We start from the raw sequence: 62,193 nt of genomic DNA, 5'->3' as shown, positions 1-62,193 counted from the left end.
TTCCTTGACAATGAAAATTGATAGAACTAGTCCCTAAGTTTGTCTACTATAAATCATTTTGGTCCTCCTGTGAAAAATTTGCCAAAATATTTGTTAAATTGTCATATGAACAACCCCCTTGACTACTTTTTGAAGGGTATTTTTGTCAAACTAACTCATCTACGAGGATAATTACAGACTTTTCAAGGAAGGACAAAAACGATTTACGGTGAACAAACTTAGGGAGCACTTTTATTGATTTTCATTGTTAAAGACTAAAGTGAGGAGTTATGTCAATCTCAGAGACCATTTTGACTAAAAACCGTACTAAACATCTATTATTTCTCTTGTGATTCCTTGCGCAAATAGTGACAAAAATAGTAAAGTGTGTAAGTAGGGTTTGTCGTGATGATCGTGATCATGAATTTATAATTCATAATTAATTAACATTCACCACATGTTATCTTCGGGGCAGCCCGTACAGTAGGTGTCGATGATCATCAGTCTCATCACATGTTACATGAATCTAATGAGACATGGTTCGTCCTGTAATTCGCTTATCTCTTCTACTCTCATTTTGTTTCTTGCGACTTTGGTTTGAAGCTGATGGCTTGTCTTTGAGTGGAAAATAAGGTGGATTGGATGGTGACTTGAAGAAAGGTGGGGATACATATTGAGATCCTTGGAAAGAGATTAGACACAAAAGGGGTTTTACCAATCTTAACTTAGTTTTCAAATTAAAGATAGTCGGTAATCGTTTTGTAGTAGGATAATGAGAGTTATTACAGCAACGGTAATGTTATATGTGATTTTCATGTACTTTTATGCTTGTGAAAACTATAAGATATTTTTTTGGTTCATCATTTTATGTACATTTCATATTCTAATACAAATACATCATAACGTGTTATATGATCCAAAATATATAAGCTCATTTTCTGATACAGTTCATTGAATAGGGTACTTTTATCTTTGATGTACTTGATCCAATTTGAGAATTGCTAGATTTCAAAAATTGAAAGAGATGTTCCATCAAAGCCTATAAGGATGTATATTGAAACTCCTTAGAGTTTCTAGTACACACGAGTGTCTTGTTTGGCAGGTGACAAATGGCATATACATGTAGACACCCTTTAATTCTCCAACTTGTTATCCAATTCCGAAGTAATTTGTTATAAGATAGCATGACTAGGTAGACGATTGCATGCCGACATGAAATGCATAAAACAGATTGATTAGAACAAGCTAAAATCCAGGAAAATAAAGGCCAAAGCTAAAATAATAATAATAATAATAAGAGAGGAAACTAAGTGGAGAATAAGAGAGAGCGATGTGGATAAAAAAATAAATAATAATAATAATTGCATGGAATTCCAGACAGAATACATACGGTACTGGTAGGCTGCAAAAGATTACATTATGAGAGAGAGGGAGGGAGGGGGGATGTTGAGAGTTGTCCCACATCAGTGAGGGACAAGGTTTGCTATGTGTTTATACGGTCTAGGGTTACTCTTCATATTGCTAATTGATTCTATGGTGGAACCCCAATTTCATCATAGTATCAGACCAGGTTGTCCCACGTGTGAAAGCCGAAGGGCCACATGTGCTCACGCATCACCTAATTGTTGTTCATGTGGAGGCTTGAAAATCCGCCACACATGCGGGACGTGTTGAGAGTTGTCCCACCTCGGTGAGGGATAAGGTTTATTATGTGCACCTTCGTGAGGGATAAGGTTTATTATGTGCTTATATGGTTTTGGACTACTTCTCATATTGTCAATTTGTTTTATGATAGAACCATAATTTCATTGAAGAACCCGAGGGGCCATATGGCTGGCCGCTACAGGTGGCAGAAAAGAGAGATGGAAGAATGTCTACCCTCCAGTTGCACGAGGGCCTCTAGTTTGTTCTCTTCTACTTTTTTCATGCCAGAGCGGCAGAGATGGGTACCCAACCAATTATTTCCTCTAAATTATTGATCTCATACAACGCAGGGGTGGATGGAGACCTGTGTGTGTACGCACACAATTCATCAAGATACTAATTAAGTTCTAATTAATAACTTAATTTGTTTTAATTCAAAAGCAGAACGTTAGGCAGATGTAGGATGTGGATGGCCATGATAGTGTGGTAGTCCTCGTGAATAAATTTGAATCTCTCTTATCATATAGTTTAGATTTCCTTTTAAAAAAAAAAAAAAAAAAAAAAAAAAAGCCTCTACATTCATGTTTTATTGGAGATGGGGCTAAAAATTAACCTTGGGGATCCTAATGTCGAAACAAACATCTTTAGTTGTGTAACTTGGGCATTTCGATCCGCCAGGCCATGATGCTCGCACGCTGACATTTGTCAAGTTTGTCTATAGGGCCTATAGAATTATGTTGAGTAACATTTCTAAGTTAGTCTAGACCTCCTGTCGAGTGATATTGACTCATTCTATTGAAGAATGTTGATGTGTCCTACTAGGTGCCATAAAGATATGTCAAACATGCATTTCATCAATTACTTGATGGACACAAAAATATTCATGATCAAACATTTCAAGAGTCTATGAAGAATCTTAATCACCGTATTTCCCAATGCGGAACGGCTCTAGGACCACCCAGATTCCTATGTAGCCCCGCCCCTGATTTTATTCAACTAACTTCTCGTACGGGCGTGTTAATGAAGTCTTCTTTTGGTGGACGTAAACTCTCATTTCTTGTTTCTTTATAATTTTAAATAAGATTATGTATTTGTTCGTTTAAAATAAATTAGCTTTTGTTTGAACAAGTAAAGGTAATTTTGGATTATTTTGTCTTTCACAAGGCGATTTGATAGTCAACTGCCTAAGGTAATTTTGGGTTATTAAAAAGGATAATGATTGTGTGAGAAAATCACACTACAAAGAATACGTAGACATTTAAACTACGAATATCAAGAGCTGAAATCGTACCATAGCAAAGAATTTTCCGAACAAAAGCTTGGGCCCAAGTCGATCAAATCTAGGTTGTGAATCGAACTGACCACACCTCCATATTACTTATATACGCACGCATAGTATAGACATTTGCATGAGATGTATTCTTTATATAGAAAATATTTAGAAAAATTGATTATATTGGAACTAAATCCAAAACGGTGTATTCAATTGGAATATTAAAGAATTTTTGGCCACTCAGTAATACGGTATGATGGTATTCCTCTTCATTTGGAAGTGAAAGGTCTTAGGTTTGAATCTCGTGAATAGCGAATTCGATACCAAATTAAGCTACCCATTGCATGGCTTATCCGAACTTCGCCTCCCTTAATGTAAAAATATCGATGGATTAAAGAAAAAAGAGTTTAAAAATTCAACATATTCAATCAAAATTTTGAATTTATTTATAAAATTTAGGGATATTTAGTAAGAATTTTAAAAGAACAAATAAAAGTACATACAGTGTATTCAGTCTTGATGTAGGTGTATTCAATCATGTTTTGGTTTTAAAAGGTTGAGGGTTCTTTTAAAAGTATATAATTTTGATGGATTTACATATATTTCATAGTATACTTTAGGCTTTAACAAATTCAACGCGTCTCTTGTTACTTTGAGAGAATTTAATCAAAATTCAAATGACATATATGGAATCCATTAAATTCATAAAATTAAAACTCTTCTAAAATTCCAGTTAAATACACCCTAAGATTTTATATGCTTGAAATGGCCTATCTACTAACATATTTGGTCTGCTGGATATGAATTATAATGTTCAAAGCTTTAGGTTGCTCACCCTTTGTTCAAAGATTGTTTTCGTGTGACACAACATGATCTCTCCATTATATGTGGCATGCATGATGCAAATTAATGAGAAAGATTAAGTGAAATCAAACATGAAGTGCGGAAAACAAAAATTGAAAACCCTAAAAATCAATATTTTGGCCAGCCAAAAAAGGGCAAGGAATAATCAAAACTTTCTTTTTATGACAGTAAACTGAAACAATCGGTGTAAAAAATGTCAAGTGTCAACTACATGCCGATGCCACAGAGAAACGTCTTGAGACTCACAAATCTCTGTTCCCAAACACTGAACTTGCAAAATAAATAAACTCAACAATTATTAAACAAAAACATAAAAATTAAAAAATATGAAGTTAAAAACATTTGTGCAGAAGTAGTACACGGGGTGCTAAAAACTCCAAAGGATTAAAGATGTCTATTTCTTTGTTTGTTTTGTAGTTTCTTGACGTCTTTATCCAAACCACAAACCCACTCCCCATTCCCATAAAATGATCTTGTGCACGTGTGGTAGGTCTATCCAAGTGCACCTGTTTTATTCGCTGAATTGATTGATTTGTTATTTTGCTTCTCATTCTCTCTCCCAACCCCCCTTCTTCCTGACCTAGCTTTCTGATATTTTTCACCCCATTTGCTTCTGTCTCAATCTGTTACCTGTTTCACCCACACTTTTCTATGCTTCTTTACTTCTTACCTACTGGGGATAATGACAATTTATATTGACCTTGCAATTGTTACCCCGGCATACTGACGGTTGGTAAAGATGTGAGGAGACCATAACCAATATGTAGGTTTTTTTTTTCAAACAAAACTTCACCGATAGAATAAAATTTTACAAGTGATAAACTTAAAGAAAAGATGTTAGCAAGCCAAGTGAACAAAAAACCCTAAGCAAAACACATGATGGTCATTAGACTACGTTGCTGACACAAGTAGTCATCAACCAACCACCATGTATTTTACCAATTTGTCGTTCGTATCAGTCGAAATGTGATCAACACAAACAAAACACAAGAACCATAAAACAATACCACAAATTCAAAAAAAATCCAAATAGACAAATCTACTCCCTAACTTAACAACAACAAAGAAGCCACATGTAGTTGAGTACTCTTTGCTCATCACGTTTTTTAGTCAACTCATAGCTCATTAAATCCCTTTGTACAAGTCACACCATTTTGTTTGTTTGAGAAATTGTCGTAGCTATAGTATACTTTCGTATGTATAATTGTCTATTCATTTATCGGATCCCGTGATGATTTATACATAGACGTTACAATACAATTTTCCTTTATCTCTCCTTGAGAGAATGGTACATCTTAAACTAGTTTTAGTTCCTACAATTTTCAGTTAGGGAAATAACATATCAAATTAAATAAATCCTCTAATATGTCTTAGGTTAGAAATATTACCATATATAAATATGCATGTATATAGAGGCAGATCTGTAGTATCACCTTTTTACATAACTTTTTACACATTTTTGTAGAGCTCGCTTTGTAATGTATTTTAACGTTTCGAACTGTCTATCTTTTATGTCTTCCCTCAAAGATCATGTTTATCAAATATCACTCAAATCTGAAGCCATATAATCATTAGATTAAGCGTTTAGGGTTTTTTTGTAAAACTGTATTTGTCTATTTTCTTCACTACAAATGAATGTCTTAATGATTTTGGATTTGTCTAACTTTTACAAAGATGATCTATAAATAGCGTTCTAAAAAATAAACAGTTCTAATCGTTAAAATACATTTCAAAATAAACTCTACAAAAACGTGTATATATAAAAAATTAGGGTAAATTACATAAAACTACCTCAACTATTGGGTCATTAACAGTTTCATACCTCGTCTTTAAAAAGTTTCAAAGTCAAACCTTATCTTCAAATTTGTTGCAATGTCATACCTTTCGTCAGTTGTTTGTCAATTCCTCCATTAAATGCTGACGTGGCTTGAGACGAGACCCACTTTTTATTAAAAAAATAATTGAATATTAAAAAAAAATTAAATATTAAAACAAAAACAAAACAAAACAAAAAAAAAACCCCAAAAAACCACCCAGATCCCCTCTCCCCCCTCCCTGACCGAAGCTCCCTATCCCCTTCCCCATCGACCAGTTCCCCACCCCTCTTCACCTTATTTCCCATTCAAAACTTAAAAAAAATAAAAAAATAGAAACAAATTCACCCAGATTGTCCAAATCGTTTCACCTCACCCAACCCTTCCTTCCCATCGAAGTTGGACCACTTCAACTGGTCCTCGAGATGTGGCTGCTACTGCTACTAGCGGTGATGGGGGGTTGGGATTGTCGTCTGGGTGGGTGGCCGGGTTGGGCTTAAAGGGGTCGAATGGGAAGAGTTTCAGATGGGGGGGGGGAATAAGGTGGGGGGGGGGGGGAGACCGAGAGAGAAAGGGGGAGAGGTGTGGGGAGGTTAATGAAGCAAGAGGGGTAGGAGGAGGAGGAGGGGGAGGAGCGCTCTGGGAGGGAAGAGGAGATGGAGGAAGAAAGGGCGAGCGGCGGTGGGGTTCTGGAGTGAAGGGAGGAAGGGTGCGGTGGGGAGACAGGTGGGAGGGAAGAAGGTGGGGGTGGGGGGACGGGTCGGTGGGGAAGGGGATGGGGAGCTTCGATTGGGGGCAGGGGTTGTTTTTGGGTTTTTCTTATTTATTTATATATTTATATATATATATATTTTTAATATTTATTTAATTTTTAATTAATTTTTTTAAATATTCAATTAATTTTTTAATAAAAAGTGGGTCCCGCATCAAGCCACATCAGCATTTAATGAAGAAATTGACAGACAACTGACGGAAGGTATGACATTGTAACAAATTCGAAGATAAGGTATGACATTAAAACTTTTTAAAGACGAGATATTAAACCGTTAATGACCCAATAGTTGAGGTAATTTTATGTAATTTATTCAAAAAATTATGTAAAAAAACACTACTACGGATCCGCTGTGTATAAAAACGTGTATATATAAACAATTATGTAAAAATACAAACATAATGCAGAAGTGGACTAGTTGAATTCAATTATTGTTTCTTTGTCCTTTATGCTGAAGTGACTAAGCTCTATTGGGATTACAACACGTGTCTTTCCCCCAGGATCAATACCACCTAACCAAAGTTGACTATTTTTCATTCACAATAAGTTTCAATTGTTCCTAAAGATATTTGGAACCCACTATCGTGTGGTCATGGATTCTATGTAATATAAATGGCATGAATATTTACTTAAACAATTTCCATTGTTAACTACTAGGTGTTAAGTGTTAATACAAAAATTAAAGGGTATACATTTTTTTGTTACATATTTAACATTGTCTTACCTTTTTTATTAAACAATTGTGCTTTCTCATTACTATTCTTTCCAAATTACGATTATGCTCTATACATTGCACCAAATTCTCATGTTATAATTTTCCTTCCCAGACGATCAACCCATCCCTAACTTGTTTCATTGTATAACCGAAGCTAACTTGAATGTGTCCCAAATTATAAAATTAGGGTTTACTTTTTCATGTGTCCCAGCTTCTAAATAGGAAAATTTACAGGAAACTGAAGCTGCAGTTACGGTTGAACATAAGAGTAACTCTAGCATTGCCAAGGCCCCCTAAGGCAACTCAATACTGAATAGCCTCCAGTAAACAGTAACTGCTTTTAATGAACAGTAACTGTCATTTGTATCTCCACCCCTAAACTGAATAGCTATGACAACCGGTAATAAAACATTAGTAATTTTTATTTTATAAAATAATACAAAATAATTTTATTTGTAATTTCGGATAAAATTTTTAATCGTTCTCATTGCGCCATGTGTCATTATCCAAAAAGACAATTTTTGGTGATAGATTTTGATAAGATATTTATCCAATGTCGTCATGCCATATGTCGTTACCTTTTTAGAATTGTTGAGGATAGATTTTCGATAAAAATTTTAACCAATTACGTCGTGCCACATGTCACAATCTGTGAGAATAGATTTCGATCATATTTTTAACGAATGACGGCATGCCACGTGACATTATCTACAACTTAATCCTTTCTTTTTCCTCCATATAACCCATCATCCATCCTAAGAAATCACACACCAAAATCAAAATCTCTATCATTATTCATAGTTTCTGCTTCCTTCTTACAATGTCTTCTTCAAGGATGTTGTGGGAAATCGATGAGCAAGAGAAAAATTTGTTTAAGCAAGGGGAAGAAATGTTCAATCTCCAGGTGGGTGAAAATGAGATGGAAGAGGATGATGATGAGGAACGTAGAAGGAGAGATGATGAAGCAAGAAGCCAAAAGAGCGTCACATTCCCATCGAGTCATCCAAGATGTGGCTCAAATTTGCAGGCCCAGCCGTTCCGTAAACATTGATAGAAGCATGCAACGACGAGGTACAGATCTCTTGGATGATTATTTTGTCTATAATAGTGTATTCCCTGATACGTACTTTAGACATCGTTTTAGAATGGAACGAAATTTGTTCAACAAAATCATGATTGCTATTTGCAACCATGATTCTTACTTTGTGTAAAAGAATGATGCTTTTGGTGTTATGGGTCTCCTTCCCGAGCAAAAAATCACTGCTGCCTTACGGGTGCTTGCATATGGAGCATCTGCAGACCAAGTGGATGAGATAGTGAGGATGGGGAAATTAACCATTCTTGAGTCCCTGATAAGGTTTTGCTCCGCAATTGAATCTATCTACACCACAGAGTACCTCCAGATACCTACTGAGATGGACTTGCAAAGGCTTCTGAAGAAAGCCGAGATGCGAGGTTTTCCTAAGATGATTGCAAGCATTGACTATTTACACTGGACCTGGAAAAACTATCCAAGTGCATGACAAGGAGCTTATAGGGGACAGAAAATGAGCAAAAAGTATCATTTTGGAGGCGGTGGCATCATTTGATACGTGGATTTGGCATGCTTTTTTCGATGTTCCGGTGGCTCAAAATGACCTCAATGTTCTTACCCAATCCCTAGTGTTTATCGATGTCTTGCAAGGAAAAGCACCAAGAGTCATGTACTGGGTCAACGAACATAAGTACCACGAGCCATACTACCTAGCAGACGGCATTTACCCAAGGTGGTCATCGTTTGTCAAAACAGTGCTCCGTCCGCGAAGTGCAAAGGAAAAACACTTTGCAAGTTGTCAAGAAGGGTGTAGAAAGGATGTAGAACGTTGTTTTAGTATCCTCCAAGCTCATTGGGCAATGGTTAGGGGTGCTGCCATAATGTTTGATTTAGAGTCACTTCGATCCATCATGATCATGTGCATTATTCTTCATAACATAGTTGTGGAAGATGAGTACGATTATGATGTCGTTGATGAATATGAGCCATACATGATGAACAATTTCGGAACACAAATATATTGTGCTCATGACGCCATTGAAGAAACCATTCAACACGAGCCATTACAAAGGGATAGACATTACAATGAAATGCTCATTCAACGATATACTGCACTTCAGGACCCATATATGCACCATGTCCGGCAAATTGACTTGATAGAGCACCAGTGGGAATTGAAACAAGCTCAAGAAACTTAAGTTTATTTGTGTGTTTGTTTTTATTTGGTGTGTTTATTTAATTTTATTTGGTGTGTTTTTTAAGTTCATTTAGTGAGTTTTTTTTTTATTTTTTTTTATTTTTTTTATTTTTTATTTTTAAATTTGGTGTGTTTGTAATTTTATTTGGTATGTTTATGTAATTTTATTTGGTGTGTTTATGTCCTTTGAATAAAGATTCTCTTAGTTTAAATAAATTACCAAATTAAATAAATATACTATTAGTTTAAATAAAGTACTAAATTCACTAAATTGGAAACAACATAAGGTACTCTATTCAATAAATAAGAAATTACAACCTAAAGTGATTGGAAAATTATGGGCTCCGATTAAAAACAAATTCCCTAGTCCCTCGTGAATGGAAAATCATCACCTAACCAATTTGTGGTGCTAGGATCATCTCCTCTTGTGGTGCTAGGACCATCTTCTCTTGCTCTCGCTTCCCTTGCACGCCTCCTTCGCACCACTTCCGCTTTCTCCAAATTCCAAAATATTTAGAATTCGGTGACTTCCCCCCTACAGGCTCCTTCATATTGTCACGATCTTGTTGAGCTCTTCTTTCTTCTTTAAGCTCTTCCCTTTCTTGCCTAAGTAGCTCTCTTTCTCTCTCATTAGCTTGAAATAATCTCTCAGCAGCTGCAACTTTTGCCTCATCTAGCCTTATCAGCCTCAAATTTAGCCAGTTCCTGCGCCAAAGTCAATTCACCTTGGTGAGCAAGTTCTTCCATATATTTTGCATAATCATTCTTGGAAGCACTCCCTTTTCTCTTTGAAGCCTTCTTACCTTGAGGCCTAATTGGATAATGGGTCGACCCCAACGTTTGTTCAGGGGCATTTCCGGCACTTCTTCTGTGTCGGTTTCATGAACGGGCGTAAAGTGTAAAGGGGTGATGTTTATGAGAACTTCTGGACCGAGAAGCTTGTGCTTGAAGTGTCAACATTCCCATCGGGTGAATCATTTGTTTTTGTTTTTGATTTTGTCATTATACCAAACTTGTGCTTGAAGTGTCAACACAATGCGGGAGAAGAAATAATTATAATCAAAGTAACTAATGTAAATTTGGGTGTAGTACAAACAAATAAATAATATATTGTTACCTGATCCGCCAAATTTTCCCCACTTCGAAGATTAGCACTAGCTTGTGCTAAGGTGTCTCTCCAAAGACTAAATGATTGGCTGAGTATTCTCCAACGACTGGACGTCTATTCTTTGGTTCTTTTCCCATCAAATTTCTCAAGATAATTGGTATGAATAAGACTCCACATATCTCGCAACTGCATCTCATTACCCATAATCGGATTATGAATAACTTCAACCCAGCTAGAACACAATGTAACATCTTCAATAAGCATCCAATTCGTACCTGCATCAATAGTCATTTTGTTGGAAACCAATTGGATTGAAACTTTGAGAGAAAGATTGGAATGTGGTTGAAAGTATTTGAGAAAATATGAAAATGTGGTGTAAGGTAGAAGATAATGAGAAGGTATTTATAGAAAAGTAAAATCAATTTTTTTTTTCTAAATTTTTTAAAAAAAAAACGGATTTTTTATTAACTTAATTAATTTCTGCCGTTTGATTAAAAAAAAATTGAAATCCAACCCTCCAGATTGTGCCACGTGGCACAACTGTAACATTTCAAAATTTTTAAATGTGATTTCTTTTTCTTCTTTTTTTTAAGAATAACGTGGACCGTTGATCTCAAATCCAACGGCTCTTGTTGTGCCACGTCATCTAGCCTTTGTTGGTACGTTTAAATTTTTTTTTACCGTTGGAAATCCAACGGTCCAAATAAGGTATCCGTTGAAATCCAACGGACAACGTCGCGCCACATGACCCACAACGGTAACAATTCAGAAGTCTGCGTTGCGGGCCCCATTGATTAAAAAGCTGTCGGTGACGCGTCCCCACTCGTACTTGAATGACATGCGCCTGACGCAATTTTTTTTAAATCATGGCTGACGTCACCCTTGCATCACCTGACCCTCAGGCTCTCGGGCCATTGATTGGAGCCGGGCCTCTCACTTGGGCACCCCCCTCAGTCCACACGCCCGCATGGGTTGGAGCTTGCAGCTCTGGCTATTGGGTTGGAAAAATGGCCGGTCCATCAAGCTACTCCCCCCGCTGGAGTTGCTCTAATTATGTCGATCGAGGGAACTTGATAATAAAAATCAACTATATGTCCAGATAGTTAGTTGGTAGTTGCTAGTTGTAGAAGGGACGACTGAAGTACTACAAGTCCTCTGGCTCTGCCATTTCATCGCTAGCTAGTTTTTGCTAGTGGCAGTCGGTCCTGCAGACAAGAGGTCAGGTAACGCGTGTCGTCTACGGCCAATTGGCCACCACTATGGGCATGGACGTACGTACGTCCGTCTGCATAACTAGGGTTTCCTGTCCTATCTTACTCTAATATACTTTCGGCTACTTAATGCCAATAATAGAGGCCTGCTACACTCTTTCAGATAAAATACAAAAGAACCCCAAACCCCGAAATTATTGTGCTCCATGCAAACTCGTGCTTGCGATGCGTCTCTTCTCTCTTTAATTTTTACGTGCTCTCTCTGCCCTAGACAGACAATCTTACAATTTATAACTATATTACATATCTAGGTATACCAGCTTTTAGTTTTGAGTATATGTAATTAAGAAATTAACAATTTATATATATATATATATATGTAATTAGGGTTATATTATAAGTTGGACAGATTGTTATGAAACTGATGAAAAGCTTGGAGGCAATAACCAATAAGTAAGTATGTGGTTCCAAGCAACAATTTTGGAAAGATTCTGATAAAACATAAGGTAGCTAGGTTGGCTCCACAGCAGAAGGGTAAGCACCCCCACCCCATGTGTGAAAGGGTCCCCAACTGCAATTTGTATTGACGCATAATTGCTTGTCTTTGCTGTTGTTTCTTTCATTCCCTCCCACTATTGTATTATAAAGTTATATTATTTATGTTGCTTGAATGTGTGTTTGAGTGTTCATGATCTCATCTCCATCTAGAGTAGTAGCGTACGTACTCTCTTGCATTGGAGAGTGAGTTAAGTATTTTTTTGTGTCTACAACATTCATTGTTTAGAATGAGTGACGAATTTGATGAGTCACGCGCGTGAAGAGATTATACAACAGATTATGAGGTTGACTCGCTCGTCATGCATGCATTGAGCTTGAGGTGCTTGGGTGAGTTGAGTCCAGTAATCCAAATTAGGTAAGCTTATGACATATGGGCATAGGTACCAAAACCACGTGATCGGGGGGCTGCTTGGCCACTTCGAGCGAGCAAGGTTGAAGCTTGTGGTGGGGTTCTCCACACACATAGAGGGGCTGGTCTAGTCTTGTGGTGTAGTTGTGTGCATTAACAAACAACAATGTGGAATTATCAACTATGGATCAAACGATATGCCCAATTTCATTTGCATGTTACCCCCTCGTGGGTGTATCTTAATCGTCCTTGGTACCTTTGTGGAATATTTAATATTGACAAGTACCAGACACTCAGCATAGTGATCGATCGATCAATATTCATCATCCAACACACCGTCCCACCCTTCCTCTCCCAAAAAAAAAAATAATAATAAAATATCCAACCATCGGTTCATCTTTCAATCACAAAAACAAACATTTTTTACTTTAAAAATACTACTCTTACCATATTTTTCTTACCACATTTGTACCATTATCTAATAATGTCAATTATATATAGTATGCAACATGTTAGTTACCATCTACATACCTTATAATTTTTGTCTTTTGATTATCTTCAATTCATTTAATTTGACGGTTGAAGAAATAGTGTGTACAAATAACACCACCCTTAAATACTCATACATATAAGATTCACTCATAATTAAAATTCACCAATACTCACTAATATGCTATATGACGAGATATGATGGTATACAAACTACTTATGTTTTATAAAATATCTTGTTTCATATAACAAAATAGGAGTTTTAACGAAACACTTCCAATACTGTCCACTTTTAACGAAAAACCATATTTTTACCTTTTCCTAATACTATTCACTATACCTTTATTTGTCATTTTTTTTTTTATTAAAACTAAAATTTTTTTGAACTTTTCGTTAGTTTTCCTTAACAAAATAGTTTTTCAAAATATTCATCTATATATATATATATATATGTTGGTAGCTATTGAGTAGTGCGTTGACGACAAGAGTACTCCCCGAACACAATAGTCAAAATGATATAAAATACGATTAGTATAGTATTAAACTAATCACAACATGCCCATGAAAATGTGAATTTAAAAAGAAAAAAACATTTTTCTATTGTTTCATTCATGTGATGATACACCAATGACATGAAGCCCATTATTCTGTCACAAAAGCAACATCGAAGCAGGTTGCTGGTGAATGTAATATCAAGTAGGTAGTCACAAGTAGATCTGATATCCTCTATTATTCCTATTGTACAATTGAATTGAACCTAATGACATTGATTTTACAAATAATATAAATATTTTTATTCCTTTGCTCAATATTGCTAGCATGTGTTTGATGCCTCCTAACCTACCAACTCACATGCTCCACACCAATTGAGATCCTTGAGAATTAATTTGGTACATAATATAATTAGCTACTCGATTCTAATTAAACTACCGGGAATGCATCCATTGTTTGACTCTGGATTAATAAGGTTATGATCTTTTTAACTTCGGATCCCTTGGTCACATTCATCAGATTATGCATCCATTGGTCACACTTACGAGTCATGAATTTGACCGAATCTACCAGCCATTATCCTTTTAAAGCATAGTTGTCAAATATAATATTTTAAAATTTTATTTGATTGCTAATGTGATAGATTGAATATACATGTTTTTATTTTAACAAACAATATTATCTATACTAAAGGAGTGGGAAGTGGGCTTAGCCTCACAATAGGCTTGCAATAATGTGGTTGAAATTCGTTTTTGGCGAAAATCAAATCTAATACCTCTCATTGACAAGTGAAGAGAGGTACCACTAGACCGTAATACTAAATGACACTATATGTTTAAATCTTCTTCATTTTTCATGGATGTGTCAAATATTTATTTTGTTAATATATAGGGTTCTATGTTGAGAATAACTCTCACATTGATGGGAGAAGGGACCTTGCATGAGTTTATAAGAGGTTGAGATATTTCCTATATTGCCAATTGTTTTTATGGTGGAACCTCAACTTTCTTTATGGTATCAGAGCAGATTATCTCACGTGTGAAGCTAAATGGTTGCACGTGTTCTACGTCACCCCGTTGTGTTGTCCGTGAACAGGCATGTTAAGAATGAATATCACATTGATAGGAGAAGGGACTTTGCATGGACTTATAAGAGGTTGTGCTACATCTTTATATTACCAATTGGTTTTATGATGGGACGTCAACTTTCTTCACTACATAGTTACATTGACTATTAAAAAAATTAAAATTGTTTTTAGTTTTCATCCTATTCCTATTGCTTGTCAATGGGACTCATGAATTAAAATTTTAAATTAAAGACATTTGACTCCATCTTTATTTCTAAAAATAAAAAAAAACACCTAGAAAACAAAGAGTCAAATGACTTATCTGCCATGTTATATATTACAACTTCATTGGAGAATAGCTTGATGTCTTTAGTATTGGTTGATATATTTGACATCTACTTTGGAGATAGTCTAAGGTTGGATTATTCAATTTGTCGCTATTTGGAAATATTGCCTCTGCTAGGACCCTAGTGATTCAGTGAAGGTGACATCCACTTCGAGTGTAATTAAGTTTGCTGGTTTTATTGACAAAAAAAAATTACTTAAATTTTAGCTTGTAATTAGCATCGAGACGTCAATTAAATCTATCAATCTACTCCTAAAGTAGGTCAAACAAAAGAAGTAAATAACGAAAGAAGGAAATTTGAAGACACAAAACTTTGTTAGTAATTATTCAACTGCCCCTTATAGTTATTTGTGTACTCATTGAGGTGTTCGATTCTTCTTCATCAAAATCGTTTGTATTCAAACAAGGGAAAGAGAGAATGAATTAAGGGTTATTCCTTGTATTATCTAATACTCACTTTCCATCAATGTAGCCGAGTGCTTGCACAAATTCTGTTTGGCTACATAGCATGGAATACAATACATTATACATTGTGTTTGGTTATATGTACAACATAATTAAAGCCCAAATTCTGAGCTTTTAGTTTGATCTCATGCAGCATAAACAAAGAAAACAAAATTAAAAGTAAAATAATTCTATTAAGTACTTTAATTATGGGCTCATTTGGAATTGTTTCAAATGTCTTAAAACACTTTCAATATTTTTAAAAGCATTCCCAAGCAATATTGTATTAACTTGAAGGATGATTGTTGGTTTAGAAACGAATTTTCTTATGTAATACTATTGTTCGTGAACTTCCATATTGTTTTTTTATTAACAAACCCCTAATATCATTGTATTAAAACAAATCTAGATTCGGTATATTGCCATATCGTTAAAAAATGAGTAATGTTGCTCTGGAGTTGCAAACATTTTTAGAGTGCGGAGAAGCCACCTCATCCGATCCACTTGGATCGTGCATCCTTAAGGGGAATGCACCAATGCGTAGCTATATGACATACACTGTTTATGACTATGTTTTTCTAACATCGAGTCTATCTTGTAGAGGTGTTCAAATTGGATCAGTGGATAGATTTCATTTTTTATCGGACTAATCATTAGCACAAACAGTTCGTGGGGGAAGACAAGATTGACAAGTTGAACTGCCATTTTTTAAGTGACAACATATCTTTCATCTATTAAGAATGAAACGACAACGATTTTCAATATAAATATTTTTTTCTACAGATAAATCAATTACAAATTATGCCGATTCATCGAAATTCCCACAGTTCTCTTAAAGATTTAAGCTTCATTACATGAATTTGTATTGTGTCTCCTATGGCTGGCAAGACCCTTGAGGTGATCCCGGCTGTAATCAAGCACATAAATTGTTTATTAAAAAATATATATAATTTTTTTTATGAAGATACTTTGCCAAAAATACAAAAATGATTTTGGTGTTCGAACCAAAATTTATTAGCTTACCACACATGCATGTACATCGTTACATCCACACAAGAGCTCCCCATTGAGATTGTCCAAAGCTTGAAACGATCCTCCCCCTTCACTCCTCTGCATCACAACCCAAGCACGTATAAATAAATAAAATTTCAAAAGTTACAGAAATTAAATTTGATTATTTTTAGTATACATTAAATCTGACTTTTCAGTGGTTATTAAGCAGAGAGGGCATGCCTTGTAAAAATCAACAGCAACAAAGTTAGCCCATCGGTTGGCAGCAGCACCATGACAAGTGTAAAGCATGTTAATCAGATCCCCAGAGTTATTTTCGCAACTTTCTAGCTTCAAGGGAATAGAAGCAAAATAATTCACCAAAACCAAAGATTTAGTTTTGTCATCAAGAGGTGATGATTCTCCTCTATTTGAACAACTTCCTTCCTTCATTCCATCATCCCCATCTGCAAAGTTTGGTGTTGTAAGGTAAGACATTCATTCATACATGCCCCTTTCAAAGGTAGCGGCATATCGACAATTGTGTGCTCAAATTATCAATAGTTTATCAATAATACTAGTAGGTAATGCCATATGATTGTCAATATGGATCCAGCTGCAGGCAATTTAGTAATAGACGGAAAATCATATGATAATGTTAAAAAAAAAGAAATGTAGTTGGGTTGTTGCCTCTTACATTGGTTTTCAACCATGTAGTTCCACTGGTAGGCGATTCCTTCGGATTGTTCCTTCGCACTTTTTGAAGTAAACACAAGTAGCCTTTGGTTATTGGCAACCATGTCACTAACTAGTGGCCAGTCCTGGCCATTTTTGGGCATGCTTGTCACCGGAAACCAATAGTTCTTCAACCCGGAAGCGTTGAAGACGTTTGTCAATCCATTTGGAGCTTCCACATAGTCCTCCAATATCAATGTCACAATTTCTGATGGGTTGGCTGATAAAAATGCTTCAACTTCCTTCAGTGTATCTATAGCTGGTTCCTATATATTTGGGAAGCAATGTTGAGGCAAAATACATTTTGTGTGCAAATTTCTTAATCTCAAAGAATATATATATACAAGAAGAAAATGAAGTTGGGCAGATGGTATTGCTTACAAATGCAGTAAAGTCATAGCATTGTCCATTAAAAGAATGGCACAACCACACATCGTCCTTAAAATCATACGTATCGAGCATCAAGGCTCGAACCCCATTCTGCAAAAGGTCAAGGATTAATTGAGAAATATGACTAAACCCTACATGTTAGCACTCTAAACAAGTCATCATGCGCTCATCTTTCAAAACAATATAAGGGAGAAATTGCACTTTAACGAGTGCATGATGACCTATTCCAGAGTGCTAATAACAACTTCCGAACAAAATTGAAAAGGCAAAAGGCATGCGTTTATATGATTGAAGGATGCCATACATTTAGTTGTTGAGTAACAGTATCTTCTTGATTGTTGAAGGTAACGCGAGGAATTCCAGTGTGAGATTGCTCTCCCTCAATTGCAAAGGCATTGTGGGTTGTCAAAAACGCATACTTGTTGAAAGGTAGAGAATTGTTCTGCGATAATAAAAAAAAAAACACAACTAATCTTTTACCCCAAATTGACATAGATGAGTACGCAAAGTCCTCCGCCAGTATTGGGCCTCAATGGGCCTACACAAACCTTTCTCCTAAAGCCCAATCAAGGGCATAGAAAACTCTAAACTTCTGTTCACTGCTTGTGACAGCCGAAGGGGCCAAAGTCATGCTTAGATTCCACGGAGTCGGATTTGGATCCTCTCCGAGCCAATGGAGAGGGTCATTCTGATCAAGCATTGTGGGCCGTTGGATTTTTATCCAACGGTTACAAACAGAGTATTCCTTTAAAGATATAATAATTATAGCCGTTAGATGAAAATTCAACGGCTCAAAATGCTTGATCAGGAAGATCCTCTCTATTGGCTCTCAGGAGAGGATCCAAATCCCACGGAGTCAATATGTCATTGTGGACCCCTCTCCCCCCAATAATCTGCCCTTTTTCCTCTCCATGGTAAGTTCATGTAAAGTTGGAAACTTCACAACATATGCGCCTGTCCGTGTCTCTATGTATGTGTAAGAGAGAGAGGCGAATATTGATGTTCAAGCTTTTTATCTCAAATTTTTTTCCATTTTTAGAATTTTAACTACTCGAGGGCATCGATTATACTCAATGGGGGTTCGAGTACTGCTCATGAGGCCTCAAGAACTGCTCAAGCGGTCTCGCGTGGTTTTATTTCTAAAATTTCTAAATCTTTAAAAAATGGACGAATCAAAATCTTGAATATGTTACAAGAAACGTTAAGTTATCAAAATTTCTAGAGGGAGAGGGGTAGGTAGGTCACGTACCAATAGCTTGAATTGATCTGTAATGGCTGATCTTATACATCTAGAGCCTGAGAAGCCTTGTGGGCAACATCCGCAGTAAAGCCCGGCCTCACAATCGGCATCCATCGAGCATTCGTCCAACAGCTACACATTTGAAAGCAAAACAAATATCACTCCTTCTTTTCCCAGTCACAAAAAAAAATCATAATTTAGATACACAGACATGAAAAAAGAGGCACGAACCTTGCACTGTCCGTTGGAGCAAGCTTTGGCGACGCTAAAAACCGCTGCGACAACAGTGACTAACAAAACTAAGTTCTGCCGAGTAAACCCTAACTTCTGCCGAGTCTTCATATTGCAACCCAAAAAAGATGAAGGGAAATTGTGGTTGTCGGGTTTTGACGACCAAACTTGGGTTTCTCAGTTTTGGCTGAGAAAACAAAGTCTGCAGAACTTATGAACGCAAACTAAACTGACGAGGAGCTCTTATGGTTACGGATATAAATGCTAAACCCAAACAAAACCAATCACATTCATTCACAACATGGATGGAGACGTAGAGGAAAAGGTTAAATCACTCGCACCGTAACGGAACTTTCATTAACCTTGGACCTTCACTGCCAAGTGGAAAAGATTGACTGGTGGCTAAGCACTGATGAGAAAGAAACAAGAAATAGAATTATTTATTTGAATGCTATTATGAATAATTAGGATAAGGAATAAAAAAAAACCCATGAGAGTATGTCCATCCGCATTGCCCATATTCCATATATGTTCAACTTATATATAGTATACAAATCCATTTCAGTGTGACCGAGATACGGAGCGGACATTAACTATATGTCACTATACCCTTAGAGGAACACTTGAAAAAAAAACTTTCTTCTAATTGTATAATAATATGTTGCATACCACCCCGTGTTCTTAGTACACTAAAAAACCTCTCCCATTTTAGAATAAGCTTTTTAGCTAAAATGGTCCCTGAGATTAGGATAACTCCTCCCCTTGGTCCCTAAGAATTGAAATCGATAAAACTAATTCATGAATTTGTCCATCATCAATTATTTTGGTCATTCTGTAAAAAATCTCCATTAAATAGGGGATAAAATGGCAAAAATACCTTCAATTTTTGTCAAATTATTTTGGCCTATTGTTTATTAAATTGAGAGTATTTTTGTGATTTTGATCCTTATTTAACAAAAACTTTCACAAAATGATTGATGGTGAACAAAATTAAGGATCACTTCTATCGATTTTAAATCTCATAACTTTGATATTGTAGACCAAAGTCAGAGAGGTCTTTTGACTAATGTATTTAAGGGGTCAATTTATGATTTTCACGTTGTCCATGTAGTTTTGATTTATGCAATTTTTGCGTTTTAGTTTAATGATTGTTATAGTTTAAGAATAATGACTTTATCTTTATCAAAATTTCAACGAAATTAGTACTTTTAGGGAAGGGGAGTGTCTACATTGGTCTAAGAGAGAGTAGCTGCCGACACTTGCATATAAAGTTCAAGCACTCAACTATAATTGGTACCCACCAATGTCGATTGACTTGTTAACACATAAAGTTAACGTTAAAAGAGCAATAGTTCATAACGTTTTCAACAAAAAAATTTAAGTTAGGTCAATCTCTATCACACAATGATTTTTCACAAAAAATTAAGCGTTAAGGAGTAAATGATTTTTCATTTTGAGTTTATTACATGTGAATAAATTTTATCCCGTCTAATCTTATCATTTCAAATAGTTGGAAGGGACAAATTTCCCTAATGAATAATTCTTTTTTTTATCTTCAAAATGGACAAAAGTTTTTCATTCCTTTCTTGAGGCTTGAATACAGTGAGATATCCAGTCTAATTTCACCTATGCCCCGAAGAACCAAAAGGTTAAATATGTATGTGGAAAGAATTTGTGGAGCGACATTTAATTCGGGTGTTGTTTCATGGTCGTTGTTTCAATTTGTTTCAGGTGGAGCGACACAAAATTATGTTTATTGTTTCAATTTGGTTTATTTAATCTAATGGTTAGAAATCAAAAATAGAGTGTATGAGAGATTAAAAACGATGTGTGAAAATCAACTCTCGTTAAAACTCTTCTATCTCTTTTTGTCACCAACATTGTTCTTTCGGTATGCGGAAAGATATTCAAGAGAAATAGAAAAGTAAATATTAGATTTAGAGATAAATTTGTATTTTTATTTCTTATTAGGGATAAAATTGAAAAGAAAAGTTGAGTATGAAAAGTTATTATGGACAGAATTGAGTTTTCAATATTTAAAAGGATAATATTGTCCTAAAATAATGTAATTATTAATGTTAACAGTGCACAATAATTACAATTTTTCATGTATTTTGTTTTCCCATCTCACGGGAGAAGACGGGGGGAAATGCACTCTCCATTCCTCATGGGTTTTGTTTTCCCATCTCATTTTCATTTGAAAGTTTTATGTTCGAATATTGTAGATGGTGAATTTGATACCAAATTAAGTTGCTCATTGTGTGGCTTAGCCGAACTCTCACTCCTCCTAATGTAAAAATATCAATGTACCAAAAATAAAAAAATAAAAGTAATTTCTCATTCCCAATCCTTATTTTAATGCTACGTGGTATACTATGTGTAGTGGTATTTCTCTCTCTATTTTTAAGTAAAAATTCTTAAGTTCGATCATAAATGGTTAGTTCGATAACAATTTGTTCACCCTACTCTTTAGTGTAAATATGTTGTTGCATTAAAAATAAAAAATTCAAAGTTTTAATCTTAAAAAAAAAAAAAAACATATCCGTTACAAATAAAATAAACATATTCATGGTCTCACATGGGCCGATCCTAAACAACAAATTGTTTTTTTTTTCTATGATCCAACAAGCCCAAACAGTTTGGCATGTACTTCCCAATATCATTTGTCGTAATATTTTTCATTTTTCATTTTTTGCCAACGATTCTCTTGTTTGAAGTTCATTGCCTGCGTGTTAAAATGACTTCTGCATAATTGAAATAACTACATTCTCACTCTTCTGATTTGAGACAATTTGTGAATGGGGCATGAGGTTTTAATTTTTTTTTCATATTGCACCATGAAGTTTAAAATTTTTCCCAATTTACACTTTTTGTCTTTTTGAGCATCTAATCATCCATTAAATTAAGACTAGTTTATTTTATTTTATTTTTTTGTCAAAATGTGCAAATGTGTCTTACATGTTAGACTTTACAAAGGTCTCAATTAGCTTACCAAATCATCAATTCAATAAATAAGCACACAATCAATCAAACTGAGGACACAAATTAAAAGAATTTACACCTGTGATATATGAGAAAATTGAAATTTCATGACCTATTTGAAAATTACACCAAACTTAAAATGGTGTAAAATGAAGTTAGCTCTTCAAATGTATATTTTGCTTATGTACTGAATTATCACAAAAATAAAATAAATAAATAAATAACAAACGATTGATTGTTTTATTACGATGTTTTTCAAGTATCAAAATGACAGGCTCATCATTAAATTATTGTTTATACAAAATGGGGAAACACGAATGACTGCTGTGGAATTTCACAAAAGGGTATGAATTTACTAATCACTTTTTACTTTTCACATACCCTTATTAATTTATGTCATTTGATCTCCTTCAATTTATTCGATCCGACGACCGAAAATTAAGAGGATGTATGAGAGGTAAAAAGTGATGTGTGGATAACACACTCCTTTCACAAAACATGACAAAATAAAATAAAAAAAAACTGGCCCAAAGCAAAATAGTATAAACTGACATGAACAAGTTGCTATAAAACTCTTAAAAAATAAACCCCCCTGCGCTCGCAAGTAAACTTTCATGAACATGTCCGATATCATTTTTCTTGAGAGAAGAAGTGGTTGATGGTAGGCATAATCTCCGGTGGCCGTGTGCGGAGGAACTTCCGGAGGCCGTGCTCGGCGTACTTCTCTCCCTCTTCTTCGTTTTCAAGCACCGCCATTCGACGGTGAGCTTTGTTGATTCTGCAAATAAATTAACTAATTAACACGTTTATAAACTTAGACCCTTAAATTATATATATATATATATATGTATGTATATGTATATTAATTTGTACCTGACTTCAGGGTTGAGGAACATGTTCCTTGTAAGCTGAAATGCGCACAAGCTTGTCACAAATGTCATCGCAGCCATTAACGGGTACACCTGAAGATATGTCAAATAAAAATTGGGATTAATTATTTGCTTAATTGGATTGTTTTGTTGAGAAAACTAATGGACCTTCAGAAAGTATTTTCGTGCTATCGTTTTCTTCCCATCAACAGACAAAAACGAAGAGATTTGAAAAAAAAGTAACCAAATTAATTTGAAAACTTTATAACCAAAGTAATTTGAAAACTTTATTCTCAACTATTTGCGAGGAAGAGATCTGAACTCAAAATCAAGGGTGGGACATATGTCGTCGCAATCAACTAGCCTAACTGCTATTGAAAAAAGTAACCAAATTAATAAAAGCCAAAGCTTGCTCACCTCAGGCCTAACCCAACGCCCCATCTGAAATCCAGAAATTCTCCTTCTCTTAGTACTCTGATTTTCTCTAACAAGATTTGTGAGAGGAAAGTAATTTGCTTTGCTTTCTTTATGCTTCTTGCTTTTTACTGTTGCGTTTGGATTTCTATGGGCCAAGTATATATAGTGTTACGTGGATTGGTAAATATGGAAGAATGGAAAATTATGAGCTACTTACTGTGGGCAGCAACAAACTTTTGACCACCTAAAACCAGCGGCTTAGCCTGTGGATTTTCTTAAACGACCCAATAGGAAATAACATTTTGCATTCAGGGTTGACAATTTTAGACTTTGACCTTATCGCTAGAATGTTCCATGGCGTCAAAGCAATTTAACATATCCAAAATATGAAATAGAATCATTTACTACAGTGAGAGAAAAGTATTAAGTTTTTGTATGACGACGTGGGTTCAAATCTCATTCGATGGCTAATCTAACAAAATATATCGCTTGACAAAAAAAAAAAAAAAAAAAAAAAAGGGGAAATAGACGCAAGTGGCCCTTAACTACAATGGTGAAAAGATGTTGAATTCTTGTATGATAGCGTGGGTTCAAACCCCATCGATAACTAATCTAACATCTAATCTAACAAAATCTATCATTTGACCAAAAAAAAAAGAAAAAAAGAAATAGACTCCTTATGAATACTAGAATGGTTTGGTTAGATAAAATGGGTCTTAATTCTTTCTAACCGTTTTGTGTAAGTTTAGAGATTAAGGCTATTACTGAAGTCTGACGACTAGATTAAGGCTATTATTGAAGTTTGACGATCAAACCTTATGTGTAGTTTGACTCGCCTAATTCATTATCTCTCTCTTGTTTTTTACATGCACATATAACAACAAGAACACCTCTATCGTGCTTCTAATTAAAACGTTTATAAGGAGAAGTGTTCTTCTTGTTTCTTAAAAAATCACTGAAAATTACTTCTGTTATTTGCAATTACTTTTTAAGTTATTTTGTCAAACACTTTGATAAACACATTTGGTTGAAACTTTGCCGCTTTTGTTTGAGTTTATAAATTAGCAATGCAGCTTTATGACCCCATGCAATAAATTTTACGCTTTTACACATAAAAACCAGTTGCCCCATGCAATAAATATTACGCTTTTAACATAAAAACTAGTTGATGTTTACGCATTCGACCTTTCGAAGAACTAATTCTCAATGGTTAATTAGCTATCAATCCTTTTCCAAGCCAACTCAAGCCTTTAAATTGCAAGCACTTGAGTTGAGTAGTCTTTATTTCTATTAGCAAGGGACTCTTATCCCTACTCGAGCAAGTGTACACATGCTAAAACTATTATTAGGTTGCCATGCAGAAATAACTTGTTTTGTAGAATAATTATATAAAAATAAAACAATTACAACACTTTTGGCATGCTAAATTTCTTTTTTCTTTTATAAAAGATGATACTAGAGAAAGGGGAAAATCGACCACAAGATTTCACATTCGGGGTTAATAGTTAATACTTTTAATCAAGAGTCAAGCTAGAACTTGGGTTGTATAGTTTCCATTATTTTTAATCACTTGAGCTACAAACCTAATCATCAGCTGCAACGGAGGACTGTTGAGATGTTGTGTTCACTGCAAATATATTTCAAATGCCTAGCTAGCAAGGTATTATTAGCAGTTAATTTACGACATGGAAAGCTCAACAGAAGTATTCAGATGAGAAGGACTAAGAGATCAGAATTGAACATGCAATTATAACTTTTAAGTATGCAACAACCATTAGGTAATCCATCTGTTTACAAAGCTAACGAAATTTTCCTTTGCACGATCTCTATCTTTCTTAAATACACACACTTCCATTGGCTACTAAAAAGCTCCTGCTCATTGCTTAAGCTTACGATCCAAACTCTATCACCGGGAAGTTAAAGATTAGGGTTTCGGACCGGGGAGATGAGAACTTTGGTATCAGTTCTCTTCTTTCTTGCTATCTTTTCATGTGCTGGTAAAACTCTTAATTCCTTTATACTACTACGCATTGGATTGAAGAAAGAAAAATAATCACTTATCTGATGTTTTCTGATTTGATGCAGCTGCATATGATCCGTTGGATCCGAATGGAAACATAACTGTAAAATGGGATATCATGTCTTGGACAACAGATGGTTATGTGGTGAGTATCACTTTTTTCCTGTAGTAAACTTGATTTCTGACGTACTCCATATACGTTACTCGATGACGTTAGTTGTACGAATTTCACCTTCATCATTTATCTAAGAAGATTGTTCTAAAAAGACTTAGAGGGTACATACCAAATGTACGAATGATCGATTCTGCCTCTATTGAATGAACTGTATGTTTCAGGCGGCTGTTACTGTGAACAACTTCCAAATGTACCGGCACATCATGAGCCCGGGGTGGACATTAGGGTGGACATGGGCCAGAAGAGAAGTGATATGGGCGGCGGTGGGAGCTGAAGCCACGGAGCAAGGTGACTGCTCCCGGTTCAAAGGGAACGTACCTCATTGTTGCAAGAAAACCCCCACCTTTGTGGACTTGCTTCCTGGTGTTCCTTACAATCAGCAATTCACAAATTGCTGCAAGGGTGGCGTGTTGTCCGCGTGGGGCCAAGACCCCTCGACCGCTGTCTCATCCTTCCAGCTTAGTGTTGGATCAGCCGGCACTACAAACCGTACAGTGAGACTTCCTAGGAACTTCACTCTGCTAGGCCCTGGAACAGGGTACACTTGTGGCAGGGCAAGCATTGTGCCTCCCACAAATTTTTTGACACCTGCCGGACGCCGCAGGACTCAAGCTTTGAGTAAGTTCCTCCATGTCACATGATTCAATTTATTTCGAACATTTTTAGATTATTGGTTCGTTTTGATTAGCATGTGACATGTCAAATGCGTAACGGTTATCCGATTTTGTGCAGTGACATGGAACGTGACCTGCTCATATTCACAACTTCGGGCCAGAAAATACCCAAGCTGTTGTGTCTCTCTCTCGTCCTTTTACAATTCCACAATCGTTCATTGCCCTTCTTGCTCTTGTGGTTGCCAGGACAAGAGAAATTGCGTCCAGTAAGTCCTCGACCAAGTGACGATATATTGCACAATCTGTGCAAACATATATAAATAAATCACATGGTCATAATTTTGGTTGTGTTGCAGAAGTGATTCCAAAATGCTTAGCGTGGTTGAAGATGACACTAAGCGGAAAGCCAATGCACAGCCGCTACTGCAGTGCACACGGCACATGTGTCCGGTGAGAGTTCACTGGCATGTGATGCTGAATTACAAGGAGTATTGGCGCGTGAAGGTGTCGATTACAAACTTCAACTATCGGATGAACTACACGCATTGGACTCTGGTTATGCAGCATCCTAATTTCAACAATGTCACACAAGTTTTCAGCTTTGATTACAAGCCTCTTATTGCTTACAGCTCCATAAGTGAGTTCAAATCGATTTCCTCTTCCACGTTATCTTCTCGTAGTCATATATAGGCTAACATAGCTGCTACGTTATATGCAGATGACACTGGAATGTTTTATGGATTGAAATTCTTCAATGACCGATTAGTGCAAGCTGGGGAATTTGGGTTCGTTCAGTCGGAGATGCTGCTTCAAAAGGACAAGAACACCTTCACTTTGAGGGAGGGGTGGGCATTTCCTCGCAAAGTCTACTTCAATGGCGATGAGTGCCAGTTGCCTCCACCTGACGTCTACCCGTTTCTTCCCAATTCTGCCCAGAAAATTCTACTTTCCTTCTCAGCTTTGATTTCGTCGTTCTTTTTCTTGTTTATAGCTATCTGATGATTTGGTTCCGTAGCTTCCACAATCGTGATCGACGCCCTAAAATTTTGAAGCTAAGTAATGAAGGATATTTTGCACAGAGAATTGGAGCACAGGTACTTCAAGTATTCTTTGAAGAAGCAAACTTAACTTATTTGTATGTATCTTGTGAAGAGAGACTGGACGAGTCTGGTATATGAATTTCTCTGTTCATATAAATAAGTACGTGATTGGCATATGAAATCTTTAATTTAATGCAGAACTGCCACAATTTGATTGAACAACGCGATCATTTGATATATTACGTAAACAGTAAGAACAGATAAAACTCTGATCAGATTTTATTGCTCATTTCGGATTTACCATCATGACTACATAATCTGGTAACTCTACAAGCAAGAGGGTCTGGCGATATGAACATTCATACAACACAAGCCAGAAGCAACCTACCCTTTACAGTAATACAAAAAATGAACATCAGCAGCACATTTGACTCCATCTAATTTCATGCCGGGAACACTGATCATAACGCATCAGAACATCGAGTGGCTTCCATATATTCCTATCTAAACTATACCCTTTGAAAATCATTGATCAGAACATTTTCGAGCTTAGATTAAGCATAAGCATACATGACTGCAATGGTCGATAGACAAGTCATGATTAGAGTGAGCAGAGAGACATACTGCCGGAAACCAGAATTTGGCAACCATGGATAGGCATCTGGTGGTGGCATCACACAGTTATCACCATTGAAATAGACCCTTCGAGGGAACGCCCAACCCTTATCAAATGTGAAAGTTGCTTCATCCTTTCGGAAAAGCAGCTCTGACTGTACATTACCAAGAGGCCCAGCTTGCATCAAAATATCATTGTAGAACTTAATTCCCCATAACATGCCAGTATCATCTGTTTGAAAGAAAGCCAGATCAGAGATTCGCAACTTTCAATGTTAAAAAGGAAGAATAACATATGCAGTTCTTTTAGAAAATCATGCAACACTTCAAGTTCGTCAAATTATGTGAGGCAAGAACTGAAGAACATATGAAAAGTAACAAGAAGTCAGGATTAACATACTTATTGTCGCATAAGGAGTTATCGACTTGTAGTTGTAGCTGAAAATCTGGGTCAGATTGTCAAAGTTTGGGTGTTGGACAACCATGTTCCAATCGGAATAATTCATCCTGTAATTGAAGTTTGTAACTGTAACCTTCACTCGCCAGTATTGTTTGTAGTTTACCTTGACATGCCAGTGAACTCGGATTGGGCACATGTGCTTAGTGCATCTAACTAGAGGTGTGTAGCTGTTCTTGTTGGAGGCTGAGACAACTGAAGCCAAGTAGGGGGAATCTGGTCTGCAAATTCACGGAGAATATAAATGTCTTAATGAAAAAGCTTAAGTTAAAAAGAAGTTAAAAGAAGCTGATTTCAGAAGAAAGCTCACTCTACACAGCTTCCTGGATGAGTTGCGTTTCTCTGGTAACCGCATGAGCATTTTGGGCAGGGCACTATGGTGTCATTGTAGAACGATGAGAGTGAGACACAACATGTAGGAGTTTTCTGAGCCAGTATTTGCGAATATGTGCACGTCACATTCCATGTCACTGTCACGAACAAGGGGTAAGAATGACTGACATACTTATTAGCGCAAACATTTATGTTTAAAAAATTCATAACACTTACTCATAGCTTGAGTGACTCTCCTTTTATCTGGACTGATAAATTTAGTTGGTTTGACGACTTTGGCACGAGCACAAGTATACCCAGGACCAGGCGTGTTCAGGGTGAAGTTTTTAGGCAGTCTGACGGTCTTGTTTGTGGTTCCTGCTTGACCAACGCTTATTTGAAAAGAACCTACAGCCTTTTCTGGATCTTGCACCCATGAACTAAGTACCCCTCCTTTGCAACAATTTGTGTATTGTTGATTGTAAGGAGTTCCGGGCAATAGATCAACAACTGTAGGAGTCTTCTTACAGCAATGGGGGAGTGTTGTTTTGAATCTTGAACAATCCCCTTGCTCTGTGGCTTGTCCTCCCACCATGTTCCATATAACCTCCTTCTTTGCCCATGTCCACCCTAGCGACCATCCCGGTGCCTGAATGTGCCGATACTTTTGGAAGTTAAAAAGTGTAACAGCAGCCTGCGCATTCAAAGAGAACACTAATTAGATATTCACTCAACTCTACTATGCTTCGGTGAAAGGTAAAACGAATCCATGTTTAATGTTGCTGTCAACAACTAATGGAGCTTTGTTTTACTAAACCAAAAGTGGAACGTCTATCTTTGAGTGCAGCTTGCGATTGAGTTTTTAATGTAGAGGGAACCAAATCCTAAACACTCATTCTAGTGACTAAGTTTCGTAGTTTCATTCCCGAATATCTCGAGTAGGAATATGACATTGTGAATGAAAACAAGTACCAAAGAAGCACAATACCAGACTACGAAAAGTAACAGAACTAGGGTCACTATGTAGTTTGTGCAAGTAAAAATCCAAATGGAAGCATGACATAAAGATGATGTTCAGTGGTTGGCAACTGATCGATGCTTGAAGAACTTCGACAATCAGCTCATGTTATTACTCGGAAATCGTAATCATGTTCCGGTATTAACTTAATTCATTGTATGTATATTTCTTCGAATGCAACCATTTTACGCATTCTGTGCAACTAGTGACAAAAGCAAACAGTTCTCAAATAATACTTACAACATAGCCATCAGCAGTCCAGCTTATGATATCCCATTTGATGGTGATATTTCCGTTCGGGTCGAGTGGATCATACGCTTCTGGCAATAAACAAACAAAACAATGAACAATGTGATGATTTGAATCAATCAAAAACTATGTCAAACAATAATTGTAGAGCCTTGTTTGCCACAATTTCGTCTGTTAAAATTCAAAAAGTTCGAATTCATTCCGAAACACAAGAACTTCATAACGAAATACAATTTTACCATGAAAACCCATCTGCATCAACATCAGATAAAACCAAAACCAAGAAGATTAAAAGTTTCGAAACATTAAAAAATAAACAAAAATAAAACCTCATTCCCTCACTTGTAGAAGTGAAAACCCAAAAGCCAAAACCTCACAAACATTGAAGAAATAACACACGTTGGGCCAAGAAAATTAAAGATTCAAACTTTGAAGAAATTACAAATTACCAAGTAAAAAAGAGTAAAAAAGATTCAAACTTTGAAAATATTGATCGAGCCTGAGCATATATACCTGTTGCAATGAAGCTGGTGGTGCAAGAAAGCACAAAGACAAGAAAGGTGGCGAAACTGATGAATTGTGGGACTGATCGAATCATGGGCAGGAACAGAAACCCCATTTCTGGCAATTAGATTTTGTTCTGGTCGGAATGTTTGTGGTCTAATTTTTCTTGGGTGCCGCAAAGTTTCATACTTTTTTGTCAGAGGTGGTGGCACAGCCTTCGTCTGAACACAGAGAAAAACAGAGAAAAAGAGTGTGGAAAGAGAGAGTGGGGAGAACGCGGAAGCGTGTGCTCCTGCCCACTTTCCAAGTCTGCAAGTCAGTTAAATGTACTCATTTTCCTTTTCTTTTGTCAAATATAAATGTAGCCAATTTTTAATTAACTAATTTAATTAAAAGTCGAAAGTTTTCGGTTCGACTTTAAAGATAATGATTGTATTAAATAACGGTACCGATGAATATATGTGTACTCTATAATAAAAATATTATAAGGAGGTTTTTTTAGTACTCCTCAGTCATCAGTGTCCAGTACACATTATAATTTTTTACGATTAGATTTTTTATTGTTGAATCGTTAGCTGCATATTTAATCCGCAGTTATCAGTGTATGTCATGCACAAGAGATAATAAAAATATCGTATTATAAAAGATGAGTTCTTCAAAGGAAATAAGTATTAATTTGTGGGTTGTTTTATGGTAAGATTGAATTTGTAAAATGGGTTAAAAAAGATTAATTGACTGTTTCAAAGTAAATAAATGCTTGACAGTTGTGATGATCACAAATCAAAATCAAGGGTTTGACATTTGGCAGCTTCTGGACATTTAGTAGTTATCATGCCCGTTTGGAGCTTAATTTTTTATATTTCAATTTTTTTTAGTTTGTCATATTTCATATTTCAATTGGAAATAGATAATTAATTTCAATTTTTGGTCATTTAATGTTATGGTGTTGTGATATTTTTTTGCACTTGTAAGTGAGATATTTTAGATTTAACTCTTAAATATACTGAGTTTGAACTCTCCACTCTGAAGAAATGAGCCACTAAAAGACCATGGTGGTTACAGTGTAAAATAATATTTAGGCGCCCCAAGCCTGCATTTGTAGAAAAAGAAAAATTAACAGTTTTGTTGTTTTCTTTATGGTTGCAAAGCAAGGAGGGGTTTTTATTTTATTTTATTTTTTTTTAATAAAAGATATCAATTGAATTAAGATGGTGGGAGAGTGGGCTATGTCTTACACTAGGCTAATAATAATAACGTGGTTCAAATTCGCTTTTTGTGAGAACCAAATCTAGGACTTCTCACTTACAAGTGAAGAGAAACACTATTATACCCTACTACTATGTGACAAGCAAAACGGAGAGTTTTAGGAATCGAGTTTAAAATATACTTTAATGTTATTTATAAAGCAATATAATAAACTATTATTTGCAAACCTTCATTTTTCTATCAAATAAGATTTTTTCGTACTTTTTTCTATATTTTTAAATTTTTAGTGCATTTTACCCTCCTCTCTACCTCTCACTTAGTTGTATGGTTTTGTACATTTCTCTCGGTTCTCTCTATTAATTTTAAAGGGACTTTCTTTCAAGTTTTGCCAAGATTACTTCATTTGCTTATGCTATGAGTTTAGAACTTTTTTTTTCCTTAATACACATGAAAGGCTCTCCCTCACAAATAATTCTGGTTCCGTCATTGTCCGCCCATAACATAAATATATAATTGATTTGTATTCTAGTAGTAGACCTTACTGAAATATTCATTTTTTTTTGAACAAATGATATTATCTACACTAAGGGGGAGATGAAGGTTTTAGCCTCACAATGAGTTAGCAATAATGTGGTTCAAACTCGTCTTTAGTGAAAATCAAACATAAGACCTCTCACTTATAAGTAAAGAAAAATACTATTAAACCATAATACTAAATGGCAATTCATGCATTCTTATTTTTTGGTTTAATGAAATGAAATATTTCGGTTGATAAGTTGGGAGGATAAAGTCAAGTCCAAAGATTTATAAAACCTTTTCCGCGGATACAGACCTAGACCTTGTCCTAATTTTCTTGCGTATAAAATGTGAATGGTATCGGTCAAACACGTGGATGACAATTTTTTTTTTTTTTTTTTTTGGAAACACGGGTATGCCAATTAGCGGTCTTTAAAATCCAGTTTTCAACATATATTTGTAAGTTAATGGCGTGACGTACGGTTCATTAGACGAGTGATTTTAAACGATTAAAAACATTTTTAGAGGATATTTTTGAATTGCACTAAAAGTATTTTTAGAGAAAATATTTTTTGGTTCCTAAAGTATTTAAAGTGCTCTCTGCTAAGAGTGCATGTTATGTGCTTCTTGCTGTTTTCATAATTAACTTGCATTTTTACTAAAATTTGTTCAAAAAACATTTTATTTAAAAATGTTTTCAATCATTTAAAAACATTTGTCAAACGAACTAGTAGTCAAACAATATAATTAGACACATACTTTCTCTCTTGTGCAACCTTCTATAGTTATTAAAAGATTTTTTTTTTTTTGGTAAAGTTATTAAAAGACTTACCAAAGACGAATATGAACCATATTATCTCATTGTGAGACTTAGCCTATTTCCCCATCCCCTTAGTATAAATAATATTGTTTGCTAAAAAAAAAAATAGTTACGTCTCTGGAAATTTGATTGTCTGATCCTCGCCTGGGGGGAAACACTTCCCGGGCCCGCTCCACCACCGTAGCACGATATTATCCGCTTTGGGCTTACCATTCCCTCACGGTTTTGTTTCTGGGAACTCATGAGCAACCTCCCAGTGGGTCACCCATCATGGGATTACTCTAGCCCCCTTCTCGTTTAACTTTGGAGTTCCTACGGAACCCGAAGCCAGTGAGCTCCCAAAATGCCTCATGCTAAGTAGGGATGAGAATATATATATAAGGATCACTACCATGGGCGATGTGGGATGTCACATTGATTGTGTTGTACTTTGCATTTATAACTCAAAAGTCGTTATTTTATTTTATGAAACTCAAAATTTGTTTTACTTTATTATATTTTATTATAGAAAACTTTATTTTAATCCTTGACAAAGATGACTTTTAGATTAAAACCATGAGTAAGATCAAAATTTAATTTTAGTCCCTTGATACATTAATAACCTCATTTATTAATCAAATTTTGATTTTTTTAATTATATCTTTTTTTCTTCGTAATTTTTAATGTATTAATTGTCACATCCCGCCCCAGGACGGACCACTTCCCGGGCCCGCTCCACCACCGTAGCACGATATTGTCCGCTTTGGGCCCCGACCACGCCCTCACGGTTTTGTTTTTGGGAACTCACATGAGAACTTCCTGATGGGTCACCCATCCTGGGAGTGCTCTCGCGCATTACTCGCTTAACTTCGGAGTTCCCATAGAACCCGAAGCCAGTAAGCTCCCAAAAGGCCTCGTGCTAGGTAGGGATGGGAATATACATATAAGGATCACTCCACTGGGTGATGTGGGATGTCACAATTCACCCCCCTTAGGGGCCCGACGTCCTCGTCGGCACATCACGACCAGGGTTAGGCTCTGATACCAAATTGTCACATCCCGGGCCCGGGCGGACATCCCACATCACCCAGAGGAGTGATCCTTATACGTATATTCTCATCCCTACCTAGCACGAGGCCTTTTGGGAGCTTACTGGCTTCGGGTTCTATGGGAACTCCGAAGTTAAGCGAGTAGCGCGCGAGAGCACTCCCAGGATGGGTGACCCATCGGGAAGTTCTCGTGTGAGTTCCCAAAAACAAAACCGTGAGGGTGTGGTCGGGGCCCAAAGCGGACAATATCGTGCTATGGTGGTGGAGCGGGCCCGAGAAGCGATCCGCCCCGGGCCGGGATGTGACATTAATTTTATTTTGTTGTAAACATTTAGATAAACTAATTTTTTTTAATACAATATATTTCGATGTGCTTTGCCTTCTTCATATAGGTATATTAAATTCATTATAATACATTTCGGTATACACATTTTGGTACACACATTTAGGTACATACATTTAAGTACATTAATTCAATATAATACATTTTGGTACTAACATTTCAGTACACACATTTAGGTACATTAATTTAATGTAATACATTTCGATGCGTATATTTCGGTACATACATTTCGGTACTAACATTTAAATACATTAGTTCAATATAATACATTTCGGCACACACATTTCGATACTAACATTTAGGTACATTAATTGAGTCTTTCAAGTTTGAAGAATGTTAAAAAAAAAAATTAATAAATTAAAAAATTCTTTTTTGGTAAAAAAATAAATTAAAATTTGTATATTTATAAATTTAAGTATTTAATGGGAGACATTACATAAAATACACATTAATTATTTTGAATTAAGGACACATCAAAGAATTATAATCAATATGTAATTTAACACCAGATTTATTTTAAATTTCAATATTCTTGAAGGATTAAAGTTAAAAAACCCTTTTTTTTTTTTTTTTTATTCTGACAATTTTGAAGTATAACACATGAACCACATAAATCAGGTAACATAAAGCACATGTGGACTTACACTTCACACATAAGAGATCATGCTCTAATATCACAAAGAAAGTTGAGATTCACCGTAAAACCAATTAACTATACGAAGAGTGACTTAACTACTTATAAATATATAAAAAATTATATATTTTTCTAATGCGAGATTTATACCCTTGACGGTTATTTTTTTACAAAACACAACTCTAAAAAAATAAACGTATTGTGTACAAGTGTTTTCACTTTTCAGAACCATCCATTTAAATCAAACGGGCGACCATGTGCATGCATGGGGTTCGCTAATTAAGTTAAAGCCCAGTAATTTGTTCAATAAAAAAAAAGGGAAAAAAAAGCCAATAATTTGCTATTTCACCAACTTATGCCAATCCAATTTCAAAAGGAAGGAATAAGGTGGAACCAAATAGAATCTACCCAACTGGGCTATCTGGTTGTTCAATTATAATTGCAATCCCGGCCCGGACCAAATTTATTGCCGACCCGGACTAAACGGAATCAAATTTTTGAAATTGTATTCAATTAAGATTTTGAAAGATTTTGAAAGATTTATAAAACATAAATATTGATGAAGTTCAATGCATAAGAGAATGACAATGGTTTTGAAGGCTATTCATGGCAGGAAGTTTCGTCTTCACAAGAAGATTGGATAAAACAAGTCGAGAGTAGTAAAATAAATAGCAACATGATAATGATTTCTTGTGTCAAAATCTTAAATAATAGCTTAAAAAAATTAAAAAAATACTGATATCATGGCACTTCGAATATTACTAGATGCTTCAAATTTTTTTTATTTTTTGAACAAACAATATTATTTTTAGATCACGAACACATTAATACTAATAGTTTGTTCCAGAAGAAGATTAGTGGAGATTGAATGGTTAGTTGTCAGTTGGTAAAATAATTATTAAATAATTTTTCTGTTAGAATTAATTAAATGAATAAGTAATTAATGTGTTGTTAATTTTATGAATTTTGGGAGAAGCACGCCACACGCCACCCTGCAAAGCAAAAACAACGTCCTGACCCGCGCTGAGCCGCCGCCGTAAGCAGAACAAGAGTCGGCCGGTTGAGTTTTCTCCAATTCCTCCTCCGCCAAGCAATCAAAGTTCTCCCAAATCCCAAAATCGAGAAGAAAACTCCTTACATTTCCACGCGCTAATCGTTTCAATCAATCTTCGTACCCGTTTCCCAGAATCTTGGGGGATTTTTCGGATTCGGAAACAAGATGCTTTCTTGAATCCCGAGTCGCCGGCTTCCTCCTTCTTCTCTTCGATTTCGAGCGACCTCCATGGCGGCCTCCATTGGCAACACCGAGATTAATTGGGACAAGTACGTTCTTTATTCGATCAATTTTTATTTTTGTCCATTAATTGTGAAAATCCCATTTGTTATCGCTTTGTTTTTGCGTTTTGTAGATGTTTCTGGGTGTGCATTCATTGACATTAATGCTACGAAATCTTCAATTGATCAAAGAATTCGATAGGAAATTGGAAACCCATATATTGGTCGAGTGCTCAAATGAGTGAATTTTGTGCTCCATTGAGTTTTGATGATGCTATGAATTCTTTGATTAATTGAAGAGTTCGAAACGAGATCCGAAACCCGTAATTTATATATTGGTTGGGTGTTCAAATGAGTGAACTTTGTGGTGTATTGAATTTTGTGCAGGCTTGATAAGACTAAATTTTATGTGGTTGGAGCTGGCTTGTTTACAGGGGTCACAGTGGCACTGTACCCAGTATCCGTGGTGAAAACCCGGCTACAAGTTGCTTCCAAAGATGCTCTAGAGGGAGATGCATTGTCTATGGCCAAAGGCATTTGGAAAGCAGATGGTATTCGTGGTTTATACCGAGGGTTTGGCACTGTGATCACCGGTGCAGTTCCTGCCCGGATTATATTTCTCACTGCTTTAGAGGCCACCAAGGTGGCTGCTTTCAAGATGGTTCAACCCTTCAACTTATCTGAGGCTACAGAGGCAGCTTTGGCTAATGGAGTAGCTGGAATGACTGCCTCGCTTTTCTCTCAGGCTGTCTTTGTTCCCATTGACGTGGTAAATAACTTTATAGGATCTATCGGTTTCATTTGAGTACTTTCGTACTTAGGGGTTTGAGATGCTAATTTTGAGTAATGGGTTTTCTTTAGATTAGTCAAAGATTGATGGTGCAAGGGTACTCGGGCCATGCAAAGTACACCGGGGGGATGGATGTTGCTCGTAAGGTTATAAAGTTGGATGGCATACGAGGACTTTATAGAGGGTTTGGACTTTCTATTATGACTTACTCTCCATCTAGCGCTGTATGGTGGGCTAGTTATGGTTCAAGCCAGCGCTTAATCTGGAGGTGAGAAATGGTATTTTGTTGTCCATTAACTCTAGTTGTTTTTATTCTTAAACTAGGTCAGCTAATTCATAATTCGTTAATCAGTAAATTTTATATCTTTCAAATGAATGTTGGCCATGCATAACTTAAGATTTTCTGTTGAACATTCTATTTATCATTTTACAAGGGCATGAAAAGTTTGGAGGCGTATCATTTAATTGTTCGTTTTAGGTGGCCTCTGGTTTGAGTGTGTTAGTGGAACATGATAATTATGTTAAGAAGTAATGAGTTGTCGGACATAAACATCAGTACTGCAACTTTGTCGGTTGTTAGGTTGGTTAGCAATTCTAAAGTCCATCAAGCCAATGAATATCTATAATTTTGTAAATGAACTTCGTTCCTCTTAGATGAAGTTATAAGGCGAAGGAGTTTAGGTGAATCAAATACCCTTTTTTTCAACAGTTTATCTTTATTGCCTGACAAAATATCTCAGTGTTACATTATCCTGGTTTATGAAGCAGTTTCTTAGGCCGTGGAACTGGTTCTGATGAAGCTGTTCCGAGCGTGGGGAAAATAGTGTTGGTTCAAGCTGCTGGTGGAATTATTGCAGGTGCAACAGCATCCTGCATAACAACTCCATTGGATACCATCAAGACACGACTGCAGGTATTCATATAAACAGTTAATGTATCTGGTTACTTTGCTGGCTTGCAGCTTGCTCATTCTTCATTTGACCAAGTCATCGACAAATTTGTGTTTACAATAATTATGTCGCTGTATTGTAGACAATGGGACACGATAAGAGACCCACTGCAAGAGAAGTTGTTAAGAACTTGATCAGAGAAGATGGCTGGCAAGGTTTCTACAGAGGGCTAGGTCCAAGATTTTTCAGTATGTCCGCCTGGGGCACCTCGATGATATTGGCTTATGAATATCTGAGTACGAACTCTTAACCTATATTTTGGGTCCTCTTCTCTTTATGTTTCCGTCGCGTAATGTTTACCCAACTTCTAGGTTCAATCTACTTTTGGTGACCTATTTAAATTCCTGCTGTTCAACTTCTCAAGCAAAAAGCATTGGACTTGCGAATACCCGAAATTGTTAACTGATTTCTATTTTGTTGTTTCCTTACTTTCAGAGCGCTTGTGCGCAAAAGATGAATAGGTGTTGTCATTCCTCTTCCATCCGCAACCTTTTCTTCTTGCCGTGGAGCGACTGTGCAACGACAGAAAATTTGGTCATGAAACAAACTGGTACCGAACATTTCCGAGGAATGCTAGAGATTGTGGACGCTGAAGCCTAATTTGTTAATTTCGATTGGGCAGTTTGATCCCAAGATATCTCAATATGCATACTTTTGGAAAGGTCCTCCGAATTCGTTCAAGAATTTTTCTGCTACGTAGTTTTGATATCGTTCTTTAAAAATTTAATTGAACTCATTTGAATTTTTTGTTCTATAGCAAGTGTACCTTCACTCTGAGCAGGGAATTTCAACTTATTAATGCAACAACAACAAAGCTTTATCCCACTAAGTGGATTCGGCTGTAGAAATCTTAGAACGTTGCTACGCTCGGTTTTGTCTCAAGCATCATTGCGCTCGGTTTTGTGTCAAATCTTTCGTTGGCTTCAAGTACTCCAAAATGCATTATTAATGCAAGTTATATAATAATTTCATGTTGCTATACATTGTTCTCTTTAAAATATCAATGTAATTGCAAACCTTACTAAGTACAATAGAAATGCTTAATCCCTGCTGTTAACGACAAGTATTACTAGTTAAAAGATCACAGGATTTCATTAAAACACAAAGATATTGAGAAATTTACTCATTAACGACGGTTACTAACCTCTGGCATTTACTCGTTAACAACGATTATTAACCTCTAATTGGCTTCTCCAAAACAGCTGAGAAGAAGAGCTCATCTCCAAGCTTATCGGTCTTGGGCACTACCCTCCATAGCAATGGCTTGTAGCCTAACCTCTTAAACTCGTCCAAATACAACTTCATGTCTTCCTTGTGACAGAAGAATCTGTCAATCCAAATAAGACCCTTCGGCCGAAGGACGCGGTCCCAATCAAACAATACAAACTGAAGGAGTTCAGCTCCAATCCAGCCATCCAAGAACAAAGTGGAATGGATAATGTCGAGGGTGTTGTCGAAGAAAGGTAGCCTTGAACCGACTGATGTGTAAAGAGGAAGAAGGCCTCTTAAGGCGATGACCTCATTGAAAGGAGCCCCTAAGTTTAAGGTACTTGATGCAATGGTAACGTTTTTTCCCCTCATGATAGCAGCAAATGTTCCCGTGGTTGGGCTAAAGTCTAGGCCAATTCTTATCTCCCCCGGCTTTAAGCTTAGAACTTCATCGATGGTGAACTCTGCCGATTCATACTCGTTCGTTGGTGCGTCCCACGCTTGTTTCGAAAGGTTAAAACAGTCCGAGCATTTGAAGAAGCCTCTTCGGTCCTCGGTTTCTTTCGAAACAAGGCAAGAGTAGTCTTTGCACTTGTAACTGTTCCATAAGATGTTAGCATTGCTAGGTTGAGTCCAAAGGGAGAAGTTTATAGGAAGTGGCTTGGCGTAGTGTGGCGGTGATTTTGTGAAGCATCTTCTTCTTGGCAATGGATCACATCCACGAACTAAAAGCTTCTGAGCTATTTCCGAATCATCTGGGCACGTGCCGTGGATCTTATAACTCATAAACCGGTCTAAATTGGTTGCCATTCGGGCACAAGCCAGCCCAATTGATGGAGTTATTGCTTCTACCCCAAGAAAATTTTTCTTCCCAATCTGCCTGTTTTGTTTTGGTGAAATGTAAATACGAATCTCACCTGAAGTGAAGATTGTGCCACCTGGAACCTGTTCTTCAACTTCAGCTTCACCTTCCTCTGGATTTGTGAAATCTTCATCCACGGTGCTTGCTTCATCTTTGTCCGGTTGATGCTTCTTTTTAATGCTATCAGCAAGTTTGTCCAAAGAAATGGCGATGCGAAGCACCTGATCTGAAAATTTCACAAGTACTTTTGATTCGGAACTTTCATTATGCAGCTGCTGCAACAAAAGTCCCAGCTGGATCTGCAAATGAGCGACATCCGTGTGCAGGGAGTGAGGCAAAACAAATTGGTCGTGGGAGATACTGGCGTTGAAAGAGAAAAAGGATTGCGGATATGAGATGTGGAAGCCGAAAATGAAGACTGTAACGGGGCTGACAAGGAGAATGGCACATAGCATCGTCGCAAGAAGGCATCTGACTGGCTTAAAACTGCTTTCCCTCTGCATTTCGTAAGATTGGCTTTCTTCTTCCTTCCAACTCGGATAAATAACAACCATTTGAAGATTCAATCACTCTCGACGCTGTTGACTTGAAGAGTGAAGTTGGATCTCTCTTATTTTTCTATTGAGCTTTCGATCTTCCCCAGGTGCCTAGCATACTTTATTGGCAGCTTGCTTTTAACCCAAGAAACCCCCAAAAGCAATGCAACTTGATCTGTGATAATATTAAACAAGACCTACTTCATTGATAGTTAAAAACAAACAAAATTTCGAAGTTTCTGTGCATAAGCACTTGTACAAAATTATGCGTGGACCACTAAAACAATGAAAGAAACACGAAAAAAAAGACGTTGATCAGTTTACATCTTCAAGACCTTCTTCATGGTGTTGAAGAAACGAGGATATCTTTGCCCAATTTGTCATTGATAGTACAAAGAGATGCAAGGGATTTCGAACTTGCGTGCAAAGGATGGCACACTACACGATCATAGCCAACTGGCCTAATCGACACGTTCGCTACTGAAATACTACTTAGCACCTCTTTTAATTGCAAACATGTGCCTCATCTTCTTCGCCTTCACCATCATCACCGTCGTCATCCTCATCATCTCTGCTTGCCTCTGCATATTCTTCGAGTGAGGCAGAGGGGAACAGGTCCCCTGCTTTGTCTCCTTTCTCGCTTGCAGCTTTCGCTACACTCGCAGATTTTCCAGCATTCATCTGTTACAGTACAATCCGAGATCACAAATTATGCAACTTTTGATTCACAATCCAATACAAGAACAAACAAATGTGTTCGAATTCGAGAACATACCGCACGCAATAGACTCCTCCTATCTCTTTCTCTTGCATTTTTGATCGCCTGTGCATTACAATTTTCACGAAACAAAACAAACCCATCAATTTTCGTCAATTTCCGAATCGAAAACCAGTTAAAAACTGTAAACTTAACAACAAACAACGTTAAAAAACCAAACCTCTTGAAGCTTCTTCTGCTCAGACTCCACTTCCGCAAGGTCTTTTCCGACAATTTGCTCGACACGACAGCAACACTTCGCACAAACACGTTGCTCCTTAGCACAAGCAGCACAGAGCTTATGGTGGGACTGACGGACTGCGCGTTTGGTACAACGTTGGCACTTGGCGGGCTCCGTCAGGGTCTTGTACTTTCCGTAACGGCGCTTCCACTCGATCTGTTCCTTGCAGCGCTGGCAGACCCCCGTTATATCCGACAGCGGCCGGAACCGGCCTCCGACCTCGGTTTCGTTGATTTTGACGCCGAGGTTTGGCTTCCATGCGAATTTGTTTTGGTGCCGACCGCCGTTCATCATGGTTCCTTACGATTTTCAAAGATTAAAACTTTTGCGTTTTCTGTGACACCAGGGTAAAAGAAAGTCTAGGGTTTTAGGGGAAGACAGACAGAGAAGACTAACCCGATTTGAAATTTGGGTCATTTCTGACCCGTGTTTGATTTGGATGTGGGTTGTTTGGAATCTGATTGGGCTTTTGATTGGGTTGATTTGATATGGTCCATTTAGCCCTATGGGAATGTGGATACCAACTAGCTTACAGAGTTTGAGAAAGGTGTGAGAGGTTCATTTGACAATTGGGTTTTGGGTTGGAATTGAATACGACTATCAAGATCGTTACGTCTTTCGTACTGTGTTGGAACTTGAAACTTATTCGACAATAAATTTTTTTGACTTAGGACCATTATAGTTATGGTCGCTTCTCAGTTTTAATTGCCGGCTTCCATGTCATTAGGCCATTAGCTTCCTTAACCTTCCGACACAGGACATGCATTAGCCCCCATACATGGTTTACGATTTGCGGATTCCATACAATATAAAGTAAGGTTCGAGTTATTGATTACAATATTAATTACAAAACACTTACGTTGACCAACAATATGTTATAAATTAGGAAATGAAAAATGACACAATTTAGAAACATGACCTATGATTACCATGGCATTTTTTGTAATAATATTGAAAAGAACAGATTGTGATCAATAGCAAGGTAATTAATTGATTGGTCAAACAAGTGGCGGATTGCTTGGTAGATAGAGCGTTTCTCTTGAACTCACTATTTTTTGAGTTTAAATTTTCTCCCATCCCCATAGTTAGAAAAATTCGGTGCATATTATCCTCTCGTTTGTCAAAAAAAAAAAAAAGATTTATCCGTAACTAAGTATTTCTCTTTGGTTTATACCTAGGTTAGTAAAGGAAATTACCTATGATTACAATGCTTCATTAATACATTGATTGGTTGAGATAAATCTCTAATTCAACCAACAATATGAGGAGGGTTATCTATGCAGCAATATCGTAAGTTACGATTTGGACACTGGAAGATGTCAGACGTCCTGGCACATGCACTGAAATTATAGCCCAATTCATTAGACCGGAGGTCGAAGCCTTGTTCGATAAAACTCCTAACGAGTTTGACAGCTTTGAAGGTGTGCTTCAACTCTCCGTTGCCTGAATTTTTGTTCAAAGAAATCGGGGACAACATACCTGCCGAGATGCTCAAGGAAAATTTCCGAACTGATGGTGCACATCCTCCGATTCCCAATGCCTGAAGTGATTACAGATTGGTTTGGAGTTGTGATGCTTTAAAAAAAAAAAAAAAAGCTTATTAAAAAATTTAGAACATCAAAAATCGAAAAGCATAGAAACGCAGAAGTAGAGTCTACCATACTTCTAAAAAAACGTTTTATTTATTTATTTATTTTTTTTTAAAGCATGGTGATTAGTTAGTCATTTAACATGCTCATAGCAATTTTATACAAAAGTTTATCAGCCAGTATTTTTTTAGTTAAAAGTACTTTTACAAAACAAGTTTACCAGACACTCTAACAACTTTATTTTCCACTTATTTCGCTTAATTATTTATGGTCATTTGTCTCTCAGAACACTACTCAAAATGGATATGGAAAGTATATTTTCCACTTCTTTCGTTTAATTATATATGCTAATGTGTTTTGAGAGTAGATTCATGTATTAAAATGTTTCAAATTAATAAATAATGGTTCATATTGTTATATAATATAAGGGTGGTGCCTAAACCTCTGTTAATTTTTATATTTTGATTTTTTTTCAAGTTATTTGACCCAACCGTTAAGAAAAAATGAGATGGAGTGTGTATGGATAGCACCACCCAATATATATTATGCATCCCATTCATGAATCACATAATTATCACTAATTTTTAACTAGCAGAAATTTAACCATAAATTTAGTAAAACGCCAGTCTTCTTGTAACTTGTTGGTTTTATATCACTTCCATTTCAAAACAGATGAACATAAGAAATTCTATGAAGACAATGTGCTTTTTGGTTATATACATTATACACCATGTCAACATAAACTTAGCTAGGCAGAAGCTCGATGCCTCAACTGATTGAGGATATCCCCTAATATTATTGTAGCCAAACTATATTATATTAGGATGGTCGAGTATATTAAGTATTAATTTGTTCAAATGCCTTATAAGAATAGGGTATGTCAGTCGTCTATGCGCACTTAAAATCAATCATCTGTATACACTTAAAATCAATAATACATGTAAATTGCAAAATGCATAAACGCTAACAAAAATCTATGTGCGTATTATCATCATCGTACCTCAAAAATCACATTGTAAAGACACATGCTTGCTAAAATGACGTATACCAACTCATACCTGGATACCATTTGATGGGTTGGTTGTTACTTGTTGGTGGTGAGACTTTTCAACCTAGCATTTTCCAATTTCCATAAGACAATATAACAAGTTAACAACGCAATCTCTACTTGTTTGGAAAAGTATACAAGCAAATCACTATGGATGAAGACTAGTGGCAAAGACTATGGATTTTTCCTCTACTACCCTTTGTATCAAGTCTATTAACTCTACTCTTGATGATTGAGACGTGCAGCCAAATATTTGACATTCAAATCTATAGCTGGTATTGTTTGTCCGGAGTGCGCTGCATCTTTCTGGATGATGAACTCGCCTTTAAAGTCTTTGACTTATCCTGTTTGAAAAAGACTTATATGAAATGAATTCAATATAATTGTGGCGTACTAAACCAATATTACAAAGTCATATCAGAAAAAGTTTCGCGCATGATCGTATGTTAGTTAGTGGCTTGAGAAGTCATTGTACCAATAGATTTTTCAATATCAATAACATAACCTAGTATACCAAGTGTCATAATACAATTAGTTAATCTTTGAAAAAAAAAATAATCAATTATGTTGTCACTTGACATACCAGTCATATATTCCCGAACACACTAAAAATTATCTCCATTCTGATGAATCAACGACGAACTCCTCCATGAAATCATGTCCCACTACTATTGTTTTGCCCTAGATTTTCAATAATTGAGCATGCAGACAATAACATAACAACCCAGAGTAGAGGTTTAATGATAACCCTACACGTGACCGGAGACTCACCCTCTGTCTACACTCTGATCGATGGCATCACCCTTCAGTGTGGCTTTCCGTCAGCCAAGTCAGCATAAACCTTTTATATGTCAATCTTGACGTGCACTTAAAATCAATGCTACATGTAAATCGGAAAATGCATTAATGCTAACAAAAATCTTTGTGCATAATATCATCATCTTACCACAAAAATCACATTGTAAAGACACATGATTGTTAAAATGACGGTTTTTTTTTTTTTTAAATTTTTTTTTGTAGAGACGGATTAGGCGAGATTAGCTATTCGTCAATAGTCGCGTGATAGGCACCAATCCTCTCCCAAAGGAGAAATGATAGTTGCATCCAGAAACCCCCCGCCCGTCCCCCATCTACAAGATTTTATTAATAATAAGAAGAAAAAAAGGAAAAGTACAACAAACGGGAGGGACTAGGCCAATACCCGCTAAAAACAATTAACGAAAATGATATGGACTAGTTTAAGATTGCTTAACTTCAGTCATCTGAAATTGATTTCTAATAATTTAGCTGCTCATATTTCATTCCCAAAATCCTCTTCCATAGCAACAATTTGCTCCTCATGAGCTCGAACAAAAAAAATGAAAGCCCGACGCAACCTCTTGTACATGACGTTTACTAACTCATAGCTGGATACCATTTGACGGGCTGTTTGTAACTGGCTAGTGGTGAGACTTTTCTACCTATCATTATTCATTAGAGTGTATAACAAGACAACACAATATCTACTTGTTCGGAAAAGTATACAAGCAAACGACCCACCATGCATAAAGACTTGTGGCAAAGACTTTGACTCTTCAAGTCCACTACCACCACCAATAGTTTATAGTCTATTAACGTTATTGTTGATGATTGAGAATCTTTAATTTAGACCACACATGCATTCAAAGTCTTTGACCCATGAGAGAGAGACTTAAATGAAACAAATTGGGTAATTGTGACATAATGAATACAAAGTCACGTTGAAGAAAATATCAATTCAAGTAAAGAAGTTAATTTGACAAAAATTACTTTTAATTTAACAAATTTTCTGGATGAAATGACCAAAATAATTGACGATAGACAATTTTAAAAACCACTGCTATCAATTTAAAATCTCAAAAAACAATATAAATAATTTTGCTAATTTCCGCGATCATTTAACTAAAAAGCTTAAAATATAAAGTGGCTGGAGAAGTCACTCCTCCATTAAATTTTGAGAACTTTAACGAAAAGTTTTCGATATTGTTTACTTTAACGAAAAATCATATTTTTACACTAAAAAGTCAATCTTGATACTATTATTGTACCCTTTATTTTATTTTTATTGTTAAAATTTAAAATTTTCAAACCTCTTTTAATGGTTGTCCTTAAATTTTCTCTCATGCCCCACTACTTTTGTTTTGCCCTAGATTTTCAATAATTGTGCATTCAAACAATAATATAACAACTCAAACTCAGAGTAGAGGACAAGACAAGCTGCTTTAATATTCATCAGAAATTTGGTGAAAAAAAAAAAAAAAAACCTCTGAATTTTCAGACACCCAGTTTTCCAATTACAACGAAACACTTCACCATTAAAGTATTCAAAATCCAGTTAGAAGTTCAATTATAAATGGAATTTTGTTAAGCTTACGATAATAAGCAGCAACAGATTCCCCCGTTTCCAAATTGCAGCAAACACCTTAACATGAAACCCAATCTTTCTCATCTGTTCCTTACCCTGTTTCTGCAAATCATAACCCTACACGTGGCCGGAGACTCTCCCTCTGTCTACAAACCGGTCGATGACATCACCCTACAGTGCGGCTTTTCCGGCGACCAAGTCAACCAACAGGACGGACGAATTTGGAGTGGCGATATCAACTCAAAATTCTCCCCCTCCCAAGCAGCTGGCAGCTCATCCGTACTCAAAGCAGCAACCCCGATCTCCTCCTCCAGCCAAGTGCCTTACACCACAGCTCGGCTCTCTCGCTCCGAATTTACGTACACGTTTCCACTCACCAGCGGCCAAAAGTTCATCCGCTTGTACTTCTACCCCACTTTCTACGCCGCCGAGTTCGACCGATCTAAATCCCTCTTCTCAGTCGAAGCCGGCGGCTTTACCCTTCTCCGTGACTTCAACGCCTCCGTCACCGCCGACGCTTCCTCGTCGGACATAGTATCCAGGGAGTTCTGTCTCAACATTGCATCCGAACAGAGCTTGAACATCACGTTCACTCCGAGCAGAGCAAGTCCAGATACCTATGCCTTCATCAATGGAATCGAAATCGTGTCCATGCCCGACAATCTTTATTACACTCCGCCGCAAAGCGCAGATGGGGCTGTTCTCGTAGGCAGCATAAACCCGTATCCGATCGAAAATAACACCGCCATGGAGATGGTCTACCGGATCAACGTCGGCGGATCTCAGCTCTCGTTCAATCAGGACACTGGAATGTACAGAAACTGGGATGGTATTCAAGTGGAGGACAAGTATTTGGACGATTTGAGTAAAAATTTTAGTGTTCTGCCGCAAAACAGTAGTATTGAGCTCGACTTTTCGGAAATTCCGAAGTACTCTGCTCCGGAAGAAGTTTACCGAACCGGTCGGTCGATGGGGTTGAACAAAACCATAAACAAGAGCTATAATCTCACCTGGGGGTTTCCGGTAGATTCTATGTTTAATTACTTTATTCGGCTTCATTTTTGTGAGTTCGAAGGTGATGTTACATTGCCCAGGGACCGGCTGTTTCAAATCTTCATCGCCAATCAGACGGCAGAGCAGATGGCGGATGTAATCACGTTGAGCCAAGGTTATGGGAAGCCGGTGTACAAAGACTACGTCGTTTTCGTGCCTGCAGGCGCCGGAAGTAAAAAGAAAGTTCATCTCTTTCTTGCATTGCAAGCCCACCCAAAAGATTGGTTGACGAAATACAGCGATGCAATCTTGAACGGGCTAGAGATCTTCAAGCTCAATGATTCAAATAGGAATCTCGCCGGACCAAACCCAGACCCGCCTCTCAACATAGCTCCGGCGGAAAGCCCCAAAGTTTCAGACAAGAAATCGATTCCTCTGCTTGCCATCATCGCCGGTGTAGTTTCAGGTGTGTTTGTTTTAGCCTCTGTGTTCGGATTTTTGGTTTTCCGGAGAGGAAGAAAGGTCAAGGACTCAAGCTCCGGGCAAGGAACAAAGTGGGGTCCATTTTCTTTTTCGACGACCAAGTCAACCAAGACTCGTGGCTCTTCCTTACCGTCCGATTTGTGTCGCTACTTTTCACTGGCGGAGATCAAAGCCGCCACCCAAGACTTCGACAGTGTTTTCATTATTGGCGTCGGCGGTTTCGGACACGTCTACAAAGGAAATGTCAACATGGATGGTGGGTTGCGCCCTGTTGCAATCAAGCGGCTGAAATCGGAGTCGTCGCAGGGAGCTCACGAGTTCAAGACGGAGATCGACATGCTATCCCAGCTCCGCCACGTCCATCTGGTGCCGCTCGTCGGGTACTGTATGGACGACGGCGAGATGATCTTGGTGTACGACTACATGGCGCATGGGACCCTCCGCGACCATCTCTACAATACCGATAATCCGCCTCTACCGTGGGATCAACGACTACAGATTTGTATTGGGGCAGCGCGTGGGTTGCATTACCTTCACACAGGTGCGAAGTACACGATCATTCATCGAGACGTAAAGAGCACAAATATCTTATTGGATGAGAAATGGGTGGCCAAAGTTTCCGATTTTGGACTTTCGAAAATGGGGTCCGCCACCGTGTCTCAGACCCATATCAGCACGGTGGTGAAGGGTAGTTTCGGATATTTAGACCCTGAATACTATCGTCGTCAACAATTGACGGAGAAGTCTGACGTGTACTCATTTGGAGTAGTGTTGTGCGAAGTACTGTGTGCGAGGCCAGCTTTGATTCGTACGGCGGAGAAAAAGCAAATGAGTTTGGCTGAGTGGACTAAAATCTGTCACCGGAATGGGAAACTTGATCAGATCATAGATCCGAGCTTGAGGGGTAAGATTGGAAATGCATGTTTGAAAAAGTACGTTGAGATTGCGGTGAGTTGTATGCATGACAGTGGAATCGAACGACCGTCAATGAATGATGTTGTGTGGGGGCTTGAGTTTGCTCTGCAGCTTCAGCAGAGCGTTGGAGGGGATTCAAATTCGAACGATGAAATGGGCAGTGGAGATGACGTTGAGAGTGTGACTAGGAGCGATGTAGGGTTTATTAGCTGGGAGGAGTCGTCGGACTTGAAGAGGAGCAGGGTGAGCAAGACTAGTAGTGATCATAATTCTACTACTAATGAATCGATTAAAGGAATGTCTGGGACTGTCTTCTCTGAGATCAACGATCCCAATGGAAGGTGATGGTTGATTGAGCAACGTTTTTAATCCGTTAGTGTTAATATATTAAGCTTGGACTTGAACATATAAATTGTATTAATCTGATATGATATATGCTATAATTTGTCAACAGAATTCGTAAGTAGTTTTGTTGTTTCTTAAATTATCTGCAATTAAATTTTGAAGTAGTCTAAACAATTAGGTGTTGGTCTTATGGTACTTCTCTTTCAAATGTTGATGGAGAAGTTAGCTAGGTTGTAATTGAGAAAAACTCGTATTTTAACATAAAAATATTTAAATTCTGATAAATATTGAAAAATCACTAAGCCGACATATATGAAACACATGCAAAAAGTAAGTGGCCCTTTACCACAATGGTGGGAATATGTTAGCCCTTGCATGACGGCGTGAGTTCGAACCTCGTGGGTGACTAATCTAACAAAATCCATCGTTTGACAAAAAAAAAAAACACATACAAAAGCAGTTAATACAACAACAATTAATACATCAATTAGCACAATTAATACAGCAACAACTAAGACAAATTGGAAGAATTGTAGGAGAAAAATGAGTTTTGTGTGGATGTTTGAACAAATACATAAGTATTTATAGAGTTTTTGGGTGAATTTTGAGTTAAATAATTGTTTTTTTTTTTAATTATTTAGCAGTTAGATTTAAATTTGGGCTATTAGATTTTTTTTTTTACCGTTCAATTTGATCATATTCGATAAATTTATAAATATAAAACAAAAACATTAACTAAATTAAATGTGGATCATTCGATAACCAATGATCCATTTGAATTTCAACCGTTGGTCAACCAAAAGAGTTGTTGAGCTCAATTTTCTTAGCAGACATGGGGTAGACACACCCAAGTATTGTACTTTGCAGCATTAATGTTGGCTGTAGAACGTGCTTCATGTGGCGGGCATGAATTTGGCAACTTGTCGTCCAACTTCATGTCTTCCACTAGCACAAATGGGTTCCCCCACTAACCCAAACTCAAGCTGGCCGGAATTTGGCCCATTTTTGAGTTTTAACCCAAAATCGAAAATTGGTCTAAGGGTTGGAATGAAATTTTTGGGTTGGGGGGAGAGGGAATAAAAACTAAATTTTATGACTTACTCCAAGGTTGGAGTTAGGGATGGGCAATGGTTATAGTGGGCAAGTAATAACGGTTAATTACAGATAACTGTTTATACTCATACCCGCATAATCGTTTACCCGTTGGGTAATTGTCTTAACAATTATATCCATACCCATAACCGTTTATAAACGGTTAACCATATCCATAATCGCATACTTATTTAACCAAAACCATTTCGTTTATCCGTTTACCGATTTTTTAATCTGTTTATCTTTTATTTATTTATTTATTTATTTTTACCCATCTTTTTTTCCGTCTACATGTTTTTTTTAACCTTGAAAATTAAAAAATTACTTACAACATTTAATCCCAACATATATGTTATAATACATAACAACATATTTTTTGACGTGAAGAAAACCTTAAATTATACGTCTCGCTGATCATGTCAAACATTTATAAGGTTTACCTTTTTGAAAGAAGTCTAAATGTTTGATAATGAACCCTTAAGTCACTTTTAGTGTTTAAAATCGAATTAGGATATCTTCATGATTATTTCCTTTTCAACGATTCTACTTTTAACTTGCACAAATTTTAAAGTTAGTCTCCATTTCTTTCTTACGCATGCATCAAATCTAAATAATTGTTCAATCAAGTTCAATCAGACATCGGTCAAACCCAAGCATTCAACAGAATCCGCAGGAATCCTGAATTTTTCTAACAAATCACCTAATCAAATTAATAACAAACTTGAAGTATTCCTGAATTATTAACAGGTGCCCATTTATAACCAAAGGTAATACTCATAACCATCTATTTAAATTGCACGGGTAAAAGAGTACACCTATAATCGTTTATTTATCTAAATAGTTATCCATAACCATAATAGTAAATTTTAATTAGACGGGTAACCGCAGTTACCCATAACCGTGGGTGTTTTATCCATCCCTATTTGGAACTGGCCTAAGGAAATTGAATTTAATTAATATGATGCAATAGGTACACACAAGTTAGTGCATCAATTCCATAAATGTCAATTCTTTAAGAAACTTCCAAGTATAGGAAAGCAGACTCGCAACTTTACCCAAACACCCTCACATGCTCAAGAGAAATAACAAGTTCTAATCTAGAAGCTGCTCTTTTACTACAGTCGGTATGGATGCAAAGCCATTGTTCTGTTATCCAAGGAACAACTTTATTCGAGAAAAAAAAACTACAATGTCTGACAATTTATAATCAAGCAAAATAAAAAAAATTTAAATTCAAATTACTGAGTTGCCTAAATCGTGAAAGGGATACGAATTTGTTTACCAAATGAAAGATTCTTGATTGATGCTTGATCAAAATTGCGTTTTTATGCCTTGAGATGAAATGGACATTCACTTCTGAGCTCACCCTTTTTATTTCCGCAGAAATTTTTTGACATAGATAAGGTACGTGTTTAGTTTATAAAAGGAGAATCAATGATCTTTTTTTTTTTTTTTTAGTACATCGATATTTTTACACTTAAGGGAGGGAGAATTCGGCTAAGCCACACAATATGCAGCCTAATTTGAAAAGAAATTATGAGCACTTTATCAATATGAATTGGAAAAGAAATTATGAATTTTCACAGAGAGAGAAGTGGAAGACAATTCAAGAAATATGGACAAAGAAATATGGATAAATTAATGGTATCAAAGGTGGTTTTAGAGATGAGACCGTTGAATCTGGAAGTTTGGTGGGCTAGTTCGACATTTTCCGGCAATTGGTATGCGACTCCCCGGTGTTTCCCCTCCCTCGTTGAACAATGACGCAGAAGATAAAAAAAGCTTTTGATTTTTGGGTGTAATTAGATTTTAATTTTTAAGGGTATTTGAAATTAGAGAACAGATTTTGGCTATTAATGATAAAAATTCTATCATACACTTCCACTACGATGTTGGTGAAGTTACATACAAAACATCAAAAGGAAAAATTCATTCACTAAATTCAAATGTATGTCGACGGAAGAATAGAAACAATCTTTCAAATTTTGTTAAAATTGAAGATAAAAATGAATTAGTTATGAAGGAATATTATCCCCTCCAAATTAAGTTAAATATCTTGATCAATACATTAAGGATGCTTAATTTTAAAGTGTGCAGAAAGAATGAGTGAAGCACAAATATCTCAAGTGCATATTCAAAGATCATGCTTAATTCAGCATGTAGTAGAGCTTCGACATCAACAACATGCTAAAAACTTAAAGGTCATTTTCGGGTGGATGCTATATTAATGGAAGAGATTGAATCTCTACATGTGGTTGATAGACCGTCACTCCTGTTCTTGTACTCCTGGGGTTGAGGTACTCGGTTAGGGAGTAAGATTCTTTTTTCTCCTATTCTTGTACTCTTGAGGTTGAGGTACTCGGTTTGGGAGTACGATTTCCTCCCCTCCTATTCGCATCAAGCAGCAAGTATCACATCAATATTCAAAGAAGCACCTTCGGCATCGTCTTCCATCCGCAAAGTTCCATGCTCCACACATCACAGATTTCTCACTCCGATTTTACTTGCAGAATATTTAACCTCACTACTTCCGGCCAAAGCTACTTGTGTCGTTCATTGGGAACCAAGCAAAATATTTAACTCGGGTGTGTTATCCAAGTCTTAAGTAAAAGTGTACACATCATGACAGGCAGATACATCCATCCAATGTGATAGAGGAAAAGGAATGGAATTTGCTCAAGTGATGCTTCAGCGCAAGTCTCTTCTATGTAAAGACTTTGAACAAACCCTGGCTGACTCTTCTTGTTTACCTTTCCTTGTTTGTATTTGCACACCATTGTCACCCTATTGTACGTCCACCATGCATGGACTTAAAAATAAGTTACGCTATTCTCCATATTGCCAATTGGTTCTTTGGTGGAACATCAACTTTCTTTAGGAGATTCGCCAACGATCTACACTCCAGTGGAAGATATCACCATAAAATGTGGCTATTCCAGCAGCATATTCGATCGGTATGATAAACGAAATTGGAATGGAGATACTTACTCAAACATTTTCCCCTTTAGAAGCACACCAAGCAGCTGTTATCACATCCATATCCAAAGCACCACCTTCAATGTTGTCGTCCTCCGTCCGCCAAGTGCCATACACCACAACACATTATTCTCGCTCCCATTGCAAATAACAATTTTGGTTAGCACAAAAGTCGTTCTTTTCTACATCAAAGGCCAACGCTGATCCGAAGAATTTTATGATGATGTGACAATAAACACACAAGCAAATAATAAGAGATTTTTCTGTATCTCCAGAAAGGTGGTATTATTTCTCCAACCACATCCTCTAATTGAATTGACAAGAACCACTTACTATGCCAAGAAGAAACACATCGCACAAAGGCTTTGTGTAGACTTGTAGCTAAGCAAGATATTAAAGTGATCATTCACAGAAATACAATGCGAATAGGCAGTGTAAACGGCCTCATCAAGAGACCAAATTCCAGTGAGAAAATTAGTTAAACAGGCAACACCTCACCCTTTCTATGTTTTTCTTACAACCATGAAGAACCCCAACAACAAACACCCTAATAAAACTCTCACTCCTTTTCTCCTTCCCCTTTTTTTCCACACGATAACCATGTGCATGGCCGGGGACTCGCTGCCAATCTACGTTCCGTCTGAACAAAGCAAACTTCAATGTGGCTCTTCCGCTTCCGAAGTCAGCCAAGACTCCAAATATTGGGGTGGAGATATTGACACAATTTTTTTTCCATTCGGGGCAGCTGGTAACAAATCCATATTCAAAGAAGCACCTTCTCCCCCTTCTTCCGGCCAAGCGTCTTACAGCATAGAGTCTTACAGCACTGTTAAAGGAAAGTATTGGAAGAAGCACGGCAAGGAACGTGCACAGACAGCACAGCAAGCATTTGGACATAAGGAATATTGCAGCAGACTAGCACATGGTGTCAGCTCATGTGCTCTGATGTGTTGCAGCATGGGCAGCAAGCACGCCACCTTTACAACTGTAGTTTATTGCATGCGTGTGTGTAAGATGTATATAAAACCATTGCAGCAGAGAATGAAAAGAATAACCAAAAATATTAAACTCACAATTCAATATGGCATCAGAGCACCGATCCCTGTGACTCTTTCATGCTTCCGCCACCACAAACACAATAACCACCATAGCCTTTCCGTAATCTCTACAGCTCTCCCACAAATACCATTGACCACAACATGACAGAACCAGTCAAACCCAAAAACAATAAATCAGATGAGAATCTCATGGAGTTCTCAGACCCATACATCATTCATCACTCAGATCACACTGGACTTGTCCTGGTTTCCAAAACTCTTGATGGAAACAACTACGGGCAATGGAGCCGTGACATGCGCATGGGTCTCAGCGCAAAGAACAAGATTGGGTTCATTGATGGAACCATCAAGGCTCCCTCATCACTGGACGCAAATTATGCGGCCTGGAAAAGATGCAATGACATGGTTACATTATGGATTGTGAATTCAGTCCACTCAGACATAGCCGGCAGCATCATGTACACCGAAACTGCTGCTGCAGTTTGGAGCGACCTCAGAGACAGATTCTCACAGAGTAGTGACTCGAGGATCTACCAGATTCAACAAGAAATTGTTGAAAATCATCAAGGGCAGCTCTCTGTTTCTGCCTATTACACAAAGATGAAGGCCTTATGGGATGAGTTAGCGTCATATCATGATCCATTAGATTGCACTTGCACAGGTTTGAGAGGACTTGCTGAACGGGAAGAGAAAGAAAGAGTTATGCAGTTTCTGATGGGATTGAACGAATCCCATGCAACTGTACGAGGCTCGATTCTGATGATGAGTCCACTACCTGATACACGCAGAGTCCATGGCCTTATTCTTCAACATGAACGGCAGATGGATGTGGTTAGCCGTCGCGATATGGGGACATCCTCGCATGCGATGCAAGTCCAGCGAACTTATGCATCATCATCATCCAATAGCAAGACCTCCAACACATTCTCACGTAAGTCACTCAAATGCACTTATTGTGATGGAGATGGACACTTGGTGGATCGTTGCTATTACATCATTGGGTTCCCAGAAGGACACAAATGGCATGGAAAAAATGTGAAGCCCAAGAATAAGAGAGGAGCAGCCAACAATGCCGAGGCTATCACCCCTACCACAACCACCAAGACCAATGCTTCTGATGGTTCTACATTCACTACCGAGCAGTATAATCAAATCATCGCCATGCTTAGTAACGGTAATGGACAGCCACTTGCCAATGCAACAGGTATTTTCTTGCCTAAATGCAATATAGCACAAACAGATCCACATTCGAATCTATGTTGGATTGTTGATAGCGGAGCCACAGATCATATTTCTCATTCGCCACCAACACACAACATCATGGATGCTCAGCATGACTATGTTGGCTTACCGAATGGGGGGGCAAGCGGAAATAAAAAGGATTGGTTCAATGAAATTGTCACATGAGTTATCTCTTGATAAAGTTCTTTATGTACCAAAGTTCCGCGTCAATTTATTGTCTGTTAGTAAATTGACAAGAGCTTTGCGATGTATAGTGACGTTCTATCCTGATTTTTGTGTTGTGCAGGACATGGATACGAAGAGGATGATTGGCCTGGGCAAGCATTTTGATGGGCTCTACTACCTCACCCCGACACAAAATCCTCACCTTGCCAACCACATTTCCCACACCACAAGTCTATGGCATCGGCGCCTTGGGCACCCATCATCCGCACCTTTACATTCCTTAGCCAAAACTAATGCTGAAATAATGTTTGATTCCAAACACATTTGTGAAGTTTGCCCTTTAGCAAAGCAAACCCGTTTACCTTTTCCTACTAGTGAAATAAAATCTTCCGCACCTTTTGATTTAATTCATTGTGATATTTGGGGTCCTCACAAACATCAAACACACTATGGGGCACGATATTTTCTCACCATTGTGGATGATTTTACTCGTTTTACTTGGGTACATATTATGCATTTCAAATCCGACACACAACCATTACTAAAATCCTTTTTCTCTTGGGTCAAAACCCAATTTCATCATAACATTAAAGCTCTTCGTGCGGATAATGGGAGTGAATTTCTTTCCATGCGTTCTTACCTAGACTCATGTGGAACCTCCTTCCAACATTCTTGTTCTTACACACCACAACAAAATGGGGTAGTCGAACGTAAACATAGGCATCTTTTAAATGTTGGTCGTGCTCTTAGATTTCAAGCCAACTTACCTTTAAAATTTTGGGGGGAAAGTATCCAAACCGCTTGTTATCTCATCAATCGTCTACCTACACCCTTGCTCTCTCATAAGTCTCCATATGAACTTTTGCATCATACACCACCTACTTATTCCCACTTACGAGTTTTTGGGTGCCTTAGTTATGCCACCAACCTTACACCCATCACTAAGTTTGACGCCCGTGCTCGTCCTTGTGTTTTCCTTGGTTACCCACTTGGTCAAAAGGGTTATCAGGTATATGATCTTCTCACCCATAAAATATTCACCTCCCGTGATGTCATTGATGCGTGGTTTTTACGCACACAAATTAAACCCTCTTTTTGTCAAATTGTAGTATATGTATAAGTAGGGATCGTTCTGGACCGGGGATTAGGAGGGAATGCAAATCTCTTGGAAACTGACTCAAAAACGTAAAATAAAGTTTAAAACACTAAACTAGACTCAAAGAATGCAAAATTAAAGTTTAAAACACTAAGACAAACCAAAAACTCAAAATGCTTTAAAAACACAAACTAAATTGAATTCTAACTAAAATGAACATTAAAGCAAAAGGGGGATTGAGGTTTTTACGAAAATTGAAATAACGAAACAAGTTAATAAACTAGACAGAATGTAAATATGAAATTTATGGATGAATGCTAGCTAAGGGGTTCATCTCCATACATGTTACACTTGCATACAAGATTGATTCTCAGTTGGTCTTTCGATAAATTATGAAACTCAACGCCCCGGGTTAATTAGGTCCGCTTAAATTAACCGTCAAGTTCTCCTTAAGTTAATGAATTGGATGGGTTAGCGCAACGCAATTCACCACATTCTCCAAAAGTCCTTTACGTGAAAAGCACAATAAAGATACAATCAAAGATCATTAAGCATTATGAAAACTATAAGTGTTGACGAGGCATTCGTTACTATGGAATACGCATGAAACTTATGCCAAGAATTCGTTTAACGCGATTGTTTATAAGCAACCTCCACTACTTGTGAATATAAGTTCATAACGATTAGGTGAAATTCACTTATATTCTAGCGTCATATTTATGCATGAAAATTAAGCGCGCATTCTTAATAAACATTCATAAATAAGTTATCAATCAAACGGTTAAACAAATTGAATTCAAAACTTATGAAATTCCAACGAAAGGTAATCAAATCAAAATGCAAGCATAAACATTTATTTCGAATCACCCCCTAGCTAAAGGGGGTTTTAGTTCCTCATTACGTTGAAATCAAAGAAACACCTAAACATTCCAACAACTCAAACTTGAATTGTATGAACGTTTAGGCACTCTTCTCTTCCATTCCTTATACGTACAAAACAAAGAGAATTAAAATGAAACATTGAAATCAAAGAATCACCTAAACATTCCAACAACTCAAACTTGAATTGTATGAACGTTTAGGTCCTCTTCTCTTCCTCGTTGTTGTAGCACAAGGTCTAAGGTGAGGTTTGGGGGATTATGGAAATGTGGAATGGAGTGAGGAGTGATGGAAATGGAAAGATGGTTTTGGATTCTAAGGGGACTCACGGCAAAGAGAAGGAATGGAATTGTTTGTGGTGTGTTGTGTATGAAATGAGATGATTTGAATGATGGGAATGCAAGGGTATTTATAGGAGGAGTGGAGATGTATATGGCTATTTGTTTAAGGTGTTTGTGTGGAGGAATGATGGAGAATTGCATGTGGAATGGCTGCAATGATGAAGAATGAAAGCTGGAAAATAAAAGGGAAAGCTGGAAATCTGAAAATGCAAATGGGAATCCTGAAATGCAAAGGTGGCCACGGTTTTGAGTTGTTTGTTTGTGTGAAGTGTGTGTGAATGCATGTGAAGATGCTAATAAATAATGCATGTAGGGTTAGGAAATAAAATCATAACTTAAAGGGAGATGATTAAAGGGTGTTGAAAGGTTTGAAATGCATGTGTTGAATTGGTGGTTGAATGATGAAAGAATAAGTGAATGATTATGATAAGTGTATGATATGTTAAGTGATAAATGAATGATATGTGGTGAGTGATAAGTGAATGGAAGTGATAAGTGATAAGTGAATGGAAGTGATAAGTGATAAGTGTATGATATGTTGAGTGATAAGATAAGTGGTTATTGATATGTAGATGAATGAATGATATGATAAGTAATAAATATATGATATGTGGTGATGATAAGATAAGTGTATGATATGATAAGTGGTGAATGAAGGAGTGGAATGTTGGAATGTTATGCACGACTAAGGATATAGGAAAGGTTTAAATATCCTAAAACTAAAAGGAACAAGGTTCCAACACTTTGGTCTTCAATTAGGTTTTTAATTTCGTCCAACACTTTGGCTCCAAGCATAAGCTATCCATCCTTAGCCCAAAAGTGCTCCAAACGTCTCCAAAATGCATCTTTTTGCTCCTTTAGCCCTTTTGGCCTACAAACACACGAAAATAGCTTAAAGTACTAAAATAACTAAAGAAACATAACGTAAATGCACGAGAACAAGCCATTTAAGTCGCATGAATATGCTCCTATCAAATACCCCCACACTTATCTTTTGCTAGTCCTCGAGCAAAACAAAACAAAAGAAACTAGAAACAAAACAAAACGAACAAGTAAAACACAACCTAAACCTTCCAACAAACGTCTCAGGGATTTCCAAAACACATGACAAGTTAAAAATCATTATTCACACAGATTTTAGCCATCATTACACTTAAGTACATTCTTAATCATAGTCACCACATACTAGTTCACAATTAAACATTTAAAACACATTTCGAATGCAGTAACATGCCTTTAGAGAAATTGCTCAAATCCTTACAAGATATGCACTCGTTTTTCACACAGATTTTCTGACTACACACCCTACACTAGTTATATGTGAGAAGATTGATGTAAACATGTAGACGAACACTCACATATGTTATAACAAGGAAAGCATTTTCTGGATTTACGATAATGACATGAATATGATCTCATGAATGGAATGCTACTACTTAGAATGAGAACCAGTGATTCCATAAGCTCATATCAATTTCAAACTCCACATTATTGAACACATAACGATCAAGATAGAAGTCAAAGGGGTGTAACGGGGCTAAAGGTGTTGGCTAACAATGAAAGGTGAAGGATAAACAAACATTCTTAAAGCAATATTGAGCAAAGTATTGATTTAGGCACTTAGAATTCCCTTAAGAACGCAGAAGTCAACTTTGAACACCCAAGGGAAAGTCACACAAAACTTAGGGCCAAATTCAACTTTTTTGGACCCTTTCTTCAACCATCAACTTTTTTTTTTTTTTTTTTTTTTTTTTTTTTTTTTTTTTCTTCTTCTTTTTCTTTTGAATCTCAAAACATACATATAAACGTAAGAACAAACTTTTACTCCCCCACACTCATTTTCTTGCATAATGTACTCAAAAGGAATTCATTTTAGTCATGCTCACTATCAATTAAGAACAAGGGTGTGGACTGTCCTACACTAGGCTAGGTGAGGATAATGTGGGTAAACAAAGAATAAAGGCTAAACAAGGCTCAACGGGGGTAAAACTTACAACATATACGAAATATGAGAAGTAAGGCTATTTGGCTATGGTGGCAACTACACAACTTCATCTTGATATATGTTATGCAATTCAATGTCATGCTTTGAATGAAACGGATATAAGTTCTAGCATTTAGTTCTATCATGATACAATTGCATTCTAAGTAGCAGCCAAGCAAGGAATAATGAGATCATGCAACAACTTTAGAAAACACAGAATCACAGATTATAACTCTCCAAAGAAGGTAATAGCTCGAGTCTCACAAGGTTGTAGCGTTTGTACGAGTTCCTTCCTTCAAGCATGTTACAAAAACCAATTTTTCTTTTATGATTGCATGTGAAGTCATACATTATAACCATAACTAAGCATATACCAAGAGTAAATCAAACTTTTCTCCATGTTTATAACTCTTTTTAACAGTCATGCAATTACAAACCAAATCCTTATCATTGTGTTGGAAGGTGACCTACGACACAAACACACAAAAACAACTTTAAAACAACTCTTTTTGGGTTTTTCAAGACAATTTTTCAAATTTTTATGGGATTTTCGAATTTTTTAGTCAAAACACACTAAAACAGTTTAAAAACATTTTTAAAACAGCAAGGAACAACACTTGAAGTTATGGGTGATAAAATTCAACGAATTTGCATCAACATACTTAGTTACCCCCCCACACTTAAATCAAACATTGTCCTCAATGTTTTAAGCATAGATTCACACAAAACATAAGTAAACACACAAACAACAACTAAACATACTAAACATGGCAGAATGTAATTAACAAAGAGAAGAGTTTAGAGACGCAAATCTGGTTATAGAGTGTAAATTCCATCTTCTCCTTGGTAATTGCATTGAGGCTTTTGATCTTTGTGATTCCACAGGCTTACTCTTGAACTGGTTTCTGCCCATCGTTGATTTTCCTTTGTGCTACTTCTTGAACTGGGCAGCAGGATGGTTCTTTTGGTCTCCCCCGAAGGTCTGAGCATACCCTTTTGGTCTGTTTCTTTGTTCAATCTTTCCAATTCGTATTGAAAAGGGTTGGAGGATAACTCAGCCTATGTTTGTCTCCACATGCTTCAATGTATCATTTTCACTTGCCTTTCTCGCTCCCCTTTGCAGAAGTGGTCCCTTCTCCGGAAGTGTATCAACCGTTGAAGATGACTACTCGAGAGCAACGCTAGGTAAGCAATCAGGAATAGGTTCCAGGCAGTTGGCTCCAGATCGGAAGATTGACTCCAAGTGCCGGCTGATTGCTTCTTTTACTTTGCCATGCGAGTAAGAACAAGGACAAAGAAAAAGACAGGGAAAGAGCATGATATGAGATACTTTTGCTTTTGACCTTGATGATATGAGATACCTTTGCTTTGAAGAAGCGGTGGATGAATCAGCACATGCTTCAAACCGCCGTTTCCTCCTGGGTCATATGTACTCCAGGCATCTGGTATCATCTTTGGGGAAGAAGAAAGAATTGAGTATTTTGAAAGGCCTTGCTGGGAGTGCGCCCTCAGAGGTGAGGGAGAGTTGGGCATTTTCTTCAGGTTTGCCCTGCCATAAAAGACGAAGGTCGACATATATAGAGATAATATCAAGTGGTGGTACTTTTTACCCTTGTCGACAAACGTTTTGATCCCGCAATTCCGGCTTTTTGAAATAGTGGCGCCTCTTCGATCTTTGAATTCGCCTCTTCGATTTCTGAGCAGGCGCCCCTTCGATTTCTGAACGACGCCCCTTCGCTTTCTGAACGACACGTGGTAGTGCAGATGCGGCTCCTTTTTACAAAGCTGCACGCGTTTTCTGAAAAGCAGAGAAAGCGTCGCCGAACTTTGCGCTTGCCGGCTAAAGATGTGTAGTTGCGATGATGGCCTCCACGTGTTTTCAGCTTTGTCAGAAATCTTTTGACAAAGTTGAACGCGTCTTCTGAAAAGCAGAGAAAGCGTCGCCAAAATTACGCCGGAAATTCCGGCTTTTTGAATCGGTGGACGCGTCGCCTTGGCTTTTTTATTGAGCTATCGATCACCACAACAAACACACTCTGAAGATTTCCCATTCCTGAAACTCGACTCCGGCCCTTTGTGAAATTTTTAACTCCATCCACCCCTTCTCTTTGAACACTTTTGAAAAAAATGGCAAACTCATCGAACCTTAGCTTAGATTTGAGTCTCAGCAGCGATCCGGTTGCGCCCCGTCAAGGTAATGTATGGCGCCCTTCTTTTTTATCTT

At 37.0% G+C, this 62,193-nt stretch overlaps 9 protein-coding genes and 1 pseudogene across 12 annotated transcripts; 5 read left to right on the top strand and 5 right to left on the bottom strand.

Moving 5' to 3' along the window:
* The first annotated feature begins 7,881 nt into the window (after positions 1-7,881).
* LOC137709230 (uncharacterized) lies at positions 7,882-8,584 on the top strand. Its single transcript, XM_088689446.1, has 2 exons — positions 7,882-7,965; positions 8,276-8,584. The coding sequence occupies exons 1-2, from the start codon at positions 7,882-7,884 to the stop codon at positions 8,582-8,584; spliced, it is 393 nt and encodes a 130-aa protein (XP_088545572.1).
* A 7,512-nt stretch (positions 8,585-16,096) lies between these two features.
* LOC137708320 (PLC-like phosphodiesterases superfamily protein) lies at positions 16,097-19,158 on the bottom strand. The gene is made up of 8 exons (XM_068447375.2): positions 18,942-19,158; positions 18,720-18,842; positions 17,775-17,912; positions 17,462-17,560; positions 17,043-17,346; positions 16,589-16,812; positions 16,379-16,465; positions 16,097-16,262 (listed from the first exon to the last, which is right to left on the bottom strand). Exons 1-8 carry the CDS (start codon positions 19,050-19,052, stop codon positions 16,230-16,232), a joined length of 1,119 nt encoding a protein of 372 aa, XP_068303476.1. The 5' UTR covers positions 19,053-19,158; the 3' UTR covers positions 16,097-16,229.
* A 2,980-nt stretch (positions 19,159-22,138) lies between these two features.
* Positions 22,139-23,367, bottom strand: LOC137749353 (uncharacterized). The gene is made up of 3 exons (XM_068489449.2): positions 23,210-23,367; positions 22,797-22,885; positions 22,139-22,701 (listed from the first exon to the last, which is right to left on the bottom strand). The coding sequence occupies exons 1-3, from the start codon at positions 23,231-23,233 to the stop codon at positions 22,554-22,556; spliced, it is 261 nt and encodes an 86-aa protein (XP_068345550.1). The 5' UTR covers positions 23,234-23,367; the 3' UTR covers positions 22,139-22,553.
* A 1,668-nt stretch (positions 23,368-25,035) lies between these two features.
* On the top strand, positions 25,036-27,239 carry LOC137708319 (COBRA-like protein 4). Its single transcript, XM_068447374.2, has 6 exons — positions 25,036-25,206; positions 25,295-25,374; positions 25,566-26,022; positions 26,137-26,284; positions 26,375-26,655; positions 26,737-27,239. The coding sequence occupies exons 1-6, from the start codon at positions 25,155-25,157 to the stop codon at positions 27,015-27,017; spliced, it is 1,299 nt and encodes a 432-aa protein (XP_068303475.2). The 5' UTR covers positions 25,036-25,154; the 3' UTR covers positions 27,018-27,239.
* Positions 27,240-27,317: 78 nt separating this feature from the next.
* LOC137708318 (COBRA-like protein 1) lies at positions 27,318-30,556 on the bottom strand. The gene is made up of 6 exons (XM_068447373.2): positions 30,223-30,556; positions 29,701-29,780; positions 28,680-29,136; positions 28,441-28,600; positions 28,074-28,351; positions 27,318-27,905 (listed from the first exon to the last, which is right to left on the bottom strand). Exons 1-6 carry the CDS (start codon positions 30,326-30,328, stop codon positions 27,613-27,615), a joined length of 1,374 nt encoding a protein of 457 aa, XP_068303474.2. The 5' UTR covers positions 30,329-30,556; the 3' UTR covers positions 27,318-27,612.
* A 5,139-nt stretch (positions 30,557-35,695) lies between these two features.
* LOC137707930 (uncharacterized) lies at positions 35,696-38,600 on the top strand. Of its 3 annotated transcripts, XR_015958117.1 has the most exons (7): positions 35,713-36,083; positions 36,423-36,804; positions 36,897-37,093; positions 37,591-37,738; positions 37,858-38,011; positions 38,211-38,437; positions 38,533-38,600. XR_015958117.1 is itself a non-coding variant. In XM_068446873.2 (6 exons), the coding sequence occupies exons 1-6, from the start codon at positions 36,043-36,045 to the stop codon at positions 38,234-38,236; spliced, it is 945 nt and encodes a 314-aa protein (XP_068302974.2). In that variant the 5' UTR covers positions 35,696-36,042; the 3' UTR covers positions 38,237-38,600. The 3 variants fall into 3 exon arrangements, 2 of the variants coding, with proteins under 2 accessions (XP_068302974.2, XP_088544552.1); XM_068446873.2 differs by having other exon boundaries at positions 35,696-36,083; positions 37,594-37,738; positions 38,211-38,600; XM_088688426.1 differs by having other exon boundaries at positions 38,211-38,600.
* A 197-nt stretch (positions 38,601-38,797) lies between these two features.
* Positions 38,798-40,400, bottom strand: LOC137707929 (putative methyltransferase At1g29790). Its single transcript, XM_068446872.2, has one exon. It carries the CDS (start codon positions 40,398-40,400, stop codon positions 38,949-38,951), a length of 1,452 nt encoding a protein of 483 aa, XP_068302973.2. The 3' UTR covers positions 38,798-38,948.
* Positions 40,401-40,563: 163 nt separating this feature from the next.
* Positions 40,564-41,743, bottom strand: LOC137707932 (uncharacterized). Its single transcript, XM_068446874.2, has 3 exons — positions 41,321-41,743; positions 41,158-41,205; positions 40,564-41,063 (listed from the first exon to the last, which is right to left on the bottom strand). Exons 1-3 carry the CDS (start codon positions 41,672-41,674, stop codon positions 40,887-40,889), a joined length of 579 nt encoding a protein of 192 aa, XP_068302975.2. The 5' UTR covers positions 41,675-41,743; the 3' UTR covers positions 40,564-40,886.
* Positions 41,744-46,206: 4,463 nt separating this feature from the next.
* Positions 46,207-49,257, top strand: LOC137709231 (receptor-like protein kinase FERONIA pseudogene; annotated as a pseudogene). Its single transcript, XR_015958116.1, has one exon. The product of XR_015958116.1 is annotated as a receptor-like protein kinase FERONIA pseudogene (transcript).
* A 5,106-nt stretch (positions 49,258-54,363) lies between these two features.
* LOC148689296 (uncharacterized) lies at positions 54,364-56,076 on the top strand. The gene is made up of 2 exons (XM_088688425.1): positions 54,364-55,466; positions 55,791-56,076. Exons 1-2 carry the CDS (start codon positions 54,404-54,406, stop codon positions 55,832-55,834), a joined length of 1,107 nt encoding a protein of 368 aa, XP_088544551.1. The 5' UTR covers positions 54,364-54,403; the 3' UTR covers positions 55,835-56,076.
* The last annotated feature ends 6,117 nt before the right edge of the window (positions 56,077-62,193 follow it).

This window comes from Pyrus communis, chromosome 17, assembly GCF_041283825.1.
Source record: "Pyrus communis isolate YQ-2024b chromosome 17, ASM4128382v1, whole genome shotgun sequence".
Taxonomy (NCBI): domain Eukaryota; kingdom Viridiplantae; phylum Streptophyta; class Magnoliopsida; order Rosales; family Rosaceae; genus Pyrus; species Pyrus communis.
Note: the sequence above shows the minus strand (reverse complement) of the source record. Positions and strands in the feature narration are given on the sequence as shown.

Bases quoted from the DNA above. Each gene is read 5' to 3' on its own strand.
- LOC137707932 (XM_068446874.2), bottom strand. From the start codon at position 41,674: ATGATGAACGGCGGTCGGCACCAAAACAAATTCGCATGGAAGCCAAAC. The intron at 41,206-41,320 runs GTTTGGTTTTTT...TGTAATGCACAG, and splicing joins AGCAGAAGAAGCTTCAAGAG to GCGATCAAAAATGCAAGAGA. The intron at 41,064-41,157 runs GTATGTTCTCGA...GTACTGTAACAG, and splicing joins GGAGGAGTCTATTGCGTGCG to ATGAATGCTGGAAAATCTGC.
- LOC137709230 (XM_088689446.1), top strand. From the start codon at position 7,882: ATGTCTTCTTCAAGGATGTTGTGGGAAATCGATGAGCAAGAGAAAAAT. The intron at 7,966-8,275 runs GTGGGTGAAAAT...TTTGTGTAAAAG, and splicing joins AAGAAATGTTCAATCTCCAG to AATGATGCTTTTGGTGTTAT.
- LOC148689296 (XM_088688425.1), top strand. From the start codon at position 54,404: ATGACAGAACCAGTCAAACCCAAAAACAATAAATCAGATGAGAATCTC. The intron at 55,467-55,790 runs GTATTTTCTTGC...TGTGTTGTGCAG, and splicing joins GCCACTTGCCAATGCAACAG to GACATGGATACGAAGAGGAT.
- LOC137707930 (XM_088688426.1), top strand. From the start codon at position 36,043: ATGGCGGCCTCCATTGGCAACACCGAGATTAATTGGGACAA. The intron at 36,084-36,422 runs GTACGTTCTTTA...AATTTTGTGCAG, and splicing joins ACCGAGATTAATTGGGACAA to GCTTGATAAGACTAAATTTT. The intron at 37,094-37,590 runs GTGAGAAATGGT...TGGTTTATGAAG, and splicing joins AGCCAGCGCTTAATCTGGAG to CAGTTTCTTAGGCCGTGGAA.
- LOC137749353 (XM_068489449.2), bottom strand. From the start codon at position 23,233: ATGGGGCGTTGGGTTAGGCCTGAG. The intron at 22,886-23,209 runs GTGAGCAAGCTT...ACATATCTTCAG, and splicing joins GGCGTTGGGTTAGGCCTGAG to GTGTACCCGTTAATGGCTGC. The intron at 22,702-22,796 runs GTACAAATTAAT...ATTTATTTGCAG, and splicing joins TTCCTCAACCCTGAAGTCAG to AATCAACAAAGCTCACCGTC.
- LOC137708318 (XM_068447373.2), bottom strand. From the start codon at position 30,328: ATGGGGTTTCTGTTCCTGCCCATGATTCGATCAGTCCCACAATTCATC. The intron at 28,352-28,440 runs GTGAGCTTTCTT...GTGAATTTGCAG, and splicing joins CATCCAGGAAGCTGTGTAGA to ACCAGATTCCCCCTACTTGG. The intron at 27,906-28,073 runs GTATGTTAATCC...TCTTTCAAACAG, and splicing joins AACTCCTTATGCGACAATAA to ATGATACTGGCATGTTATGG.
- LOC137708319 (XM_068447374.2), top strand. From the start codon at position 25,155: ATGAGAACTTTGGTATCAGTTCTCTTCTTTCTTGCTATCTTTTCATGT. The intron at 25,375-25,565 runs GTGAGTATCACT...TGTATGTTTCAG, and splicing joins GGACAACAGATGGTTATGTG to GCGGCTGTTACTGTGAACAA. The intron at 26,285-26,374 runs GTAAGTCCTCGA...GTTGTGTTGCAG, and splicing joins GACAAGAGAAATTGCGTCCA to AAGTGATTCCAAAATGCTTA.
- LOC137708320 (XM_068447375.2), bottom strand. From the start codon at position 19,052: ATGAAGACTCGGCAGAAGTTAGGGTTTACTCGGCAGAACTTAGTTTTG. The intron at 17,561-17,774 runs GTATGGCATCCT...GACCTTTTGCAG, and splicing joins CTGTTACTCAACAACTAAAT to AATGGGGTTCGAGCCTTGAT. The intron at 16,813-17,042 runs GTAAGAGGCAAC...CAAACTTTGCAG, and splicing joins CTACATGGTTGAAAACCAAT to ATGGGGATGATGGAATGAAG.
- LOC137707929 (XM_068446872.2), bottom strand. From the start codon at position 40,400: ATGGTTGTTATTTATCCGAGTTGGAAGGAAGAAGAAAGCCAATCTTAC.